Genomic DNA, 72,089 nt, shown 5'->3' with positions numbered 1-72,089 from the left:
CCGCTCTGCGTAACATACGGAAAAGCAAATAAGGCAATGAAACCTTCAAAACTGCTTTGGCACATGGAGAATAAGCACCTGGGATTAAACGATACGCTACGAGTTTTTTTGTTGTTGTTTTTTTAAAGAAACTGCGGAGTAGAGTAGACATAATCACATAATCAGCGGGATGCATGATGCAGCGGTTTGGTGAGTTGTATTTTTTTAATGCACTTAAGTTGTTTTTGCCATATTTATCTGCCACGTGTAGAAGGCTTGTCCGTGAAAGTAAAACCTACATTATTCCGTTACATTATTGTTATTATACAGTGTTATCTTCATTTTAGATGTCAAAAAGTATTTGCGGCTCCCAGTGTTTTATTTTACGTGGAAAGTGGGTCCAAATGGCTCTTTGTGTGTTAAAGGCCGACCCCTGCTCTGTTTCCTTTCTGTTTCTTTATCTTAAAAACTGCATCATATCCATTTCATGATGCGCAAAATGATCGTTCAAAATCAAAACTAGTGAATTCTTCAGAGCAGAATCTTTCCCCACGTCTGTCTCACTTTTACGTTTACAGCTAGAGAGCGCCCCCCAGGGGCCGTTATCCAGTAAAATTCCATATATAAGCCGCACTGCTGTAAAAGCCGCAGGGTTCAAAGCGTGGAAAAAAAGTAGCGGCTTATAATCCGAAATTTACGGTACTTCAGCCCTGGAATTGCCCCTCTTTACTGAACTAAAGGTAAAAGGTTAACTTGAAAACTACCTTTTCATGAAATAACAAAGTGAAACAGAGCATTTTGAGCTTTGGAGAAATAGACAGACTAATAATAAAGGATTACTCAAACATGTGTGTAGGTTGTTATGTAGGTCTATGTAGGTTTTTGAAGAGGTAACAATATGTGTCAATTTTGCGTAGTATAAAACCTTTAACAAAACAAAAGTAGTGTAATATCTGTTTCAATTAGAATTTGCATGCCAGAACCTGATAAATAATCAAATGAGGATTCTGAGCTCAAAGTTTCCAGTAGTCATTCATATTTGGCTCTATTTTACTTGATTGTAATCGCATACAGGGATAAGAAAACATGCAAAAGGTGTGAAAAGGACAAACCTAGAGGATAATTTTTTGTTAAGCAAATAACGGTCCTCTATGGGTTACATTGCATAATAAATCAAGTTAGTTATGAATGATTGTAAAACTCTGATGTTTCTTCTCATATTAATCGTAACAACAGAAAAAACAACAGAAAAGTAAAATATCAAAACTGTAAAGAAATGATCCAGCTAATTTTGCTAATATGATTTTCTGAAAGACATTTTGAAGCAACTACCCTACAGCACTGTAATAATAGTATAGTAACTGCACTAGGGTATGTGAAGTCTGCATTCACTCATTTAACTTCTGCTTGACCAAAGGTAGAACAAATTTACAATGCATTTAGTTAAGATTGTGTTTTCTTACTTTACTTTCTGTTAGTGTTGATAAAAGGTAGCTAAACTGTTGTGTCATCTGTCTCTGAATTTGAATTGTCCTGTGCTGGGAAAGTGTATCCATCTAGGAGCATGGAGCTTTATGGTTGTGTGGAAAACTTGTAACGACCACTCAGCGTCAGGCATTATATAACTCAGGCCTTTGTGGTTTTAAATGCATCTCATGGTAGCTCTACTTTGTCATGCTCTGTCAGCAATGTCCTCTTCCTGCTTTTACAGGAAGTCGCAGAATCACCTCAACCCAATGAAAGTCTAAAGGGATTTTGATTAGGAATGCCCTCACAACACCTGCTCCGGAAATAATACACACAGCTATAAACGAGTCTCGGATGACACCTTTACGTACACATGAATCACAAATGTTCTAGAGCCAGGCTATTTTTATCAAGTGTTAATTTCATCAGACTAGCAGGTCTCATACCTCCTGACATTTCGGATTAGCTCAGTTGTAGCTAGGGTTTAAGTTATTTTATTGAAACACTGTAAATTGTAAATGGGATTAATTCTCGTACTTTTCATTTTTGGAGAAACTGAAAAGATTTGTACCAAAATAATCCTAAATCCTGAATATGTACTAAAAATGCCTTGTGGTATCTACTCTAGAGATACCAGTTTTTGTCTCCTGAAGTTGTCCCTTCTGATTTCTCTTAGAATACAGGAGCCAGGCCATGGAGCACATGAGACAACTGCCCTTATTCGGGACAATCCAATCACAGCTACTTATTTGAAGCACATGTCTGTAAACTGCAGAAAACACCTACTTTTGAATATCTTTATATGATTGAGAAGAAAATATATAACCTCTTTTACAGTTTAGTCCTCTGCTTAATTCTGCAGAGACTCACACGGTTTCTCAATCCCCTGTGTTTTTTTTCTTCCGGTTTTAGCCACTATGTTTGCTTTGAATGAGCAATGCGTATCTCTGATGGGTTAATCAAGCTCATTGGAAATTGTGGAGATACAATAAGATTCTAGACTATTTGACTTGGTAAAAAATATTATAAAAAAACATGCATTCTTGAGCTTTCCAGGCAAACTAGCTTCCAAATTAGTAGGGTCAATTTTACTACTGGTAAAGCTTTTAACTTCATGCAGCTTGAACGCATTAACAAAGCCAGACTCCAAAGCTCTACAAACCACAATTGGACAAAATGGTTTCGTAATTAAATAAGGCCGAGAGACTTTGAAACTGTATCTACTGATCTTAATCGTAATAGTGTATCTTCTTCTGCATGATGAGGTCATCTGACAGTCTGTCTGCAATTTGTCTCAATATCAGAGCAGCCATCTACAAATGCACAGACAGCACAGGAAAGACATGAGACTGGCATTATAAAAGGATATCGTAAACACACACAGACACAAACAAAAGAAAAGAAAAAAAAAGTGACAAACCCCTCTGGAGCATGCTGACCTCACACATATAAAAGTAATAGTAAAAGTAATATATATATTACTTTTGTTTAAGAGCAGTTGTACTTAAGTCCTTTATTACAGTGTATTGTTGTAACAAATACCAAAATTTCACACTCAATTTCAAAACAAAGGAAATAAAGCAACCTACTCTGCTCTGAAAAAAGAAAAAATAAAGAAAAAAGTTAATGAAGAGAAAATGTACTGATGTAAAAGTCCTATACATTACACTCTTGGCTTTACTTTTGCCTTTTCCATTATGTCTGTGTAATTCCTCAATTGTCTAGATAACTTTTTTGCTGCTTTGTTTTGATTTCATTTGTTTGTTGGATTATTTCTAAATGTCTAAATATCTTTTTAGTAATTTCTCCATTGAGTGAAGGTAGATCAGATCCCTCACATAACAGTATCTGCAGATCGATGTGTAGCTACAGTGGGCACAAGTACAGTACGTCCAGGAACAACCCACACAATGCAAGCAGCTCAGAGCATCAGCATCTGACAAAACACGAACTGTCCAGTTACACAATCATTATTTAGCATTTCTGGTAGATAATGTGACAGTGAAATGTAATTATGACCAGTCAAAAGGGACAATCTGGCTATTTACTCAGCTTTTCTTACAAGTTCAAAAACAGTAAGAGTGAGGATAGCTTTTTAACTCTGATCAGAGTTATATGCTGCCAGTCATCCAAATGGCTGTGGGTTTGATTCTTGTGACAGGAATGTGGTCTCAATGGCCATCCCACTGTAGTCATTATTATTCATTCACTCCATACTTCTGGAAGCTAGCTCTGTAGAAACAGTTGCACTTGGGCAGATTGACGGAATTGAAGCTGCCAATCTCTACCATCGGCTCCTTCCACTACCACCAATCACTCACACACCAGATTTATACCAGGTAAAGTGGGTGAAGTGTCTTGCCTAAGAAAACACCAACAGAACATTTCACCCTAATAGTAAGTAGTGTTTCAATAAGTCTTTGAACCACCTATGGCCAATTAGTTGAAGGATATATTCAAGATACCCACCACAATTAACAACAAAACAATATAATCATATACTGGTCATAATTCAGGACTTTTATATTTAATGCACTTGAACATAGACACGCCATCCACTCTTTCTATTGTTCAGCCTTTGTCATGCTCTGAGCGAGTGACAGGTAGCTTTAGCCAATCACAGTGAAGCATACACTCACAGTGAAGCATACACTCTCAGAAGATTTATTTACCTCCACAAGCATTATAAAGTTACTATCCATAATTTTAAAAGTGTAATATTGCCCACCCCTATATGGCAAATGGTCACATTTTTATTTTTTATATATAGGTTTTCCACCTTCAAGGTGCTTTACATCTAGGAACCACTCACATGCACACATAGACAATGCAATGAAGGAAAGGTGGGTTAGGTGTCTTGCCAAGAACACAACAACACCATTGATCTGGGGGAGCTTGAATTGAACCACCAATCTGACCTTATGTCGAGAGCAGGATTTGAACCTCCAGCCTTTGAATCAGTGGATGATCCAACTGAGCTACTGTCACCACATATGTGAACATGGTCTTACATAATGCTACTCCAGACTACATACTCACATTACACCACAGTTTGAGAAAATAAGATTATTAGAGATATGTGTAATAGATGGCATGTCAGTGTATATTACGCTGCTTAAAACCAGGACTCCACATGGTTCATTATGTGTTGTCATTGAGCGATGGCCTCCAGTGCTGCAAACCTTCTCCTTAACCTTCCCTTGCCTTTTCAGTGGCATTATCCCCTTCACCTCCTCTACCCTGTGTCTTACTTTTCCACTTTTCTCTCCGTAATCACCTCATTTTGCTTTAAATAGAAACCAGCCAATAGATTCAATGGGGCTCTTGTGCACCTGGGTATCTCTTATTTGAACTGCTCGCAATGCTATCTAGAAGCTAATTCATTCCATTACAGTGGTGAGTGCATTTCCCAAAATAAATTCTGAACCTAAATAAAATGTACGAGTTCAGAAAGAGTGCATCTTATCGTCCTACGCCGAATACTTAGGAAACAAATCATGACTAAGTTCGAAGCACGGATGCCAAATCTTCCCACGCGCGCTTCACTTGCTCGATAAATGTAACCCTTGAAAAGTGATATTTCTGTCTGAATGAAATTGCTTCAAGAGACTGAAATGGATCATGTGAGGAATAAAGTTTCTTGACATGTAAAAAGAAAGATATAATAATAATAATGGCAATGAGCGAGGGGTAGGGGTAGACCAATGGAACTGTGGTTGCCAATAGGCCTGTCACGATGATATACAATATATTGACTTATCGTTCAATACATGACAGATTGAACAATAATTTTTCTGGGTCAGTATTTATCATGGGTATTTTTTCTTTGAACTACTGGGAAAATTTCGGTTGTTTTTCTGTTCTATGATAAAATTTGATAAGATTTATGAACACTTGACTCTTTATAGATACAAGTGTTGCATTCTGTCTTTTATTTATTGCAGCTCATATTTTTTTTTACCATACTGTACTTTTGAATTCATCTTTGAGTAATAACCATAAACTGTATATATAAATGGACATAGCTAACCTGCTCCAATTCACTTTACATAAGAAAACTGTCCCCTTCTCTCGTGACGAGCCTGCTGCCATCAGGTTTGTGATGTTGGTCTTAAAATGTTTGTCCTGACTCTTTCTATGCTAACCTGCTATTTTTATTTTCTATTGTGTCTGTAACTCAAGATATGAACATTGATAACAGAAAAATTAGGAGCATTCTTTCTCCTAGCTTTAGCAACAAGTTTGATTGACAGCGTTGCTAAGAGCCCGCCCCTGCTAAACCAGCGGTGCAGGTGGGAAGGGGCGTTACCTTCAACAGCTTTGCTCCAGATTGGCTATTTGATTGCTATTATAATCACAGTCAGAATTCCAAATGTGGAACTCTATGGGTTATGTCACACACTCCCTCCACTTGTTTATACACTCTATGGGGATAACTCTGCTTTATGATTCAGTTTCAATATCATCGTTTATCGTGTATATTCCCTTCAGCAATATATCACATTTAAAAATGTGTCATCGTGCCAATATGTGGCTACAGCCTATTACACAACCAAAATGTTTTGTTCAAGGACACAATACGCACTCAGTCAGAGCAACACTCTTTTACTGTAACCACCACTATACACGCATTGCACTGTTGATTTTAAAGAGCCCATATATATATATATATATATATATATATGTATATATATATATATATATATATATATATATATATATATATATATATATATATATATATATATATATATATATATATATATATATATATATATATATATATATATATATATATTTTTTTTTTTTTTTTTTTTTTTTGTTTCCTCATCAACCTGGAGTTTTGTTTTTTCTTTATTCATGCATGTTTAACACACACCCACCCTGCATATTTAGGCTGAGAAAGAAAACACAAAAAACACACTGTTCCACCTTGTGATTTCATGTGGCAATACAGGAATTGCTCCACTGTGTTTTTAAGATCACTATCATATGTTTTACAATTTCAGACCTGGAACTGCCCATCTCTACTGAACTAAACGTAAAAGTTAGCTTGAAAACTACCACTTCATGACATCACAAGGTGGGACAGAGCATTTTGACTAATAATAAAGGGTACTCAAACACAGCTCCAAGTAAATTTTTGGTGAGGAAACAATATTGAGCATTTTATTTAAAAAAATAAATAAATACAAAATCTCAAACAGTTCACTATCCAAAAAACCTTTTTGTGCACCTACTTTTAAATATTGAATTATTATTTATTAAGTATATGATCATCCAGGATTCCAGGAGAATCCGCATAATCCGCTGGCTGTGAAAACTGTGTAACACATATATTGAATCAGCTTCATGCAATTTATAAACCTTTCATTCCCCCTTAAGTCTTCAGAGGAAACAGTGCGTCTTCTATTTTCTCACAGCTCGCCGCCGCTTGCTCACAGGGTCAGAGGGTGGTGTAACCTTTTGTTTTCTTGCTCTATACAGTTGTGTGTGCTTGTATAAACACACACAGCTCAAGCTCAGCATGGGAAAGCAATAACCTCTACTATTGTTACTGGGTATAGACATTAGTGTGCTGTACAATCTTTCAAACACAATAAGAATTATATTTGAACCTTCATTACAAGTAGGCTAATGCACTCATGGTTCCCTATATACTACATGTACAATCAATGGTACAAACTCTTGCTACTTATACTTATACTCTTGTGCTCTTTAAGCCATGTTATAATGTTGTTACCTCCTGAAAAATATACCTGGAGTTGTGTTTTGTTACATTTACACATGTTTGAGTAACCCTTTATTATTAGTATGTCTACATCTCCAAAGCTTAAAATGCTCTGCTCCACCTTGTGATGTCATAAAGTGGTAGAAGAAGAGTTGAGTGAATATGCTAAGTGTGCACAGTGCACACTTAGTGTAGCTCAATAGACCTAGAATACATACAGAAACTGTATACAATAATTGTTTCCAGTTTCAGTGTAGTTAGCTCCTCCCTTCCGATAGATATAAGGCAGTGTCCACCAGTAATCTGATCATGAAGTGGTAGTTTTAAAGTTAATAGCTACTTTTTACCTTTAGTTCAGTAGAGATTGGCAATTTCAGGGCTGAAATGATACAAATGATTCTAGTGAAGGTGTATGGAGTTTGAAAACACAGTGGAGCACCACATGACATTACAAGGTGGAACAGAGTGTTTTCTGTTTAAGAGAATAATTCAGAATAAATATGCAGGGTTTGTGTGTTAAACATGTGTGAATGAAACAAAACACAGCTCCAGATGTGTTTGTGATGAGGAAACAACATTATAACATACATTAGAGAATTTTGTAATATGGGTCCTTTAAATGCTTAAAAATCAAAAACAACTATCACATCATCACGATCATGATTTAGTCCTGTTTCAGTCTTTGGCTTAGACATGCATGCTTTGTCCTGGTTCAGAAGTCTGAGTTTTAGTGATGGTATAGTCACACTTCAAAATATAATTGTATCTTGGTTTAAGATTATTATGATTTTTTTAGTCAAATTTAGTAGGTAAACCTGGGAGAAGCATAGATTTCCTGAAAAAGTATGAAGAACTTTTGAGAACAATTCAATAGATAGAATCAATGCCTACATTCACTGCAGCACCGGCCTGGAACAAAGGGATTGTAATCAGTTGAGAAAATATTGCATGTTACATTGTGTATAAGCTCTGGTGACTTCTGCTAGATCAATATGAACAGATTCACTACATGGGACCAGGCTAACGCTCTGATCATTTTCTAGTACTTTCTCCTCCCTGTCTGTCTCTCATTTGGCAGCTTTGCCTTTTCCTCTGTACTGCAGCATTCCCTTTCAGCCTGTGAATGAAATCTTCTCTCTACTCTCAAAAAACACTTATATTTATAACTCAGTCCAACAGAAAACACTGCAAAATTTACACCTGGATGTGATATTTACACTGGGATTTCCTTCCTGTCTTTTCATATCATCAAATGCTGCAACCACTTCCAAAATGCATTGAACAACAAGTCTGCAATGGGCGGTAGAAGCTGCTATAAATACCCCAGCACCCCTCCTCTCCTATCCTCCCCTCCCTCCTTCTGAGCGAAACGCAGCTAGGACACTACACTGCAGGCTCCCTTTTGGCTGGTTTACTGTGCACTTTTTCCCCCTATCTATCTACCCACCCACCCTTCTTCTTTCCCTCCTCCCTTCTCTTCCCCGAGCTAAGGGAGGGACACCAGTTATGTCATCGCTTCTTTACGCCAAGACCATTCGCGCGTTGGCTCTGCTGCTGATGCAATGCGAGGATGCTATTCATTGACTCTGCTCTCTGTTTATACCACATGCGTGTGTAGGCCTGCTGCATGTAGAGCCACACACACTTGCAAAACTGTGCGCAAATGGGGACTGCTACAGCACTCCGGCAGCGCGCATGTCCACGGGTAGAATGGATTTTAGTCAGTAAACAGTGACTAATGCTATCAAGCCACAAGCCTAATTCCAACACTTTGTATCATTGTATTGCTGTCGATTCTAAGGGAACAGTGAACTTTCGACCCCCCCCCCCCCCCCCCCCAAAAAAAAAAAAAACTCCACAGAATCACACGTTGTCTTTAAAACAAGCTCTAAATCAACTCCTTTTCACTTATTGATGCGCTTGCACCTGTTTGACCCCAGTGCAGTTTTTTTTTTGTTGTTGTTGTTGTTGTTTTTATTGAATTAGCTGGGTACTCACCTTGCATAGCTGAAAGTTTTCCGATATCAGCGTCTCCTGCACGTCGATCTCCTTAGGGGTGGGCGCCGCGGTGGGGGTCCCTGCCGCGCTGCCACAGGACGGAGACCCCATCGTCCCACCACCACTCGCGGGGGAGGACGTGGTCAGACCGTCCAACACCTTCCGAAACTTCTTCATTGTCAAGTAGATTTACACTCGAGCCAAATACGCGAACTGCGAAATAATATTAGGCAATTTAAAAAGATATTCAATTGTAGTAGTAGTTACAACAGCTGTAGCCGGAGCAGGATAATGGAATAGTTTGACTTAGGTGCAATTCAAAAAGTCAACGATTCTCCTCATCTTCTCTTTCTTGGCAGCAGTCCACGAAAATTATGTTTTCTTTTTTTTTTTCTTTTTCTTTTTTTTTTTAACGTTAGGGTGACGGCCAGTGTTGCAGAGGCGAGTATCTCATATCAGCACGCACAGGCAAAGGGGAGTAAAACTAAACTTCATCCTGAACGCTCAAGTAACAGACGCCAGCCGGGTAACATAGCACAAGCTGGAGCAGAGATGTTATGACGGGAGAAAAGAAGAAGTTCCAGTAACGGGTCAATCCATAGCCTCTTCCCAAAAAGCACTTTCACAGCACTAACAGGAAAAGGGGAGTAGGCGGGGGGAGACGCAGAGGCAATGCAGTTAAACGAGCGAGGGAAGGAGTCCACGGTGAAGAGCGCGAAAGTCAACCGACGGATAAGGAAAACAATGGAATAATTAGATAAAACAAACTAGAATCGTGTCTTTTATATCTTCCAGGGTTGTAAGGTGCGCCGCTTTCCCCCGTAGTCCAGCCACGGCCACGGAGACGTTGAGACGGGAGCTGCCCGTGGTGCTGAAAAAATCAGCAGCAGCAGCCAATAAACCACGCCCCCGCCGCTGCGATTGGCTCACCGCTCTAAATCAAAGATATAAGGAAGAATGAAGAAAAATATCAGGGAAAAAAACAATAATAAAAGGCGGCACTAAAGGGCCAGTTCACAAAAGTATCTCTGTCATTCATCCTTGTTTACTGCGCTAACTGTGCGCCAGGCAACAAAGACAATGGTATGAGAAGGTTTGCCATTATTGAGTAGTGTTTTTTGGCTAGAATTTGTCCCTTTGGTCGTGGTGTATTTTAAGGTATGTGTCTCGTTTCTTGTCAGATAATATAGTAATATAGATAATACAGTAATAATATAGTCATAAAAAACATGTCTGTGCATTTGCAATTAGAAACTTATGAGGAGCAAAGGATTAACAAGCAAAACTATGTAGGTCTATTTATGTATAGACAAAAAAAAAAAAAAAAAAAGGAAAAACATATTCCACATAATTTAGAATAGCCTAACTGATTTTGTATCAAACTGTTGCTTCTGCATGAATAACCTACATATGAACTCATATCTGTACATTTCTGTCGGTTACAGTTTCTTAAGTTTCCACCTTCTCCTGAGTGAGACTTTGAGACCCTTTGAAATGTGAATATATTTTATTCTTATTTACCAATGTAATGAATGTGATATCTAAACGGAGGAAAAGATAATATTTACATAATTGTTATTACCCAGCGTTGTCTAGGGTCAGGAAGTTAACAAAAAAAAAACAAGATGGAAAAATGGTAAAATAAAGAAGTCATTTAATGGACAGGAATGTAAAGGGTAAACTAAACAAAATGGATCTAAAATATTTAAACAGAAGGTAACTTGCAAGGTTTAAACAAAAGAAACAAAGATTAAGTTTAACTAAAAAACGAAAAAACGAGAGACACATAAAAAATGGCATACTGGGCACAAAGGCCAGCAACCCTGAACAAGTTGCGGGGGGCTGCAGGTGAGACACAGGATCGGCCAATTAGAATTCTATGCAAACCTAAAATTTCTGGGATTGTTGGAAAATTGTTTGAGATAATGAAAATGTTACCATATTTGTAGCATTTTATAACTATTACAAGTAAAGGTTAAGGTTATGGTTGAGTGTATCTATAATGGTAAGTTCATAAAGATAGGTTGTAAGTACAAACAGCAGTCACCTTAACTGAATCCAAACCTCTTTTCTTCCATTAACGTTCCCTTTCTTGCTGCAGTTTTTGATCTAGGGTAAGATATTTTTCCTTTTCAAATCAACCTCTTACCAAGCCATGAATGCACCTCTATTTACAACCCTTTCTTCCTCATAACAGTGCATTTCTAAAAGCAAACTGTTTAAAAGACATTTTAAGCCATCCAGTGAATAATATTTTTCATTTTATTGCAGGAAACGATTACAAAATTGGTATAACAGGATGACGTGTGTGCAGTAAGAGGAACAGTCTAATGTTATAATTGTAATGCTGAGGACCAGTGACATTGCATAAGCACTTACATCACCAGCCATGCCCCTTGGCGATACTTGATGTTGTGGAAGAGAGCGTGAAGCACAAGGGCTAATCCAAGATAAGATGATAACAGAGCCAGCTTGTGTTGGGACTATCTACAGTGCTGACAGTAGATACTGCACTATTTTTAACCAAGATATGTATTGAAACTTAAATAATGATCACTAAATAGGATTTTACTGACTGATATACAGTAATAAAATATGATTATAATAATAGTATCCTGTAACTATGGTGGTCCAGTAGACATCATACTATACTTACGGTTCTGAAGTTTGATGTAAGTTTATATAGTGACTTACATTTCTTATTAGCCATGGCTTTAGGTGTTTTTATAAATTGGAGTTAGTGGAAGTATATAGTAGGTATTCAAAATCTCATTTACAGGTCCTATATTACACAAAATCGACTCCGGAAAGCTTTAAGCTGTTATAATGTCGTTACCTCCTCAAAAACATACCTGGAGTTATGTTTTGTTTCATTTACACACGTTTGATAAACCCTTTATTATTAGTCTGTCTACATCTCCAAAGTTCAATTTATTTATTATTTATTTATTTATTTATTTGATAGGGACAATGCACATTAATGAACATCAGTATAAAACAGATGTAAATATGCCAAATTTTAGCTACAAAGCTAGTTTTTAAAGTGCTCTGTTCTGCCTTGTGATGTTATGAAGCAGTAGTTTTCAAGTTAACAGTTATCCTTTATCTTTAGTTCAGTAGAGATTGGGAATTCCAAGACTGAAAAAATCCAAATGATTCTAGTGAAGGTGAATGGAATTCAAAAACATGCTCCCTATATTACCACATGACATCACAAGGTGGAACAGGGTGTTTCAGTTTTCAGAAGAACTCGAAATATGCAGGGTTTGTATGTTAAAAATGTGTGAATGAAACACAACACAACTCTGGGTATGTTTTTGATGAAGATACAACATTATAACATAGATCAGGAAATAACATAGTATTGGCCCTTTAAAGGTGAGCTATGTAAGAGTATAGAGGAAAATCTCCTGCTTGTCTCCATGGATATGTTGTTGCGTAGTCTGGAATAGTCCACAATATGACATTAAACATATATTTTTAAATCAAGAAAATTAGGTAAATGCCAAGTAACAGTCTGTGGAGATGTGACCCTGCTCAAAGTATGAATACCAGCACAATGCCACATAGTGAAACATTCAAGGCTACACAACAACAATTCTATAATAACTATTAACTGCATCACTAAGTGCCATCTCTTTCTCATTGTGTTAATACCCCATTTTACCATTATAATGATTTGTTTGAATTGATTCTGCCATGTGCATTACAAATATATGTAACAGTGGCAGGTCAAGCATATGGAAGATTCCCTCTGGAGCAGTGACTGGAAACATATGCACACAAATACACACAGACATGCATGTATAAAAAGACCAACGCATGGCAAAAGCATGATGGGAAATGATGGTAATCTGTTTAGCTTTAAATAGCATATTAGAACAGAATTATATTTTTAATGATGCCAGACATAACTTCCTTACAAATGATTTTATCTTGAGATTGGAAAATTCTGAATGTACAGTTTTGTTTAGTTTTTTCAAATAAAACATAATGACAGCAATTTTCCTTGTTCTATACATTTCAATGCTAATTTATTCACTCTGACACTAAATTTGGAGAAGCACCATGTTTGAAAAAGTCAGGAACAACATGAGGTAAACATATACCACTAGAGTTACTACACAGTGTAAATAGAGTAAGTGAAATGCTAGTTTATATTAAAAAAATGAAACAATTGTGGCATTGTGAGACTGTTCAAATGTTATGCTACTTTCTTGGCTAAGTTAAATAAGAGAAGAAGGCCTAGCTCTTTTATTATATACATATTGATCACTAATAGTAGTTGGCCTTGCTGGCTGTCAACAGTGTTCCCAGTAGCAGCCATAAAAGTCTAGACAGTTTCCATAAAGGGAATATGCCAAATGGATGGATTATATTTCAAAGTGCCTCATAGGTCAAACTTTACAGAAAAGGCCATTAATGTTGAATTTTTTTGTACTGAATGGTAAGTAACTTCTCTTGTAGCTAGGTCATGATAACAAATTTTTAAGTGTGATGTATCATTCAAGTAAATATAGACAATAAACGATAATACTGAAACCAAAACATAAAGCAGAATTCTCCCCCAATAAGTATTCTAAATGTACACTGTGCAAAGTAAAAGCACCCACAATAAATACTGACAACCAAAAATTACTGTTCCAGCTATCATGTATTGAACGATATACTACAATCAACATACTATTTCAGTGTACTAAGTCTAATGATTTAAACAAGTAACCTTATACAAGCTGAATTAATTTGTTCCAGTCTCTTATTTGCAGGAAACATTTTGAAAACTTTTGACCTTTCAAAAGTATTTTTGTTTTCAATTGTTAATTGCTATGGCAATGTTACTGGTTTTTCTTCATTTTTAAAGTCATGGATACGTCAAAAATTCACCTTGGTCTCTGTCTTTGAAATTACAGTAAAAAGGATGGACAAGCAAACTCCAAGTTACATCTTTACTAAGAGCTACGAGAGCTGACCACCCTCCCACACACACACACACATGACTATTCCAACTATACAATATATGAAGCAGCAGCACAGCAAGCAAAAATGGATAATAGAAAAGGAAGTGACTCACTGTATTACGTCAGTTGTTCATAAAGTGCCAGGAGATTCGTTGATATTTTAATCTATTTGACCTGTACTCTGACCCAAGGACATTATTATAAATTGCATCAAACGCCTCCGATGTGATGACGCCCACCTGAGCCCAGTCTGAAAGTGTCAAGTGGACATGTAATCGATAGCTCATCCCAATCTGACCCATGTTTTTAGAGTCTTTTTACAGAGCAATATCCCAAGAAACCTATTTCTGTAGAAAAAAATAAATACATCTTTTTGAAATATGACTGTCCTCTACCAAACTGTGTGCCAATCTGGAGAGTTGAGCCATTGCTTTTGAAGGTTCACTTTCAAAAGCTGTAACTGTAACTTTTCTGGAGCTACTTGCTAGATTCTATTTCTTTGGCTGGAATGTTACGCAGTATGGCGTTAGACAGTCTATCCCGCATTTATTCAATTATTGGTTATTTTTACTGTTCATGAGTACCTTAAAAAACTCTGTACTGTGAGTGACCTCACCTTTCAACAGATCTGAGCTGATAGAGAAGATAGAGAAGTTTCATGCCATACTTTGAAACATTCTAGGCAAAGCAAAAACATCTCCATGGAGACCAGCAGGTGATGGGCTCTGCCAGAAAATTTACAAAATGCACCTGTAAATTAAAAATAAATCGAAACTTTGTAACCTTCCAGACCACATACTCCATCTACCACGCTTCAGTGAGGCTTTCGATGTATGTACCATATGTTTACAGGTTTTTTATCCATCTACACCAAACTTATTTTTACTAAACATCAGCCTGTCCAGGGATGACAGGTGGAAATTAGTACTGTAGCTATAACCTGGCACCATACATCTTTCCTGTTTTTTAAGGTCAATGTAATGTCATGCACTGTCCCTGTTCAAATAAAAGCATACCATACCACCTATAATAAATTAATAGCGAAGAGAAAATGCATAGAAGAGCAATTAGTAGTACTGGCATAGCATTGATGTGTCCTTTTACATGCAACACATTCAAAATACATGTGTGTTTTTGTTTTGTTTTTTTCCATGGCAACCGTTGTCACTTCTGATCATTCTGCAATCCATGGATAGAACATTTCAGGCAAAATTAGAACATCTCCATGGGACAAAGTAGGTGGCGGACTCTCCATCAGAAAAGTTAGTACATTTAATTTCCCATCATGTTTAAGTTAGACATCTGCGAGATAATTTGTAGCTCCACTGTGAGAACGACCCCTGATGCCTGTCCTCCCTACTGTGCTGATGAATCCACCGGCTGCCCGTTTGTTAACCCACCTCAGCCCAATTAATACCTGCTGTAGCCACCCGGTGATAAAAGGGCACAAGAGCAGAGCCAAGAAGCACAGTGAAGCTACAAAAAGTTGTTTTTTAATCAATGTCCAATTAAGAATTCATGGCTGACTGTACGGAGTGTCAGTAATTGAGTTAAAGTGGCGGAGATAGAGATGGGGGAGGGTTGGGTGAGAGAGAGAAGAGAGAGTGGGCGTTGCTTTGGGCTTTATACTTTGGGGACTCCTCATTACCATATAAATGAGTCTGATTTTTATTATTGACTCTAAAATTACGGACAATTGATGATCACTTTCAGGTTTTTAATCTGGTTTAGTGCCCAATGTCTGTATCAAATATTCTAACTGTGTCCTCACCAAGTACCTCTAATCTATGAGTTTCAGAGTGATAGAAATCTAGCACTGTTGCCATAGCAATTAAAAATGAAAAACAAAATATTATATCTCTGAATGGGGTATGTGTTTATACTTGGTTTTCAAAGAACTTTAAAAACAAACACAAACTTGGGACTAGATAAAGCAAAAAAAAGAATAACCAAAATGACATCAATTAAAGACAAAACTAGAACTAAATCATATCTTTCCCCGGACTAAACAGACTGTATATGGAAGTTGAACTGTGATGCCAGGGTTAAACCAGATCCCAATCATGTTTGTGCTATATAAGATAGGACTAAATCATATCTAAAATCTAAAAGTCTTATTCTGGACTACACCAAAAACTAAAAGCCGCTTTACTTCACAACGAGGATTGATTCTTCCTCTTGTCCACAATACATAACAATTCAAGTAACATGAATCCAGATAATTATAACATAGCAATTGACATGTGAATATATTCACAATATACATAACTGTAAATACACTTCTTCTTCTTCTTCTTCTTCTTCTTCTTCTTCTTCTTCCTCTTCTTCTTCTTCTTCTTCTTCTTCTTCTTCTTCTTCTTCTTCTTCTTCTTCGTCTAGGTAAATGAAATCACTATTCTCAACATTAGCATTTAGTAATGAACTCAAGATGTGCACTTTTAATGTAACATAAAACACAATAAATGCAATATTGTATGAAAAACATTTAATAAATGTCCCTTAATAATATTTAAATAATAATTAAATGGTTCCATGCGCCATAGACCGTTTTGGATTTGCTGTACCCACCTTGTACTTTCCTACACTTGACCAATGACTTAGCGGGTTAAGTCATTGGTCAATGTACTCAAAAACTCTTTATAAACTTTGTTCCTCTTTTTCCTGCCGTACACAGCGTAACTTTGGATATCTTATCATCAACTTGTGATTTTAGTGTTACCAAACTGTTAATAAAAGAATAGACAGAGCAAACAGAGAAATAACAGAACCACATGAATTGTAAAAAAAATAAATACATCCATCCATCCATCCATTTTCTTCCGCTTATCCGGGGCCGGGTCGCGGGGGCAGCAGTCTAAGCAGGGACTCCCAGACTTCCCTCACCCCGGACACGTCCTCCAGCTCCTCCGGTGGGACCCCAAGGCGTTCCCAGGCCAGCCGAGAGACATAGTCCCTCCAGCGTGTCCTGGGTCTTCCCCGGGGCCTCCTCCCGGTGGGACATGCCCAGAACACCTCCCTAGGGAGGCGTCCAGGAGGCATCCTGAGCAGATGCCCGAGCCACCTCAGCTGGTTCCTCTCAACGTGTAGGAGCAGCGGCTCTACTCCGAGCTCCTCCCGTGTGACCGAGCTCCTCACCCTATCCCTAAGGGTGCGCCCGGCCACTCTGCGGAGGAAGCCCATTTCAGCCGCTTGTATCCGCGATCTTGTCCTTTCGGTCATTACCCAAAGCTCATGACCATAGGTGAGGGTAGGAACGTAGATTGACCGGTAAATCGAGAGCTTCGCCTTCCGGCTCAGCTCCTTCTTTACCACAACGGACCGATACAGCGACCGCATCACTGCAGACGCTGCACCGATCCGCCTGTCAATCTCCCGCTCCATCCTTCCCTCACTCGTGAACAAGACCCCGAGATACTTGAACTCCTCCACTTGGGGCAGAGACTCACCACCCACCCGGAGAGAGCAAACCACCTTTTTCCGGTCGAGAACCATGGCCTCGGATTTGGAGGAGCTGATTCTCATCCCAGCCGCTTCACACTCGGCTGCAAACCGCCCCAGTGCCTGCTGCAGGTCCTGGCTCGAAGAAGCCATCAGGACAACATCATCTGCAAACAGCAGAGATGAAATCCTGTGGTTCCCAAACCAGGCCCCCTCCGGCCCCTGGCTGCGCCTAGAAATTCTGTCCATAAATATAATGAACAGATAAATAAATACATAAATAAATTAAATAAGAAAAAAAAAAAAAATAAATAAATAAATTGAGTGCTGTCTGTTTTTTACTTGGCATTTTTCCAGCCTCTACACTTATGCATAACAAAATCAGGACTAAATCTGTGCTGTGTACAAAAAACAAAACAAGGATTGGTTCTACCACTCTAAGTACTTGCACCACAGTTTGAGAACCACTAACAATCCATCAAGCCTCTGTTTCTTTAGTTCTTTTTTTTTTTTTTTTTTTTTTTAGGCATTTAAAGCAGCTTAAATCTGCCCTGAGCCTATACAGACCTTTGAGGGCAGAGATAGCAAGAGTGGCTCTGAGTCCAGGGACATGGTGACATTTACTTGTGATAATTACCAACAAAATTGAGTCTTAGCTCATTAAAAACATACTTCTAATTTATCTTCTCCTAGGATTTTTTTCAAGGATGTCATGGCCGTCAAATTTCTGCAAAATATATGGGAAAGGCACAGTGATGTGTGTTGATATTTACTGGTATTGATCGCTTCACTCTTTACTGAATGGATCAATAGGAGATGCATGTTTCAGAGACAACAGACCTCCAGTGGAAGATAACAACCTTACAGCAGAGGAGGTAAGGACAACGGAGGCATTTGGTTCATTTAGAAACAAATGATTTTATTGATTTGTGATTATTCTATTGGGTGATGAGATGACGTAATGGACCCAAAAGGTTACATGTTAAGAACTCAGCAGTGCTCAATTTTCTTCTTTAGTCTTAATCTAAATATACATTCTTAGATGTTTCTGTTATATATATATATATTTAAATTCATAATTAACATGAAAACAACAGTATATTTGAGCAGTAAGTGAAAACATACACAACAGACACAAGGAGGTAGAGTGTGGTAGGGGTGGGGGATGCAGCATTTAAATTATATTGAAATACTCATTTTGAATATATAATTATGTAAATGAGATTGATAAAACATGATCAGTATTATAAACCTATGTATGAGCATCTACATCCATATCGTGGGCTGTTTTTTGTTTTGTTTTTTTTTCATTATCATTTTTATTTTTATTTTTTTTACATTTTACGATACTACAGCATCATTTTCATAATTTCATTTCATATTTCATTCTTTTACACATTTAAATTTGATAATTTGTGTTTTAATTGGCACTTTGCAAACAAGGTGTAAACTGAGAATGGATCTATTTATTTGTTGTTGTTTTGTTTTTTGTTTTTTTTCTTATAGGAATGATAGAAAAAAGAAAAGAAAATTCTACTCCCACTTGTAATTGTACACATGATTGAGACATACATTGTATAATCTACTTGCAAGCAAACACGCAGACACTAGTCCAGGCCTGGTTTACAATTATCACATAATGTAGATGTACTTATTAATATGACGTGATGAAAACCCATATAGAAATAATCTGAGCAGAAAGGGTAACAATAACAGCGACTGGAACAAGCCAGATTGCTTTTATGGACAAGGCCAAAATGTTTGAGTTGCCAAACATGTTTAGACATCTACCAATGCATTAAAGGTGCACTATCAGACAAAATGTAATGCCATATTGTTGAACTTTCCAGGCAAAGCAATGATGCTATGAGACAAGCAGGTGGCAGACTCTTCAACATTTGTACAGTGCACCTATTCACCATTAGAAAATAAACAATGGTATGAATATTTTAGTTTAGTTAAACATCTTTCAATTTAAGGACTCAAGTGACTCAAGTGAGTTCAAGTATCTTGGGGTCTTGTTCATGAGTGAGGGAAGGATGGAGCGTGAAATTGTCATTCGGACCGGTGTACCATCTGCAGTGATGCAGTCACAGTATTGGACTGGTGAAGAAGGAGAAACGCTCTCGACATACACTAATCTTTGTACCTACTCTCACCTTCTATCCATCCATCCATCCATTTTCTTCCGCTTATCCGGGGCCGGGTCGCGGGGGCAGCAGTCTAAGCAGGGACTCCCAGACTTCCCTCACCCCGGACACGTCCTCCAGCTCCTCCGGTGGGACCTCAAGGCGTTCCCAGGCCAGCCGAGAGACATAGTCCCTCCAGCGTGTCCTGGGTCTTCCCCGGGGCCTCCTCCCGGTGGGACATGCCCAGAACACCTCCCTAGGGAGGCGTCCAGGAGGCATCCTGAGCAGATGCCCGAGCCACCTCAGCTGGTTCCTCTCAACATGTAGGAGCAGCGGCTCTATTCCGAGCTCCTCCCGTGTGACCGAGCTCCTCACCCTATCCCTAAGGGTGCGCCTGGCCACTCTGCGGAGGAAGCCCATTTCAGCCGCTTGTATCCGCGATCTTGTCCTTTCGGTCATTACCCAAAGCTCATGACCATAGGTGAGGGTAGGAACGTAGATTGACCGGTAAATCGAGAGCTTCGCCTTCCGGCTCAGCTCCTTCTTTACCACAACGGACCGATACAGCGACCGCATCACTGCAGACACTGCACCAATCCGCCTGTCAATCTCCCGCTCCATCCTTCCCTCACTCGTGAACAAGACAACGAGATACTTGAACTCCTCCACTTGGGGCAGAGACTCACCACCCACCCGGAGAGAGCAAACCACCTTTTTCCGGTCGAGAACCATGGCCTCGGATTTGGAGGAGCTGATTCTCATCCCAGCCGCTTCACACTCGTCTGCAAACCGCCCCAGTGCCTGCTGCAGGTCCTGGCTCGAAGAAGCCATCAGGACAACATCATCTGCAAACAGCAGAGATGAAATCCTGTGGTTCCCAAACCAGGCCCCCTCCGGCCCCTGGCTGCGCCTAGAAATTCTGTCCATAAATATGATGAACAGAACCGGTGACAAAGGGCAGCCCTGGCAGAGTCCAACATGCACTGGGAACAGGTCTGACTTACTGCCGGCAATGCGAACACAGCTCCTGCTCCAGTCATACAGGGACCGGACAGCCCTTAGCAAAGAGCCCCGGACCCCATACTCCCAGAGCACCCCCCAAAGGACACCACGAGGGACACGGTCGAATGCCTTCTCCAGATCCACAAAACACATGTGGATTGGTTGGGCATACTCCCATGAGCCCTCGAGGACCCGATGGAGAGTATAGAGCTGGTCCAGTGTTCCACGACCAGGACGAAAACCACACTGCTCCTCCTGAATCCGAGGTTCGACTATCGGTCGGATTCTCCTCTCCAGTACCCTGGAATAGACCTTACCGGGAAGGCTGAGGAGTGTGATTCCCCTGTAATTGGAACACACCCTCCGGTCCCCCTTCTTATACAGAGGGACCACCACAGGTACTGTCCCCGACCGCCACGCGATGTTGCAGAGACGTGTCAGCCAAGACAGTCCCACAACATCCAGAGACTTGAGGTACTCAGGACGGATCTCGTCCACCCCCAGAGCCTTGCCACCGAGGAGCTTGCCAACCACCTCAGTGACTTCAGCCAGGGTGATGGACGAGTCCGCCTCTGGGTCCCCAGTTTCTGCTTCCTCCTCGGAAGACGTGACAGTGGGATTGAGGAGATCCTCAAAGTATTCCTTCCACCGCCCGACAACATCCCCAGTCGAAGTCAGCAGCTCTCCACCCGCACTGTAAACAGTGTTGGTGAAGCACTGCTTTCCCCTCCTGAGGCGTCGGACGGTTTGCCAGAATCTCTTTGAGGCCGTCCGATAGTCCTCCTCCATGGCCTCCCCTAACTCCTCCCAACCCCGAGTTTTTGCCTCTGTGACTGCCCGAGCCGCGGCACGCTTGGCCCGCCGGTACTCATCAGCCGCCTCAGGAGTCCCACGAGCCAACAAGGCTCGATAGGACTCCTTCTTCAGCTTGACGGCATCCCTTACTTCCGGTGTCCACCACCGGGTTCGGGGATTGCCGCCGCGACAAGCACCACAGACCTTACGACCACAGCTACGAGCGGCCGCATCGACAATAGAGGTGGAGAACATGGCCCACTCGGAGTCCATGTCTCCAACCTCCCCCGGGATCAGGGAGAAGCTCTCCCGGAGGTGGGAGTTGAAGGCCCCCCTGACAGAGGGCTCCGCCAGACGTTCCCAGCAGACCCTCACAATGCGCTTGGGCCTGCCAGGTCTGTCCGGCTTCCTCCTTCGCCAGCGGATCCAACTCACCACCAGGTGGTGATCAGTTGACAGCTCAGCCCCTCTCTTCACCCGAGTGTCCAAGACACGCGGTCGGAGATCAGATGACACGACAACAAAGTCGATCATCGACCTCCGACCTAGAGTGTCCTGGTGCCATGTGCACCGATGGACACCCTTGTGCTCGAACATGGTGTTTGTTATGGACAAGCTGTGACTAGCACAGAAGTCCAATAACAAAACACCGCTCGGGTTCAGATCGGGGAGGCCGTTCCTCCCAATCACGCCCCTCCAAGTGTCACTGTCGTTACCCACATGGGCGTTGAAGTCCCCCAGGAGAACAACGGAGTCCCCGGTTGGTGCACTGTCTAGTACCCCTCCCAGGGACTCCAAGAAGGCCGGGTACTCTGCACTGCTGTTTGGCCCGTAGGCCGACACAACAGTGAGAGACCTGTCCCCGACCCGAAGGCGCAGGGACGCGACCCTCTCGTTCACCTGAGTGAACCCCAACACGCAGCGGCTGAGTTGTGGGGCAATGAGCAAGCCCACACCAGCTCGCCGCCGCTCCCCGCGGGCAACGCCAGAGAAATGGAGAGTCCAACCCCTCTCAAGAAGTTGGGTTCCAGAGCCCAAGCTGTGCATGGAGGTGAGGCCGACTATATCTAGCCGGTAACGCTCAAGCTCCCGCACAAGCTCAGGCTCCTTCCCCCCCAGCGAGGTGACATTCCACGTCCCCAGAGCTAGTCTCCATGTCCGGAGATCCGGTCGTCGAGGTCCCCGCCTCTGACTGCCGCCCGGATCTCTCCGCACCCGCCCCTCATGGCTCCTCCCGCAGGTGGTGGGTCCACGGGAGGACGGCCCCATGTCGTTTCTTCGGGCTGGGCCCGACCGGGCCCCGTGGGGAAATAACAAGGCCTGGCTCCAGGGTGGGGCCCCGGTAACGCCAGTCCGGGCGACGTAACTGGCCTCGTTGTTTCTCTATTCATGGGGGCTTCTGAACCGCTCTTAGTCAGACCCGTCTCCGAGGACCTGTTTGCCATGGGTGACCCTACCAGGGGCATGAAGCCCCCGACAACATAGCTCCCAGGATCCCTACTCTCACCTATGGTCATGAAATTGGGATGATGACCAAAAGGACAAGATAGCAAATGCAACTGAAATTCCTCCACAGTGTTGTTGGGCACTCCCTTAGAGATAGCGTAAGGGGCTCAGTCATACGGGGGGAGCTTGGAGTAGAGCCACTGCTCCTCCATATCGAGAGGAGCCAGCTGGTCTATCACAGGAGAATAGTCGGTGGGTAGGCAGTCATCTGAGGCCAACTCTATTATAATATTCTATTGAAGAAGTATAGCCCCAGGTCTCCCCTCACGTACCCTCTGCCAGCACATGTTCCTGTTTCAGTCTGAAATGCTCCATAATAAAGCCAAGTACCGCACAATATGGAGCAGACGGAGGTTTAGTACAATGGGGGAATGGTATCCCCTTTTACCCCCGCGCACAGCCTAAGAGAAACAGCCACAGAAATCACTTTTAAAGACGTCTCATCACATCACATTGTCATTATGGGTAATTGTTGCCTTTAGCTGGTGGCAGGCTGAAAATACTTTATGCTCCTAATTTGTTCAGCGTAATTTAAAAGCAATAATTGCCAGATATGACTTGGAGATTTGGGATGTAGCAATGATTGCTGCCTTCAGTGGTAGCAAAAGAAAATTTAATTCTGTGAACTGGACAAACGTTTTAGAGTGTTAAGTTGTTTTCAAAGATTTATTTGAACATTACAACACAGGGCTCAAGTGTAGTGAAGTCTGCAGTGAGCATTATATTGGAAAAACAAAACAGTCACTCCATAAGAGAATGTACCAACATCATCGCAAGAGCAGCTCAGGACCCCATTCTGCGATACATCTCTATCTCAAAGCCACAAACCACTTGTTTGAAGAGAGTGAGGCACACTCCATAGCCAAAGAAAATAAATGGTTTGAGAGTTGAACTGAAGAGGCATTTTTTATTAAGAAAGACAATCGACACACATAGTAATCACATAGTAATATTTTAAGAACTAATTTAAGAAAATGTATAATTTACAACAATGGAGGAATTTGAATTTTTGGTTGGATTATCAGAGTAATAATATTCTAAAACAACAGATTTATTGTCCTTATGGGTGCTTCTGTCATTTTCAGTAAAAAAAAAAAAATAATAATAATTTATGAATGCCAAAAATGTTCATAAGAAATTCTAATATACAAAGTACAAATGCGTTTGTAAGAACTCTTCATGAATGAGGCCCGTTCATTCTTTCTGTGAATATGAGGTGGCATATCTGCCTGAAAAGTTATACAGTGCACCTTTAATTTTATGTTGCAGTCACTGTATGAATGGTGGTTTATAAATACAGTTTACTTTAGTATACTCGAAAGATTTTGGTACTGTTTAACATATTTTTGTTTCGAAGAGGTCAAACTCCTTCCCATGCAGCACTGAAGCATCATTTTTTTTCATTACACTTTGTGCTTTATGCTTAACAAAATAGAGCATTCACTTCTGAGCCAGAAAATCAGTCCAAGTTTGAGCCCGTCTTTACCATTCCAACCTTACAGTGACTTTATAGAGACTTATTTTGTCTGGACTATAACTTTTCATCTTGCAAGTTGATAACCTTTCTTAAAATGCATCTACAACTTCTGACTAGGCCTTTGAAAACCAGAACAATGGAGCACTGTGTCACTCCTCCAGGCCGCACAGATGTCATGTGGCAGCCTCAGCGATGGCTCATCTGTGGAGGCAGGAGAACTGGCAGGTGTCTGGATCCCAACAAACCATCACAAATATCTCCTTTCATTTCTTTATCACAGTAAATGTGTAAAATAAGCTATTTTCACAGATATAATTTAGATCGGGTACTAAAGAGGATATTCATTATGTTTAAAACTGGTGAAAAACCTGGTTGGCACACAGCAAAACAACTCAAGTTATCTTTCACAATATTTGCTTCAGAATTTTAGACGGTGTCAATGCATCTACTGACTCAGCCATAACCTTACAGTGGCTGTGTGTCGTAACGGTGCGGGTTGGGACCAAGGGATGCAGACTCAGGGTTTCAAAGTTTACAGTGTTTATTGTACAGAATAAACACTTTATCAGTTCAAACACACACGAGGAACCAGGGAGCGGGAGGCAGACCAGGCGGGTGGAGTGCAGGTCGGGGACGGGAAAGCCAGGACCGGAGTAAAGACAGGAGCGGGACAAGACCGGGGCAGGCAGGGCCGGCGCAGGCAGGGCCAGCGCAGTCCAGAGAGCGGGGACCAAAGGCGGGAGGCAAGCAGCAAGCCGGAGACCAACACAGGACAGGTAGCAAGACGGAGGGATGACTGTACCGGAGCCGGAGCACAGAGGCAGGAGCAGGAACGAGCGAGGACAGGAATCTGGAAGGTGACAAAATCCAGTAAGAGCATGCAGACGAGCAAAAAGATACAAAAACTGAGCTGGAGCATTCACGTTTACACGCGGACGGTCTGGCTCCGAGTGTAGTCTGCTGAGCCCTCATATGCTCAGCAGCAGGTGACGGTGATTGCGCTGATGCGCTCCAGGTGCGTGCGGGGGGAGTCACGAACTCCACCCAGCTCCAGGCAGACAGGTAGGGGAGGGGGAGAGAGCACAGGAGGACAGGAACAAACGGGCATCATGACACTGTGTTAATATGCACACTAGCAATCTGGTCATGATCTGGATTGTAGTGTCAGCAGATGATTGAAATTTTATGTGAAAAAGATTTAAAATACCGTAAATTTCGGATTATAAGCCGCTACTTTTTTTCCACGCTTTGAACCCTGCGGCTTTTACAGCAGTGCGGCTTATATATGGAATTTTACTGGATAACGGCCCCTGGGGGGCGCTCTCTAGCTGTAAACGTAAAAGTGAGACAGACGTGGGGAAAGATTCTGCTCTGAAGAGTTCACTAGTTTTGATTTTGAACGATCATTTTGCGCATCATGAAATGGATATGATGCAGTTTTTAAGATAAAGAAACAGACAGGAAACAGAGCAGGGGTCGGCCTTTAACACGCAAAGAGCCATTTGGACCCACTTTCCACATAAAATAAAACACTGGGAGCCGCAAATACTTTTTGACATCTAAAATGAAGATAACACTGTATAATAACAATAATGTAACGGAATAATGTAGGTTTTACTTTCACGGACAAGCCTTCTACACGTGGCAGATAAATATGGCAAAAACAACTTAAGTGCATTAAAAAAATACAACTCACCAAACCGCTGCATCAGTGGGAGCCCTGCGCTGATTATGTGATTATGTCTACTCTGCTCCGCAGTTTCTTTAAAAAAACAACAACAAAAAAACTCGTAGCGTATCGTTTAATCCCAGGTGCTTATTCTCCATGTGCCAAAGCAGTTTTGAAGGTTTCATTGCCTCATTTGCTTTTCCCGTATGTTACGTAGAGCGGACTGTGCGTGAGAGTCACCTGTAGCGACAAACCCAGATTTTAAGTAGGCATTGTCTGTTAAATTTATCTTTCTTTTTCTTGGAGGTCGTAGTCTCCTCTTCTGGCTCCTCAGTTGTCCTTTTCCCCTTTGTTAAAAGCTCTCCAAAGACTTTTGTTTTGGCTCATTTTCACTCGCTTGTGGCTCTACTTTTGTGCGTCGTGTCTGATGTGTTATACGTGATACGTCACCGCGGATACAAGAGCAGATAATATACTTGCTACTACATCAAATAGATTTCTGTGGCGATTTCCAGCAGGATTTTCATGATACATCTACGGACGAGCTTATTAGTGTGTCATTAGGGACGGGCGAAAGTTGCTCCTGACCCCTGTGCGCACAACGTCTGAAAATCAGGGCTCTTTACGCAGGACTGAGCTGTGTCTGTGTTAGTTCCCAAGCCACGCAGAGCCGCAGTATGAGGCGGAAAGAGGCGCATACGGTTCCGGAGCCGCGAGTTGCCGATCCCCCAAAAATAGAGCCACTGCACGTAAGCTCGGCATCAATGAATCCAACTTGGTCAATGTAAAAAGACGACAAAAGTTTTCAGAGGAAATAAAAGCAGATTTTCCGTGTTGGTGCAGCTTTATTTTCTAAACCTGCAGATGTGTTCATCCCGTGTTGTTGTCGTGTTGGTGCCAATTTTCAGGCACAGTTTAAAAAAAGCGTATCAGTGCACCGTCTTTCTGTGTAAATATCTCATGTTACAATATGAAAACCTGCGGCTTTTATTCAGGTGCGGCTTATATATGTACAAAATTGATTTTCTCTTCAAATTTAGCTGGTGCGGCTTATATCAAGGTGCGCTCTGTAGTCCGAAATTTACGGTAGATAATAATTATTTTAAAAGTCATTGTACTTTGCTGGAACTGAACCACAATGCTCTAAACATTGAAGCACTTGCCAACAATGTTTTACTCATTCACAGTAACTAATTCCAGTATCAGTATAATGCACTGTACAAAACTTACATACTTACTTTTGAGACCTTGACATCATCAAGAGGAAAACTGCAGGAATAGGAGAGCAAAATGTCCCCTGTAAAATCTTGACCATGGTCCGATGGTACTAGAGCAGAGTATTACCTTGTCAGGGCTAAAGTAAACCTAATAAATCAACAAGACATAACTAAAGCAGCAAGTCATGCACATGGCACATCTGAGGACAGAGGACCACAGGGCTACAGATGATCAGGGGAAGGATTTCAACGTTACAATTCAGTTAGTTCATTAATAGAGTGACCTTATGAAAGTGAGATCTATTTGTCACGTCCTGATATTTCCTGTTTGACTGCTCTTTTACAAATTCGCACTGTTAAGAAGTTGCATGGTTGAGTGTCTTGGCTAACATGCACTTTAGCATTGGCAGAAGGGGTAGCCTCCATTTTGTGGGCAGGAAATTCAGGCTAAGAAATTGCATAAAACCTATTCTTGAAATTAAGAAAGCACTATACATCTTTTCTGTTGGGGAGCATATTTATTACCATGGAGATGTCACTGTCTTGCCTGGAATGCTAAACAGTATGGCATTGAACCTCTATTTTATAATCTATATTTATATTTATATATGTATTTTTCCAATTACCAATGTTAGCACTACTGATATAATATCACTGTTCTCTGCAAAACAACAACAAGAATAACATACTCACCACAAAAGTTGCATAGTGTAACTTTAAGTAAACATTTTAGATTTGTTTTAAGGGTGTGACTATTTCTGGCTTAAAATCCATGCAAGTGATCAAGACTTTCTATAGCAATAATATAACAATGAATATTATTTCAGTTCCACCATGGTTTATGAATGAGCTGTAGACAGCCATATTTTGAGTTGGACTTGTTTCTCACCAGCCGTGCAGTCTCCATCTCTCTCCTGTGGGTTTGGAGCAGTCTGTCATGGCCTGGTGCCCAGTGTCTGTCCTGATCACATGACCTCCTCATCCAGCCAGGGACCACCCCTCCAGACACTATCCCACTAACTCTGAGTCACTCCTGACCCTTATATAACTGATGTAATGACTTCCTAAAGACTACTATTTCTACTGTAAAACAAACACGGATGACACATTGAGCTAAGTGCAGCCTATTTCTGTATAGTCCAGAGGGCTAAGTGTGTACTGATTGTTTGATGTCTAAGAAAGTGATGCAAATGATATACAATAGCACAAGTAGTTACCACACTTCACCCCAGTATAATGACCTTTGGAAATGGCAGAGGGACTTGAGCTGTCAGCATATCACTAAAATAGTGATCTTTCATTCTACAGTAACACAGTATAATAACTGTACTTTTATTACCCTTAATAAAGCATGAACAAAGAGTTAATAAATAATGGCACATACTTTATAGTAATAACTTAATTAACACCCTAACCCTAACTGTTCATTATGAATTGAGGTACAGATGAAGTATTTGTTGATGCTTTATTAAGGCAATAAGGTAGTTATCATACAGTGGTATCATACGTATACCATAAAATGATGATCTGATATTTTGTGTTTAGTTCAGAGTTGACACCTTCTGTTGTTCTTGTAACTGTTTATGTGTTGTTGTTGTTGTTGTTCTTGTAACTGTTTATGTGTTGTTGTTGTTGTTGTTGTTCTTGTAACTGTTTATGTGTTGTTGTTGTTGTTGTTGTTGTTGTTGTTGTTAATGTAACGTGACACTTGGTTGGTATACCAACAAATTGATGTGAAGATTCTGTTTATCAATTACTGGTTCATGGGTCTGTTTTGGAGACAGGCTCTAGTGAGTTGAGACTGCAGCTGTTTTGCTCTTGTTTTGGTGTGGGCTATAGCCTACAGTAGTCCTTGTGCTCAGAAAATAAACAACCAGAAGAAATTTGATGTGTTTCCTTACACCAGAATGCTACAATATCAAACACATATTTTGTATCTCTTATTTTTTCCAATGTGTCTGCTGCTTATTCACAATATTATTCTCAGTTTTACATTATGGAATGTTATTATGTTACTAAATGCTTTTCAGGTTTGTGTTCATGGGTTTAAGCTTCTTGTTAATAGGCATCATCTTGAGTACTTTTCACTATTCAAAAGATATAATATAATATTTGGTATGAATTGCTTTAACAATGGTGCTAATTTGTCATCACTCTGAAACCCATGGATATAGTCCATGGTAAACAACAACCTCAGCTACGTTTCATTTAACCTGATGCGTCATTAGATTATTTCATACTCTCTTACTCCTTGCAGGATTGGTGTGAGCTCACAAATGAGTCACACATTATTAAACAGCAGCTTTTCCAATGGGGCGAAACTTTCACTTCACATGAGACAGAGACCGAAGTGTTGGGATGACTCTGGATCAAGAGTCACTCTGAGGCAGTGACGCACAGGACAAGCTCTTTTGAGACAAGCTCTTTTGGGATAAGCCCTTGTGGGACACCCCCACAAAGGAACTGAATGAGGAGAGAAGAACTAGTGCTATCATAGACTGTATATATAAATGGACCCGCTCTACAGGACCATGGTGTTTTTATTTCACTATTTTATTAACATCAATAACAGATAAATCAGGCACCTTCTTTCCCCGAGGTTGCTCCTACTAGCGTTAGCAACAGGCTTGAAAGACAGTGCAGCTGCTAAAAAAAAGTTGCCACCAAATAATACGGTCACACACTCTAATATTTCGTTGGACCGCCTTTAGCTTTGATTACACTGGTCAACACTAAATTTATTGTCTAAGATTTTTTAGCTGATTTAGGATAATTTTGATGTGCTGAATCAAAAAATCACATTGGTTTTGCTCAATCAGGTCAACGTTCAGAACTAAGCTACATATTTGTTTTTGGACGATTTTGTTTACGAGTATTTTCACGTCATATGATGCAAAATTCTGTTATATTTCTTGCTATAAACAAATTCTGAAGATTTTGCATGTGCCAACTTATGACTAATTGTTTTTTTATATTACAAGTGAATGAAATGGCTTCGACTAGAAGATCTTGCAAAAATAAGCCTGACATATTCTGCTACATCTGCGGTGAATACACCAATGTTCCTAACAGGAATCAAGTCACAAGTTTCATAAAGCATGCTTACCATGCTTATTTTGGTATTAAACTTGGTGACCAAGATGAAGCTTGGGCGCCACACATGGCATGCAAGTCATGCACCGAGTATCTGCGTCAGTGGACTAAAGGCAAGAAGAGTTGTCTGAAGTTTGGAATTCCCATGGTTTGGAGGGAGCCGACATCAATAGCTACTTCTGGGCTATTGATGTGACTGGGATCAACAGAAAGAACCGAAGCAGCCTCAAGTATCCTGACCGTGAATCAGCACGTCGTCCTGTAGCTCACTATGATGAAATTCCAGTACCTGTCTTTGTAGAAGTTCCTGACATCAGTGACAAAGATTCCTCCAGTGTGGTTTTAATGATGATGCTCCACATCCTTTTTCCCAAAAGGAGCTAAATGTTCAGGTTTCCTGAGAATCTGGGATCACTGAGTGAGAGAGATGGAGACCAGGTATCAGGGATGCTGGGATGCAGTCATGATGGCTGATTACTGTTGGACTCTGAAGAGAGACATCCCTGCTGCTGAGCATTCAATGGGGTCATAAAAACAGAAGTTCATGTCCTGAATTTTGCACAATGATAACGTAACGCTCCAATTTACATGTACTTACCTTTATCGTAACATTTAATTAATACATTCTTTTAGAAAATATTTTTTATCTCCTAAAACATTTTTTGGATGAGAAATATTAAAGAAAATCAACTGATAATGTCACAAAATTGTAATCAATTTAGTCAGAAGATCGGATTTTTCAAAATCAAATTAGCATAAAAACCTGACCTGACTGAGAAAAATGGATGTCATTTTTGGATTCAGCAGTGCAAAATTGTCCTAATTCAGTTGAAAAAACACAGACAACTTTCAAAAATGTTTTTTTTTTGTAACCCAGTGTTATGGCACACATTTGCTGTGGCATTGTTTCGATAAGCTTCTGCAATGTCACAAGATTTATTTCCACCCAGTGTTGCATTCATCTTTCACCAAGATCTTACATTGATGATGGTAGAGTCTGATCACTGCGCAAAGCCTTCTCCAGCACATCCCAAAGATTCTCAATGGGTTTAATATTGTTCCAAATGAAAAAAAAAAAAAAAAAAAAAAGAAGTGTAGCTACTACATAAGTTTAACAAAATATACATTGTTAAAATGTTATAACAGAGACAGAGGTAAGCAATATAGTTTTTACATTCATAGTCTATAAACCAGAGAACATTTATTAGTTGTACATAAAGTGGGATATTGCATAGTTTAATGATTCAGTATCAGGTTAATTTGATCTGTGGCTTTAATACCAGTAGAGGACGCTGTTGACCTTCTATGCTGTGTGCCAGTTAATTTCATCTTATCATTCTTATTATCGCAATAATAACTGCACATTGCTTTAATCAGTGTAACTTTTTTTTCCCCAAAACCAGCCCAAAAAATGTACTGCAATATAAACCTGAGTGTGCCAGTGCTGGAAAGGTTTTTTTAACTATCAAACACACAGCCTGTACATATTTTTAGTCCAATTTTAATAGTTTCATGTAGCAAAAGTTTCATGTAGCACTGTTGCAGGTGACGTAAACCAGTACTTGCATTTGAACGTGTATTGCATAGCGGATTCAATTATCTTTTTTGCATAGGCGCGGTGCATGATGGGATTATAGCAGTGGGCGAAGTGTGCACGGATGCATGCTTACGGCCATGTTCATCTGGTGCATGAAATGGGACAGGCCCTGTCACGTCGGAAGTTACGTAAGTGCCCTTCATACACCCTTCGAACAGTGCACTTGGCAAAATTGAGACAAGACCATTGAATTCTTCATCCTCTGTGTCGCTTCTGAACAACTCCTCCTGCTCCAGAAGTAGAAGAAGTGTGGCTGCCATACTGGAAAACAAGCCTGGAGTGCCCTCACGCAGTTGTCAGTGTGACAATAACGTAGATGTGAAATTATATATTTTAATAATTTCACATATAAGTCACACCTGAGTATAAGTCGCACCCCCAGACAAACTATGAAAAAAGTGCAACTTATAGTCAGGTAAATACGGTAATCTGTGTCCAAAAACATTACAATACAAAATATAGTTACAGTGAATGAGCAGTGAATCTTCATTCCTACAAGTTTTTGTCCAGTGACAGAATAGATTTTTTCTTTTACTAGATTAACTTATACCATAATAGCAGTATGTTGTCCAGTTGACTGGGAGCATTAGACCCTTTTATTGTGTTTATAGTTCTCACTGTTAACAGAAAAGAAGACGTGGGAAGATGGAAAGTTGTTTGGTAGAAAATGACAGGATGTTCACCTGTGAAGTGTTGGGGTATATACTGTTTTCTGACTGAATTACATTAAGCACATTAAATTAAGCAGGAGATAAGGTTAGGTTAAGTTTGCTTGAAACATATTTGACACCACACAATTTAATCAGGAGTAGATCAAGATGTTGGCACAGCTGGATGTTTGTAAATGAAAGTCTGGTTTAATTTATTGAAGTGGTCTTGGTCTGCATGTAACAACAAGCTCATGAGATCATCATATTCAAGTGAGGTCACCATAACCCCATGGATATCTGGTCCTATTTTATAAGTACCATTTTGTTTGCTATTCTTTTTGGATATTTTACCAACTTTCCATAAGGATTTGCAGGACCTCAGTAAACATGAAATTGAGTTTGATGTTCTGTTGGGGGAGTGAGTGGAAGAAGGACAGTATACTTCAGTAGAGGTTTAAAAACCTTCATTGTAGCAAGTGGACAAGCTACTGCTTATGTTACAATGACTATTCACTGAAACACAATAGTCAAGCGTATTGTTTTGGTTCTGTGGGGGATCTTTTTAATTGGGAGCCCCAAACGATACATCATCTGCTCTGTATCCACCTCTGAGGACCAGCCTGGGGAACTGAGGCCACTGGAGATGGAACTGAGCACCACAAACAAAACTACAAGCAGTGAATAGCAGTGGTTCTTTCATGAGGACAAATTTGGGAGGAATGTTGTCTTAGTACTCTACTGGCCCAGGTCTGTGTGGTCCTAGGGAGAAGCTTGAACTTGAAGAATTTTAATTGTATCTTGACAATTTTAGCAGTTTATTTATTTTTTTAATCTATACAAACATATTATTGTTGGCTCTTGCTTTACCTGGACTTCTTATAATACTTAAAATATATGTCACTATACAGATTCACAATATCCTCTTATGGGTGCACCTTTAAAGGTAGTTCAATACATGGGCCTCCAGAACAGGGTCATAGAAGTGAAATTCACTCTGAAGCTAATCATCTGTGAGAGTGACTGAGCAGTTGTCACGGTTCCCAGCAGAGACACCAATGATCAGAGGTCATAGGTCAAGCCATTGGTCCGTTTGTCAATACTCCACTCAAATCAAGTCCCCAGAGCCGCCCACATCCAGCTTTGTCAAGTGTCAATCTTGAGGAAATGAATGCAGCTGTTGCCATTAGCGACCGGGTCTCTTTAGTTTTGTCAAGGACCCATCGGGAGGTTAGAAAGTGGTGTTGCAAAAGAATGTTATTTATTGAAGGGCACCAGTAAAATAAGATACCTGTAGCTTTTTGATATGATTAACAATGAGGACATCATAAAAGACAAATCATGTTAAGAGGTTACGGAGATGAAACAGTGATGGATGGATTGATTTTAAAAGATGCATTCTTCCTGCGATCAGGGTAGGCTCTCCACAGATGACCTGACCTGTAACTTGGCCAAGTGGTGCCAGCTGCTTATTTCCAAGGAGACAAGAAAGGAGACTGCATTTTCTTCCTGTGGAGTGACTAGACTCCTCCTTGAAAAAAAGCCTGCAGAGCTTGGTGATCCCTGGGCAGGACACAGGCTGTGCTCTGAGCCACAAAGGTGGAAGAGTCTCTTTACCCATACACCACTCTGTTTAGCGTTTAGCTAAAAGCCAAGAGAACAGATTAATGGTGAAAATTTCACCAAGACTCAGTTATACACATTCTTTTGCACTTTGGTTGTAATGGCAAATTGCTCTTCCACGTTTTGACAGAGGTCAACCCCAACTCTGACTACAGCTTTATTCTCATAAAATTCTGACTTTTGTAATGCCAGCACCCCCATATATATATATATATATATATATATATATATATATATATATATATATATATATATATATATGACTCTTACACTCCGCCATACTGTGGCAAACTATCATTAACAGAAATAGAAATCAAAAACTTAAGTAAAACATTACTGGGTTCAGTAAATCTAGTTTGATCTGCACTTCCCCTGTATACAATGAGAGATCAGCGCTCAACAAGGCTGAGCCAGGTCAGCCCCGTAGGCTTGTGATGGGCCACTGTCCTTGACTGCAGAACGAGTGGTGACTCATGAATAAATAAAGTGAACGATGGCTCTTCTGGTCCGAGTGGATGTGGAGCCTCTCACAAAAGGTTAACAGCTTCTAAAAAAGGACAGATGTTTGTCTGTAGCAAAACATTCACATCCTACAAGGCCAGTTCATAGAGTCCAGAATAATGTCCATCATTTGCCTTTTGAGTGAGTGCATTTGAACTGCTTTTTTTCTCTTTTTATTTCCTTTTTAAGGGTTAGTCTCAATCAGTCATCTGCTGCCTTGTATTTTGCATATTGTGATGGTTTCAGATGCACTATGTAACTTTTCTGGTGCTATAGGTCAGCTACCTGCTTGTCTCCATGGAGATGCCAGAATGTTCAACACACTGGCATTATGGAGACAAGCACATGACATCACTGGGCCAAGTTACAGGTCTTCTGCAATAAAAACACATATAGTTGAATAAATGCAAGACATGCATTCCAGGAAAACCAATACTATCTCCATAGAGACATGCGGGTGGCAGGCACCTCACCAGAAAAGTTGCATAGTAACATAGTGCAACTTTTCAACCCATTTACACAGCCACTTTTTAATCTGCAATCGTATGTGTTGTTTTATCCATTTGCTGTCATGTATACATCTGTTTTTGTTGTTGTTGTTTTTTTATTGGTTTCCAACATAGATGTAAGAAGACGGCACAACCAGAAAATGCATAAAACAATATTATCCTATTGATAAATTATATAATATTTGCTGAAAACAACACAGTAACATGTTTTATAAGTTTCACTTTTGTTTTTGAGTCCTCCCTTTGCTCCCTGTGCAAGTACTATCTCCATCAACATGCAATTAAAATACTATACATTACTTCAGCTTTGTCAAGTTGCTGTACAGTTTTGTATCATGTTTTTGAATATTTATAGAGAGTTGTTCTGTGGGAGCAAGGGTGATGTAGGCTTGTGGGCTGAGCATTGCCCAGAATGTCACAGCTAAGCTAACTGTAAGGAAGGTTTGAATAGGGCCCAGGAGATTGCTGAAATACTCAAACATGCATGACATCTAAAACCTTTTACATGTTTTCAATGAGGGAAAAGCGTTATAACATCGTAGAAAGCTAAAAATAAATGAATAAATAAATACATTTAGCATAATACCCCCTGTTTAAGTAACAAGTCTGATTCAATAACACTTTTAATCACGATTTATTTAATTTACATTCACTTTAGCTCTGGCTGCTGCAGTATCTTACTGCATTTAACAGCATTTCCATAGCCTTAATAAAGTTGTATTGACTAGTTTGGTCTTATCCTTAAAAGATTATTAGATTCCCCTCCAATAAAGACTGAGTATGTATATGTGGTGTTATGTGTGCTGTAAAGTGCATGCTGAGGTGTGAGTGGCAGGCAGACGAGGGTCGATGATTAAGTTGTTAATCTTCTGCTTTATTGGATGCAGAATGACAGAGAGGCGCCTCAGATCAATCGGTGCTTATGTAATCTCCATACAGTAAACCCGTGCAGCCATTTCAGGGACCTGCCCTGACCCTGTACCACAGGCTCATTTACATCTAATGCTGAAATCTCCTAAAAGCCTGGTCTCAAGTGATAATGTTAATTTTCCATATACCCTGTTCAATAATTCTTCTTCTACATAAGGATACAGTGTACTGTGGTGAAAGGAGGAACACAACAGCCAAGTTGTGTATTTTGCCTTTTTATAGTCCTATCATGAATTTGAGCAGAGGAGTGGAGAAAAGGGATAGAGCCAAGACAGATTTTGGCAAGTCATTTGGAGCTAGTTTTGTGAGAAGTAATTATCTTCACACTTTCTTCCCCTGATGTATGCTACAGCAAGTTATCTGCATCTGATTAGCAAATTATGTTGGCTGCATGTCAATAGCCCATCCTTATCCAGGCTTGGGATCTTCATGCAGGGAACAGAAACTGCCTCCTTATGGCTGAATTGGTTTGTTTTATTTAAATGGCATGTGAAAGAATTGAAGACTCCAATTTCTTGTTTTCCATTCCAAATAAAGGCCAAAAAAAAGCTCAGGCAATTTTAAAGATGATGTAGCACAGAGCTGATAGAGTATAATATTTTGTGTGCATAAAATAAATAAATAAAAATCATTCCTGAATCTCCTGTTATCTCTTTTTACAAGAGACATGCACCAGCCATATTCGTGACTCCATCCATCACCAACACTCATGTGCATGAGTGTTGGTGATGGACGGAGAAGCCGATGGCGTAGATTGGCAGCCTTGCCTCTGGCATCTGCCCCAGGGCAGCTGTAGGTACATTAGTAACTCACCGATGATGGAGAGAATGAATAATGCACGAAATTGTAAAACAGCTTTGAGGGTCTGGAAAAGAGCTATGTAAGACTAATGCATTATTATAATGCATTATTAAAATGTCCTGCTTGCTATAGTAAAATTCCACTATGAATTCAATGATGTTTCCATTATTAAGTTGTTTTAGATCATTATAGCAGTTTACAATGACCACAATATATACTACTTATACCAAGCAAAAAAGCATTCCTTTTTAACAAGCTTCTGTTCATAATTTTCAGGTGTTTCATAGCTCTCCCGCTGGGTGCTGCTCACCCTGCCCCTGCCTATCTCTCGTCTCACCCGGGTTTGCCTTGGCAGATCAATGGCACAGCAGGAGCACAGTGTTTAATTGAGGTGTCCTGGGGGTGGAGGGCGTTTTAATGAGGCCTGGTCCTGCCTCCCTCCTGACCTTTGGAGACGGCTCCCAACAGGTGTCCATCCTCTCACTTTAAAGGGAGGCATGGGCCCGCAGGTCTACCTCCGAGCTGTCCCACCACTCCTCACCCTCACCAAGGGAATGACATTTCACTTGGCAACTCAGACCTGGAGGATATGTATTCATGATGATTATATAGCGGGGGAATGCTTGACATCTGAGGGCATATTACTTAACCTTGACACAAATGTGGGCACCTGGGGCCTTATTTATAAAGCCTCGGTGCCTCCGTGACTCTTTCTCTCTCTCTCTCTCTCATATAAGAAGAGTCCATGATCATGCTTCCAGCACTTATTTTTCAATGTTTAGATGACCGGATAAGTAAGTGTGTTGGCTCAGAGAAGCAGAGTTCACTTACCACCAAGAGCCTGTGTCCTCTTCTGCAGCATGTCACCCTAAGCCACCCCTTCTTTCCCCCAGCGTGCCAATCAAGCCCAAATTTCACATAGGCCGTACTAACTCTTTCAAATAGATTTTGACACACTTAACCTAAATGGGGGCCTTGCTCACCTGCTTTTCTCAAATGTTATTGCTTTGCTTGAAACGTCCCACACCATGACATTAAACATCAATCTCTCATTTATTCCATTACAAGTGTTTTTATTGCTTAAAAAATACACTGAAAAACACACACCCTTGCAGAGTTGGTGAAGCCACCCACTTGTCTCAATGAAGATACAAATTTTAACGCCAGATTGTGAAAAATTACAGGTAAAATAATAGCATCAGTTAAACAGGTGGCGGATGCTCCACCAGTAAAGTGACATACTGAACTTTTAATTGACTTAAAAAATGCCTTTATGTAGTAAAAGTAATGAGCCTCACATATTTAAAGAATGTTTTTCTTAAAACATGTTCCTAACTTCCACTTTAAGACAAGGTGTGTTCTTCAGCAGCCAAATGTCTTCTTAAATGAGAGCTGTGCCTAATTCACCAATATCTAGATTCAAACACAATGATAATCATTTATATTTCATTGAGGAAAATGAATATGTATTTATTAAGAAACACCCTCTTCAATATATGGCCAACATGGGCTTTGAATTTTGACGAGGAAGTCAGGCAGAGCGCATCTACTGAGTTGTGCTGTTTTACAGCTTCAGTGGTGATTAAAAATGTCCAGAGACACATAAGCACATTTAGTGAGGGAATATTTAATATTTAAGTCACCAGCTTATTGGAGTAAGTAAGGGCTTCGATCATTTTTATCATGTATTCTGTGAGTCACAGTAAATAGGGAGGGAGGAGGGAGGGGTGCAAACAAGTATGCTCTGGTTACAGGGATGTGTGGGCGATGAGTCCAGCGTGGTGTGGTCCATATGGCGCACACTGGGGCTGGGACAGACTTAGGCTGTCACTGCTGCTGTCACAGCAGAACAGCAGCCTGTATAAAGTCTGTTAGACCAAATAGAGCACATTGTCTATAAAACTCCCAATAAATATTATTGGGTATTTTATAAGAAATAATTTAAGAAAACATGCAACTTATCAGAATAATAATATTCTAAAAACAGCACAATTTTTGTTCTTATGAGTGCTCCTGACTGTTCATAGGATTTGTTCTTCTGGAGGAATATTTTCAGTTAGGAAAAGTTTTGTGAATGTCACAAATGTTCATAAGAAGGCCTTAAGAATTTGTTTGCAAGAAGCCTTCATTAACAAGGCCCATTATTATTCATGTAATTGCATAAAAAGTATACTGCCAATAGAACGCTAAAACCAAAATATCAATGGCAAAGCTTTTCATCCCTAAAAAGTCCGATTTTTTTTTCCCCCACAGTAAAATGTACCAGCTCCACATTTTAAACAAAGACTGTTTTAGATGACAATGGTCAAAGTCTGCGGCGCCTGCAACGATAGCAATGTCGCAAGTATATTCTTTATATTCACCCATTTTCATCTTTAATGAGGTTTAAGGAAAATTATGGTATACATAATTACTTGAATGTTTAGATATTACAAATTATTTATCCAGCACCTGATTAGATATTAAATTATTATGATATTAAATATTGTCTTTTTTTTTCGCCCATCTTTTGAAATAATGAAAAGCTTTGGAGATGTCTCAAAATTTGTGGCATATGTATGGGTATAGACCAGTGACTGAAGTGACACAAAAAAGATAACCATCATTTATTCACAACAGAAAGAAGTTGATGTTTTTTTTAATTTTTTTTTTAATTTTTTGTACAGAAACTATACTAAAGTAAACATTTTGAAAACAAAGGAATTCCTCTTTTAGGTAAAAAACGCGTGCTGCTTTACTCTTAAAACAAAACCAAGGGCTTCAGGGCTTCTCTGTAAGACTGAACAAGTTCAAACATAACTAAAGAAGCTAACTTAGAGGAAACTATTGGCACAAGTTTTAGCTCCCTTTGGTTGGTCATTGAAAATACTCGGGGCAGAATACTAAACAGGCACACTTCAACACTGTCAGAGCAGACATGGAGAAGACTTAAGAGGTTTAAATACATTATCTGCAGTTACTCGTTTTAAATATTTTAAGTCTTTTCCTATACTGATTTTATTAGCACATGACAATATTGGATCAAATGGGCAGCACTTTACTTTATAGCACAGTTATTTTATGGTAATTGACTGGAAATAGCACTGAAACTAAACATGTAATTATTATTAATTATTCTAATAATTCATATCACAATATTATATTGTGTGTGTATATATATATATATATATATATATATATATATATATATATATATTGTTATAATAATTCAGTGATAGGCTTGGTTGGCTTTTTCATGCATGTGGTTTGGAGTTCAATTATTTCATTACAAATTTTAATATTGGCGTTTAACGGAAATTATTCAAATTTGGTATTGTGAAAGCCATTTTACAGATTTTTTATTACTACAAACTAATTATTCAAAGTTATTACAAACTAAAACTGAATCGAAAATCGTGACAGATCAATAGTATTTTAGTCATATCACCCAGCTTATACTTAATTACTACTACTACAGTCTAAACGTTGTACAGATTGTGGTAATATGACTGAGCCTTATCTAGTATGAAGACTGTAAATCACCTAAGAACATGGTCACCATTTTCTTGGTAAAATTATGCAAATAGGACAGCAAAATGCCTTTAAACCTCATTAATCTGGTTACCATGCCGTTTCCACCCTATACCATTACTGTGCAGTGAAGACATCCGCAACCATACAACCAATCGTACATATGCTTAGTAGTACATGTCCTGGAATAGGTTTTGCCCCATTTCAATATAGGCCTCCTTCTCCTGTGAGGACATCTGCTCCACCAGCTCTGGCCTCTCGCTCACCTCTCTGTACGAATATGGCCTTCCTCCTACCATCACCATGTGCTCCTCCCCAACCTCCTCAAAGTCATCATCATCATCATCATCTTCGGCCATGTGGCGTTGAGGGGCGGTGGGCGGGGCTGTGGGGGCTTCATCATCTGATTCGCTCGTGTCACTTTCGGAGTCACTAGCGTTAGCCGTAGCCACAGTTAGCCCCCTGGCAGCAGCAGCGGCGGTGGCAGTGGATCCAGAGCCCGACACACTTCTTTTTTCATGAATAAGCAGAGCACGCATCACTTCTTCGTTCTCATTCATCTGTCCTCCCGCTGTACCATCTTGTGATCCTGGTACAGCCTCTCCATCTGTGATAAACGACAAATAAATTATGCCTTTAATAAACTAGATACAAATCAAAGTCACCTGACAAATAGAACTATGTAACACAAGATAGCAGTGGTTCTTAAACTGTGAAACATGTGCCACTGGTGGAGTCCCGTACATGTCTAGTATTGATTGAGTCATAAATATATATATCATTCCACCTTTGGGTTATTCCATGTTTGGAACTACTATAGTCGTGTTAAAGTGCTGCTTTAAAATGTGTTTAATCTAGATTAAACACATTTTAGACCTGGAATTAGGGCTGGGTATCACAAAGTACCTTAAGGCACAAGATACAGAGTCCGATACATATCCCAATACATACATATCCTTAAACAGGGTCTTGAAAGCTTATTTGTTTGATGCATTAAGTTGTCCACAATATCATGGCCTTAATGTCAGAACACAACTGCTTTATGAGCAACTCACTTTTTCAGGTTTAACTGGGAGAGACAGGCTGACTTGGAACCCAAAATATAGTTTTAAAATGTCATAGATCTAAAATCTAAATCTGTAAAAAAGTAGAGGCATGATTGAGAAGGCAACTTTCCAGAGGTCATACAGTAATTTCCAACAGCACACTCAAGTCATCAAGAACTTTGTAAGACAAGCAATTTACACACAAAAGGGTTTATTATCAAACCTTACTCAACCATCCACTAATCAAGCCTCTGATTATTCTAAATTATGGTTCAGACAAAGTTGAAGCTGATTGCTGATGCCCTTGGGTGTAGAAATAAAAACCTGAGAAAGGCTTAGCTAGTCTGCTGACTTTTTTGACCCAAGTGACTGAAAGACAAATGGTCAAAAGGTCATTAATGGTCAAGGATAAAAGTATTGAATTTGGGGGTTACAGTATGAATGGATTAAATGAAATAATTCAGAAAAATTAGCTGGGTTGAGTATCAGTTTCATGATATCAGTTCAGCTGATATCCTGGTTTGACCTATAACTAAATGTACTATTTACTGGTGGAAGCTGTCCAAGAATGTCTCATAATGTTGGAACTTTATTCATACAAAGCTGTTCTGTAGTTAATTGAGAAATAAAAAAACGTTTACATAACACATTTGGATCCACTTATTATATTAACTATATTTTAAGAAAATAATGTAATTTTCAGTCCCTGAAAATCGGTTAATATTGAGTATTGGGTAGAACTGAAAAAGTTGGATTGGTGCCTCTACAATTATTTGTATTTCTCTTTTATTATGATATGTCTGAAAAGACCCTAGAGAAAGAAAAAACTAGATAGGAACTACTCACGGCTCTTGATGATATCCGGCTCTGTGTCTGCCCCCTGCACTGTGCTCTGAGTTAACCAGATGGGCCTCTCTTTGGGAGGTTTGCCCTCGTTGGCCTGCCTCTGCTGCTCGTCCATGCGGATATCCATGTTCTGAGTGTACAGGTCGGAGTAGGAGCCTTTGTTAGCCCAGGCCTCGCGATGTGGGCCACCTGGGTTTCCAGCAGCTGCGGCTCTTTCACGACTAGAAAAAACAAAATGGAAAATTGATCAATAATAGTCATTGGTCAACCAGATCCGATATAGTCATAACTAAATGAGTCATCAATGTCTTCAGCTTCAATGCTTTTTCTTTCTTGGTTTTCTAACCAAAAGAATCATCGTTATCTCAGGTTTACACAATATTAATGTCCATCCATCCATTTTCTTCTGCTTATCTGGGGTCAGGTCGTGGGGGCAGCAGTCTCAGCAGGGACTCCCAGACTTCCTTCACCCCAGATCTGGGGCCGGGCCCCAGGTCTTCCTCCGTAGGGTGCGCCCGGCCACCCTACGGAGGAAACCATTTTGGCCGCTTGTATCCGCGATCTTGTCCTTTCAGTCATTACCCAGAGCTCATGACCATAGGTGAGGATAGGAACGTCGATTGACCGGTAAATTTGAGAGCTTTGCCTTTCGACTCAGCTCCTTCTTTACCACAACGGACCAATACAGCGACCGCATCACTGCAGACGCTGCACCGATCCGCCTGTCAATCTCACTCTCCATCCTTCCCTCACTCGTGAACCAGACCCTGAGATACTTGAACTCCTCCACTTGTGGCAGACACTCACCACCCACCCAGAGAGGGAAAGCCACCTTGTTCCGGTCGAGAACCATGGCCTCGGATTTAGAGGAGCTGATTCTCATCCCAGCCGCTTCACACTTGGCTGCAAACTGCCCCAGTACCTGCTGCAGGTCCTGGCTTGATGAAGCCACCAGGACAACATCATCTGCAAACAGCAGAGATGAGATCCTGTGGTTCCCAAACCGAACCCCCTCCGACCCCTGGCTGCGCCTAGAAATTCTGTTCATAAATATAATGAACCGAACCGGTGACAAAGGGCAGCCCTGGCAGAGTCCAACATGCACTGGGAACAGGTCTGACTTACTGCCGGCAATGTGAACACAGCTCCTGCTCCAGTCATACAGGGACCGGACAGACCTTAGCAAGGGGCCCATACTCCCGGAGCACCCCCCTTCTCCAGATCCACAAAATACATGTGGACTGGTTGAGCAAACTCCCATGAACCCTCAAGGACCCGATGGAGAGTATAGAGCTCGTCCAGTGTTCCACGACGGGATGAAAACTGCATTGCTCCTCCTGAATCCGAGGTTCGACTATCAGTCAGATTCTCCTCTCCAGTACCCTGGAGTAGACCTTACCGGGAAGGCTGAGGATTATGATTCCCCTATAATTGGAACACACCCTCCAATCCCCCTTCTTGTAGAGAGGGACCACCACCCCGGTTTGCCAGTCCAGCGGTACTGTCCCCGACCACCACGCGATGTTGTAGAGACGTGTTAGCCAAGACAGCCCCATAACATCCAGATACTTAAGGTACTCCACCCCCGGAACCTTGACACCGAGGAGCTTGCTAACCACCTCAGTGTCTTCAGCCAGAGTGATGGGCAAGTCCACCTCCGGGTTCCCAGTCTCTGCTTCCTCCTCGGAAGACGTGACAGTGGGATTGAGGAGATCCTAAACGTTTTCCTTCCACCGCCCGGCAACATCCCCAGTTGAGGTCAGCAGCTCTCCACCCGCACTGTAAACAGTGTTGGTGAAGCACTGCTTCCACCTCCTGAGGCGTCGGATGGTTTGCCAGAATCTCTTTGAGGCCATCCGATAGTCCTCCTCCATGGCCTCCCCGAACTCCTCCCAACCCTGAGTTTTTGCCTCCGCGACCGCACGAGCCGCGGCACACTTGGCCCGGTGGTAGTCATCAGCTGCCTCAGGAGTCCCACAAGCCAACAAGGCTCAATAGGACTCCTTAGTACTACTTACTTACTTACTGTCCACCGCCGGGTTCGGGGGTTGCGACAAGCACTGCAGACCTTACGACCACAGCTATGAACAGCCGCATCGACGATAGAGGTGGAGAAAATGGGGAGTCCAGCCCCTCTCAAGGAGTTGGGTTCCAGAGCCCAAGCTGTGTGTGGAAGTGAGGCCAACTGTATCTAGCCGGTAATGCTCAACCTCCCTCCCCCCCAGCGAGGTAACATTCCATGTCCCCAGAGCTAGTCTCCATGTCCGAAGATCTGGTCGTCGAGGTCCCCGCCTTCAACTACCGCCCACATCTCTATGCACCAGCCCCTTACGGATCCTCTCGCAGGTGGTGGGTCCGCGTGAGGACAGCCCCACGTCGCTCCTTGGGGCTGAGCTGTGGGGAAAGACCCGGCCACCAGGCGCTCGCTCTCGAGCACCCACCCCGGGTGTGGCTCCAGGGTGGGTCCCCTGTGACGCCGGTCTGGGCGACATAACGAACCTTGATTGTGCACTCATCATAAGGGGCTTATTAATGTCCCTGTAGGGAAATTGGTTGTCTGCATTTGACCCATCCTTCAAATCAGAGGAGCTGGAGGTTTAGATTGTTATGGGTGTTTTCTTTTTGTTTTTTAGGTGGAATCTGTTCTTTGATAAAATTAGATGTCTAATTGCACAGATAGATCTGTGTGTTAATGTTCAATTCTAAAAAGCAAAAACTTTAGAATAAAAATAATAATAAAATTAATGAAAAAATAAATAAATTATAATTTTCTTGGAGTAACTAGCATGTAATGAGTGACCTTTTACATTAAATTGCTCTGATCATAATAATAACTTACATAGATGAATTAATAAAGGGCACACTAGCGTCAGATTTGCATGTAAATTACCTCTGTTTGAGAGCTGGGATCTCCGTAGGCTCTGGCTCCAGTAGATCATGCGACAGGTTGATGTCTTCAGTTTCTCGCAGTAGTGCATAGATGGGCTCAATCTGCTCATTGAAGCGAGCCACTAGTGTCCTGGCATCCGGGCACACGGACTCATCCTCCTCCACCTCAGTTTGGCAGAAGGTACAGCGAAAAGTACCTGTCATAAGAACAAAGGAGGGGGGATTTTAAGGTGACTGGTAATTTGTGAATATAACACCAGAATTTATTTCTAAAAGTAACTATAGCATTAACAAACCAACAAAACTTATGTAACTTTTTTTGGTGAAAGGTCTACTATCTGCTTGTGTTCATGGAAAGTTTTTACTTACTGCCTAGAATGTCCCACTATATTATTGGACAAGTAAGTGGCACCACCAGGTCAAGTTGCAGGTCAGATCTGTGGAGAAGTGGCCCTCTTCACAGTAAAAATAGGGTTTTTTAAGCATTTTTACACAATAAAAACACATACTTGAATAAATCCAACAGACATGAGTTTAACGCCATACTATGGAACATTCCAGGGAAAGCAATCTTATCTAAATGGGGACAAGCAGTCAGTGGACTCTCCAACAAAAAAAAAAACGATGTACCTGTACATAAGTAGAAAAGTGTTGTGTGAGGTACAAGAAGAAAAACCTAAATCAGAAATAAGGCATTTACCATAAACAAGGCCCAACACATTTGTTTCATTCTTCTCACAAATGTCACTACAAAGAATGTTAAATGGGAGGATAAGGGTTTATAATTAACCATTAAGCATGTGTCCTTCATTTGTTCCACGCAGTCAATTGTAGAAAGGGGTTTAAATTTTGATTGCTAATGTGACATGTGGTCATGTGATATTTTGACCTTTAAAAGGACTTATTAAACATTCAGCCCAAGAAATTCAAACAGTAAAATATAAGCATTAAATAAGTTTTGTGCAGTTTAATAAAGAAAGAGCAATGCACACCCCGAGGGAATACAATTGCTTAAGGATTTCTATTAATATTTTTTTTTAAATGACCTAGCAAGCTTTTTTTGGCCGAGGCTAAGAAATTATAGTTTGCTGTAGCAGCAATGACCTTTTACTAGGGATGATTTTATAAATATAATTACATTTTCCACCGCTTTGAGTTAGTAAGTGCATAACAAAGTGCACACCCTCCACTTTTAACTAGAGAGGGCGTGTGAGGACAACTGCTTCTGCTGATTTTTAGTTTGAATAATGGGAGCCTGTCCAGCACTAGCACACCATGTGTTTCCTGGATTTGACAAAGAGGAAGACAGGAGTAAGGTTACACTGAGAGAATCTAACTGGGATAAAGAATTGTCTGCATCTTAAAATATTGATATTAGAAAAAAAGTCAGTAGCATATTTGACACGGCCATAGTATTAATACAGTACATTTCTATATTCATACAAATGGAGGCTTAAGACTCATGCATTGGTCAGAACAAAAAAAAAATTACAAATTAACCTAATAGCAATCTTATTCTTTGTATTTATTTAATGCAGTAAACAAGTTACACAGACATACAAAGCAGACGTGACTTAATATTGCCATACCTTTTTGCACACTGCCATCTAGTGTCAATAGAGAGAACTAAGGAAAAACTGATATTCTTCATGTATTAATGCTGATCCCCATGTAATCTAAATAAAATAATTAGTTGACTAATAAAAATCACCTTAAGGCCTACAGTTCTATCACATCTGTGTAGTTTTCTTACTGGCTATTGTCATTTCTTTGGCATGTTTGATCTGACAATGAGCTTGCTCTCTTCTCCCCGAGTTCTGAATTACTGCGGTTACAGCAGGATGTGATATGAGCTGAGATATGTGGAAACAGGAGATGAGTGCAGGGCTATTGGCAAGTTGATGGTAAATGCATCACCAACAAGAAGACGCTGACTTTTCCAAAACTGTGCCAGGAAGGTTCAAAACTACTTGCTCTACTCCTAACATGAATTTTCCTCCATCCATCTATACAGTGAAGTATCATCAGCAAAGATAAAGGCAAGTCACAGCCATCTACTTATTACATGTCTTCAATCAACTCTGTACTGTCACCTATAATTAGCAGAATCGGATATTATTATGAGTTAGATGGGTATTTGGCAAAAGGTAAGTGTCATAAAACAGAGACAAAAGCCTTACTGGCAAGAGACCCTTGTGTATCCTAGCAACAGAGCTACTATAGATCAATAGATATTTGTGAATCTGAAATTGAATGCTGTCAAAGAAAAGATAAAACAGAGTTGAAAATAAGTGCCAATATACCAATATTAACATATCCAACATTAACTGGAAAAAAATGGTACAGACTATAAATTTATAAAATATACACAACTTTAGGATTCAAAGCAATGAAGTGGACATATGCATACATTTGCACATTTTTGGCTCCTACACATGCTATTGTACACCTAGGCATTTTTATTTGATGTTTTATAATGCTTAGTTTTAGAAAACACATGCTAAAATGAATGTCATTTGCACACAGAAAGGGCCTCTGGTGGTCAGTAGGGATGAAATGGAACAATTGGTCCAATCTGAAAAGGAGCAAAATACCTCCTCCAATGTTTTTCCTCCTCCTTCCTTCTCCTTTGCCTTGACCTCTGAGAGCTATGTCATGAGGTCAACAACAGGATCAAGGAGGAGTAAGGGGCAGTGAGGAGAAGGAGCTCTTGCTGCTTTTGGTGGATCCGAATCCTCCTAACCAGTGGCGGAAACAACAGGTGTTCAGTACAAACTACAGCACCCAGAAAACGGACTACAACTAGTGCACCAACCTCCTCTACTGTACTGAGCCTCATGAGAATTATTTAAAATTTAAAAATTGCTTAGTTATTGTTTTCATCACACTGGTAGCCTATATATATATAATATATGTGGCTCTATAGCAGTTATGTTTGAGTTGAGTTTATTTAAGCACAAGATTTAAATTCATAAGCTGGTGCAATGATATATAACTTGTACATGAGTATTTGGAAAATTTCAGTTTGAAGTGCACAGTGAATTGTTAGATGCCTCATAGCTCCTTACCGCTGTTAGAAACCTCGGGAGGTTCCTACGCTAAATGAGCTATAAAAAGGAAGCATAATTGCTCCTTCCCTTATTCCTTCAATGATCAGTTCGGATGGTCCTTGCCATGGCACGTTAGGGTCAATGATAAGGAAAGAAGCTTCCTCCGTGCATTTACCCAATGACCCGAAAGGGGCCTTTCTTCCCATTTTCAAGTGCATAAGTTTGTGTTAGAGCAGCCTCTGTTGATAGCAATAGGCATAAACTATTACAAAAAAAATAGCAGCCATTCAGTGGACATGGGTGTCAGGATAACATTTCAATGTGTTTGTACTGAGTGGAATTTAACTAAAGAAATGCTCAAAATGAGTGACCCCAAAACATTTACAGATTTTCAATCTATTACGTGACAATCTGGATAAAATAGAATTAAGTGATTTCTCAGAGGAAGATTACCTTATAAACAGGTTTTGTGAAGTAACCGTGGATGAACCAAAAGACAACTACTGTTCTCGATGAGGGAACAATGTTATAAAATAATGTGTGTTTATTTTTCTATGCTCACATAATGTAATATTTAATGTGGAGTGGAATGGAATCACAGACATTAAATCCAGTTTACAACCCCAATTTCAATCCAGTTGGGACACTATGAAAACTAACTAACCTAAAAAAAAAAAATACAGAATACAACGATTTCCAAATCCTTTTCAACCTGTATTGAACTGAATAAACTACAAAGACATGATATTTAATGTTCAAACTGATAATCATTATTGTTTTTATGCAAATATTCACTCATTTTTAATTTGATGCCTGCAGCATGTTATGTCCTTGTAGTTTATTCAGTTCAATATAGGTTGAAAAGGATTTGCAAATCTGTATTTTTTTAAGTTTTACACTGCGTCTCAACTTCATTGGAATTGGGGTTGTAGTTTATTTAAAGCACTGACGTGATTATTGGGAAAAACTATGCTTTATTGACTTAACTGATGTTACCTGTCATAGGGTCAAAGAGCTGGTTGGCCTCAAGGTCGGTGAAGGTGGAGAAGCAGCAGGGACAGCGGAAGGACGCTCTGTTTGTTGAGTCACGTTCATCTGTTTCAATTCTCCGCCGCATGTGATCCAGTTTGTACTTGACCACATTCACTAGAACTCTGCTCCACCACAAAACAAAGTTCAAATGTTTTAGATACCACAATTTAGTCTTTTTTTTTAAGAATGCAAGGACCTTTTAATCAATAAAATCCATTAATCTGGTCATGTCACAGTATGGTAATCTTTGAGACAGTGAATTTAATTATGCCATATCATATTCTTTTTCAACAAATTAAGCTGTTGTAAATTTCACTGCTCGTTCTCAATAAATGTACAATAAATGTAACTGTACATTTGAACTGAAAATATGTTTAATAACAATACAAATGTATGCAGAAGTCATAAAACACTGCATTATTCATTCACTCTCCACAACCAATGGTGAGACATGGCTGACTATATTAATCTGTGTCGGTTATTTAACCACCACCTATTATCACTAGCATACCACATTCATACTTTGGTAAGGTGAGTAACCTTATGCACCTGTAGTTTATAAAATAGTAGTTGTGTCGCGTTGTCTTCCCATCAGGGGCTGTTTCTACTCTCATGCGGCACTTGACAAACTTGTCTGCCTTCAGCGTGTTGAGTACAGAGCGGAGTTGTTTGCGGTCAAACTTCAGCAGCTCCAGCATGTCCTCCTCTCGCACACATGGATTCCGGATTAACACATCTAGAGCTAAAGCGTGCTCTATTCCATAGAAACCACGCACCACCTGTTTGGCCAGACGCTTCAGCTCTGCAGGGACCTCCGTCAGTACCTCTGGTTCCATCATTTTCTGTGGAAGGAAATGACAGTATGAGATGTTTGTCTATTTTTATTATGTGTTTGTAAAGACATTTTACCAAAGACACACTGAACATTACCGATGTGAAAAAAGAGACAACATATTCTCTAGTCAAGCAAACTAATCCACGCTAGATGGGCATTTGAGTGAATTAAAAAAAGAAGGCTGTAACAAAATCTGATGCATAAACAAAACATGGGTATAATGCAGAATACAATTCCAACGTACTAGTGCTTTACGTAAAGTTAGAGACAATCATTAACGAGATTATAACGTGAATGCTTTCCAACACGCCAAATGTGAATAACCAAATTCTGATATCTGCGTTTATTTCAACTGTGTGTAGGCTTCCATTCATACTTTAATTCTTAGCTTGCGTACAAGACTAATGCTAGCTCGAACTTACCGGTTTGTACAGTTTCTTCTTCTTTATGTCATTTCAGGACAGTTTTAAAGCTGGTTCCGCAAAAAACACTTCTTTTAAACGTTTATTTTAGAGGGAAGACACATATTTAAACCACTGATAACTTTACATCGTGGATGTCATCAACATGTAGCAGACAAAGCTAAGCGTGTAAGGGTTGCTACTCAAAAAAAAATACCCCGGAAGAAATGTGGATGCGTCATATAAACGTATTTCCTTCAAAACCAATCAAATGTATCCTTTTTTGATTGACAGAAATATAAACCATTTAGATTGCAGTATTTCGCAGCTAAGCAACCAGGTTAAGCCAATCATAGAAGATTTAGAGGCGGGGTTTGGATTGTTTTCTTCCGGTATCTCGCTGTCACCGAAAATGGCTTCACTTGACAGGGTAAAAGTTCTCGTTTTAGGGGATTCGGGTGAGTAAAATAGTTTTTTCGACTATCAGACTAATATTATTCCCAAAATATATGCTTCTGTATATATGCTTGTTCTTTAGGTGTGGGAAAATCCTCCTTGGTTCATTTACTTTGTCAGAATCAAGTTTTAGGAAATCCATCTTGGACAGTGGGCTGCTCAGTGGACGTACGGGTAAGTGGATTGCCTTTGTAATGGCTTATTTTTATTGTTTCTATAGAGAGTCAGAATTACATCATTCATTCATACAGATGATATGATCTTTGTAAAAATGTGAAAAATACTTTGCAATGTAGATACATGATTATAAAGAAGGAACTCCAGAAGAAAAAACATATTACATTGAACTCTGGGATGTTGGAGGGTCTGTGGGCAGCGCAAGCAGCGTCAAGAGCACTCGGGCTGTCTTTTATAATTCTGTTAATGGTATTTATTTCCTGAATTGTATTTAAGATTTTTTAAGAATCCATTCACAGTGTGTAACATTTAAGAGCATTATGCATCGTGTCTTTCAGGTATTATATTAGTGCATGACTTGACAAATAAGAAATCTTCCCAAAATCTTTACCGGTGGTCAATAGAAGCACTGAACAGAGATTCATCACCTACTGGAGTTATTGTCTCAAATGGGTTAGCACTTTTGTTTCAGCTTCAGAACATGTTAAATTAATGTCTCGATAAGGTGAAGTTATTTTTTTGTGGATATATTTTTTTTCTATCTTGCAGGGACTATGACAGAGAACAGTTTGCTGAAAACCCAGTGCCTTTGCTCTTGATAGGCACTAAATTTGACCAGATTTCAGAGAACAAACGCAATGAGGTCTTGACTCGAACAGCCTTCCTTTCTGAAGACTTCAACGCAGAAGAAATAAATCTAGTGTGTATTCTCCAGTGATTTCAGAATAAGATATATAGACATGTACTGTATATGAATTATAATAAAAAGGAAAAATGTATCAAGGTAGCAAGGTATGACTGATTACACGGAGGTGGCATTTAGCTGATTTATCACACTTACTTGGTGTTCAGGTTACAGTCATAGTGAAACTACATTACAAAGGGTATAAGACAAAGATGTAACACCTTTTAGGAGACACAAGTCAAATGAGGATGATGTGTTGTTTTGTTTTCACAGGACTGCACTAACCCACGCTACCTTGCTGCTGGAACATCAAATGCAGTCAAACTGAGTCGATTCTTTGACAAGGCGAGAAACTGCTATATTACAATTACAAGTGTTTTATATGTTTTTCAAAAGAGAAAGTCAAACCAACCTACAAAACAACTATATTGTAGTATAGTTGTCCATGCTTACATGTTTTTTGTGTTGGTTGTCCAATTAAAAAGCTGAATGAGCTCCTACATTTTGCTTGCCAGATCCTACTATTAAAACTAGTATAGTGTGATTTTTAAAATTCAAAGATCTCAAATATTGTCAAATGTATATAAAGGAATTCAAGTGGCATACAACTGTTTTGACCAAATGTCAATTGACTTTTTCAATTTGAAATCTGTCAGGGGATAAATTAGATTTTTCTTCATTTTATTTGACATTTTTTGTTTATAGGTAATAGAGAAGAGATACTTCACAAGAGACCCAAGTCAGGTGAGTTTTACATTCTTATATTCTGTTCTTTTCTGGATAAATATGCAGACAAACTTGGCCTCATAATTCACAGGAATATTGAAAAATGGAATGATCACAAAAAAACGGTTTAATTGAATGCATGTCTTTACTTTCTCTCCAGATGACAGCGTTTACCGACAGGAAGAGGTTTAACTTTAAAAGTCTGCACTATGACTAAATCCAGGAACCACTGGGCAGCCTGTGGTTTGGCCAAAATATTTGTAGGTTTTCTCCACCAGTGTCCATTACTAACTATACTGTCTATGTTTTTTCAATTAACTGACTTTTTACGAATATTACTCAGCCTTTTTCTGTAACCCTCAAAGATGTGGAAAAAAGACAAATATAGTGTACTAAAAATATGTTTTGGACCAATTTTTTTTTTCTTCTTTATTGTTTTGTTGTATAAAGATCTTTTCAATACATTGTTAGTTTTTAATTGAAATGATGATTGTAATATTTACTATCCGAAGGCTTGCTTTCATTACCCAGTCCCCCTGTGATGTGTTCAATCCAGGGAAGGAAACTGGAAATCTTAGTGTAGGAATGAGGATATTTAGGATCAGTGCAGTCATTGTCACTGGTAAATGCACTAATACCCAGAGGCTTGTTTTTGCAGATCAGAGGTCCTCCAGAATCACCCTGTGAGAACAAACAGAAACTCAGTATTACAATAGTAGTGTATATACAATACTATATATATAGTAGGGGGGGGGGGGGGGGGGCTATATATGATTACCTGGCACATGCTTCCTCCATTCTTGTTGAATTTAGTGCAGATCATGTGTTTTGTGTTGAAGTGCTCTTCCCAAATTTTCTTGCATTCAAAATTGAACTGAATCTTCTCCTGTGCCTCTCGAAGCACATCAGAAACAGCGCTGTTTTGGGTGGGTTGCATTCTGCCCCAGCCAGTCACAGTACATTCTGTGTGGGCTTTGACAGTTTTGTCTTTTTTTGGTAGACCAATAGTTTGAACAAACTCATTTAGTTGAGCTTTTTGTTTTAGCTGCAAGAAAGGAAATTATTTGCAACTAGAGTCAGACTCTCGCACCTTTCACTCACAGAGATGTGTCAATGCTGCAAATATTGGACATGCAGTAAACCAAATACTCACCTCCAGAAGCATTATATCAAAGTCAAATTTTTCATCATATTTTGGATGAGGGAAATATTTTTTCACTTGAATCTTCTGCTGACTTTTTTCCGGTTTAGTTATATTATGTGCTCCCAGAACAATCACTGTCTTATCACTAAAAACAAAACAAAATAAAACAAAGAAAAAAAAGACATAAAATTGTCTCCATTCAGACATGAAGTACAAAGCCTCTTCTTGAATAAAGTTTAAAGGTTTAAATACTGCATATTTATTTTCCATTCACTCAATTTAAACCTTCCGAAAATATACAACTTGCCGTTTACAGTGTGCTGCAGTTACCACAAAGTTGTCTCGGATCAGAAATCCTCCACAGAAATGACTCCCGTCAGTCTGGAGTGAGGCCATGTATTTTCTTGAGTGAGGTTTTGCAATTTTTCCCCCAACTATCCCGCTGTCACTTCCCCCTAATAACAAATAACAGTATGTCTTAATAATATAGCATAAATGTATTATAATTAGTTAATATTTGGTTAATCTTACCAGAGAGTGGAATCAGGCACAGGGCAATGGTAATGCAGTAAGTATTCATTGTTCCAGTTGTCAAGAAAACTAAATGCTCTTACTGCCACGAGGCTACCAACTACGGAGGAAGTGCTGCACTGGTTGTTTGATCAGGTTTTTACTGTGTTAAAGTGCATATGATGGGTTAGACTACTAATTTCCTGGAAACATAGTTGACCTAAATAAATGTGTTGTTTTTTTTGCTCCCTGGTTGAACATGGGAAACAGATATGACATGTGTAGATGTAATTTCACAACTGTTACCTAGCAACCTTAATGTTAACAAAGGTTATGATTAGACTAATAAAAGTAAATGACAAACCTTTAATTTGTTAAACCAAGGTGAATGCAGTTTATTTCTGTTTGGACTGTACTGAGCTCTGGGTTTTGTCTAGTCCTAAATCATTTTGTTGAACCTAGAATGCAGAGTTGTGCTGAGTTGAAAATGTTCATTTCAAGGAAAAAAGTGATACTAAATCTAATCTGTTCATGGCTTGCTGTTTGCACTTCACTCATTTACCACTAGACATGAACTATCCGCATGTAAAGAAGTGTGTCTCTTTTTTGCACTGTGTTTTGTGGACACCAGTGCAATTACATCCAACCAAGGGTTTTGTAATAAAAATCTGAATGACTGGTTAAAGATCCACTCTCACTAGCCCGAACTGGCAATAGACTAACCTTCCTTTAAGAGCATTAAAATCTTTAAAATCTTCCTATATCACCGATGAAAAACTTTGCAAAGTGGTAACATTTGTATTTGTTTAAATTAAACCCACTGTGCAGCCTGTGGTTTGTTCAAAACACTTGTAGGTTTCCCTTACTAAATATACTTACTACTTTTTTCAATTGACTGCTTTTTACAATTACTACATTTTTTTCTGTAACTAAGATGTGGAGAAAAGGCACAAATACAGTGTATAAAAATATGCTTTGGGCCAAACTTTTTTTTTTTTTTCTTTATTGTTTTCTCTCTTTTTTTTTGTAAAGTTGAACTTATAGATACAAATCTTTTCAATACATTGTTAGTTTTTAATTGAAACGAGGACTGTAATATGTACTATCCAACGGCTTGCTCTCATTACCAAGTCCCCCTGTGATCTTTTCAATCCATGGGAGGAAGCTGGAAATCTTAGTGTAGGCATGAGGATATTTAGGATCAGCGCAGTCAGCATTTGTAAATGCACTGATACCCAGAGGCTTGTTTTTGCAGATCAGAGGTCCTCCAGAATCACCCTGTAGGAACAAACAGATACTCAGTATTACAATAGTAGTGTACAGTTCAAACCAGATGTTTATATACGCTATATAAAAAGACACATACACTGTTTGTTTTTTGTTTTTGTTTTTTTCTCCCTGTCTGACATGAAATCAGACTAAACTTTTCCTGTTTTAGGTCAATTATGATTATCCAAATTATTTATATATGCTAAATGCCAGAAAAATGAGAGAAGATTTTATTTTTTACATTTTTTAATTACGCACTTCAAAGTCAGAAGTTTATATATATTTCATTAGTATATGGTACCTTTGCCTTTAAACTGTATCACTTGGGTCAAACATTTTGGATATCCTTCCACAAGCATCTCACAGTAGTTGGCAGGAATTCTGGCCCATTCATCCTGACAGAACTAATGTAACTGAGCCAAGTTTGTAGGCTGTCTTGCTCACACATGCCTTTTCTGTCCATAAATTTTCAATAGGATTGAAAATACTCCAAAACATTGACTTTGTTATCCTTAAGCCACTTTGTAACCAGTTTGACAGTATGTTTTGGGTCATTGTCCATTTGAAAAACCCATTTGAGCCAGTTCAGTTTTACTTTGTCAGACCACAGGACATGTTTCCAAAAATTAAGGCCTTTGTCCCTGTGTGCATTTGCAAACTGTAATCTGTCTTTTTATGTTTCTTTTGAAGTAAAAGCTTCTTCCTGGCAGAGTGGCCTTTCAGCACATGTCGATAGAGTACTCATTTCACTGTGCATAATGACACACTCTTACCAGCTTCAGCCAGCATCTTCACAAGGATTTTGCTCTTCTTCTTGGGTTGGTGTGTACGGTTCAGACCAAAGTATGTTCATCTCCGTGATACAGGACCTGTCTCCTTCCTGAGCAGTATGATGGCTAGACATTTGCATGGTGTTTGTACTTGCATATAATTGTTTGAACTGATGAATGTGGCACCTTCAGTCATCTGGAAATTGTACCCAAGGATCAACTAGACTCGGGCAAATACACAATTCTCTTCTTGATATCTTGGCTGATTTCTTTTGACTTTCCCATGATGTTACATAAAGAAGCAGCGTGTTTCAGATGTGCCTTCAAACACATCCACAGGTGTGTCTTAATTCAATTTTTGCCAATAAACCAGAAGCTTCCAAAGACATGACATTATCATCTGGATCAATTGTTTAAATTCATAGTAATCTTACTGTATGTAAACTTCTGAGTTTGAAGAAAGGAATGTGAAATTGTCCTTCTCTCATTATTCTGGCATTTAGGAATTAGAAATAATTTTGGTAACTCTAATTGACCTAAAACAGGGAAAGTTTGAGCTTATTTTATGTCACGCAGTGAGAAAACAAGGCATATGTGTATTTTTTTATATAGTAAATGTCTGTCTTCAAGTGTTTATGCAACAATATTATACAAAGTATTGGGTAAAAAAAAAAAAAAAAAAAACTATATACAATTACTTGGCACATGCTTCCTCCTTTCTTGTTGAATTTAGTGCAGATCATGTGTTCTGTGTTGAAGTACTTTGTCCAAATGTTTTTACATTCAAAGTTGAACTGAATCTTCTCCTGTGCCTCTCGAAGTACATCAGAAGGATTGCTCTCTTTGGTGGGTTGCATTCTGCCCCAGCCACTCACAGTACATTCTGTGTGGGCTTTGATAGTTTTGTCTTTTTTTGGTAGACCAATAGTTTGAACAAACTTATTTAGTTGGGCTTTTTGTTTTAGCTGCAAGAGAAGAAAGACTTTGCAAGGTGAGACTCCCACCGGTCACCCACAGAAATGTGCCAATGCTGCAAATATTGCACATACGGTAAATAAGGTCCTCACCTTCAAAAGCATTACATCAAAGTCATATTTCCCGTTATATTTTGGATGAGGGAAATATTTTTTCACTTGAATCTTCTGCTGACTTTTTTCCGGCTTAGTTATATTATGTGCTCCCAGAACAATCACTGTATTATCACTAAAAACAAAACAAAATACAAAAATACAAAAAAAGAAACATACAATTGTCTACATTTAGACATAAACTACAAAGCCTCTTCTTGAATAAAGTTTAAAAGTTTAAATACTACATATTTATTTGCCATTCACTCAATTTAAACCTTACAAAAATGTACAGCAACTTGCCGTTTACAGTGTGCTGCAGTTAACACAAAGTCATCTCGGATCAGAAATCCTCCACAAAAATGATTTCCGTCAGTCTGGAGTGAGGCCATGTATTTTCTTGAGTGAGGTTTTGCAATTTTTCCTCCAACTATCCCACTTTCACTTGCCCCTAAAGTGACACATAACATTATGTCTTAATAATATAGCATAAATGACTGTATTATAATGAGTTAATATTTGTTTAATCTTACCAGAGAGTGGAATTAGGCACAGGACAATGGTAATGCAGTAAGTATTCATTGTTTCAATTGTCAAGAAAACCAACTGCTCTCACTGCCACAAGCTTTTAACAAGAGACCACCACCTACAAGAGGAAGTGCTGCGTTGAAAAAAATCTGATCAGTTTAACTACAGTGGTTGTTTAATCATGTTTTGACTGTGTTAAAGTGCATATGATAGGTTAGACTACTAATTCTCTCATTTACCACTAAACAGTGAACTATCCACATGTAAAGAAGTGTGTCTCTTTTTTGCACTGTGTTTTCTGGACACCAATGCAACTACATCCAACCAAGTGTTTTGTAATAAACATCCATATAATAATTGGATGTTGAATGACTGGTTAAAGATCCACTCTCACTAGTTTCTCACTAGTCTTAACCGGCAGTGGACTAATCTTACTTTAAGAGCACTTAACACAACATTTAGTCTATTCTAATGGCTCTTTCTTTTTTTTCTTTTTTTTTCTTTTTTTTTTACAGTTTTAGCAATTTGGTGTTGACAGTTCAAGTTTTGTAAGGGATATTTTGTGCATTATTTCTTCTAGATCAATATATAGTATTTAGAGGTTTTAAAATCTCCCTGTGTCGTCTATGAAAAACTTTTTTGCAAAGTGGTAACATTTACATTTGTTTAAATTAAACCCAATGTGCAGCCTGTGGTTTGTCCAAAATGCTTGTAGGTTTCCCTTACTAAATATACTTCCTAATTTTTTTCAGTTGACTGATTTTTTACAAATACTACTCAACATTTTTGAGTAGAATTAGAAATAATTTTGGTAACTCTAATTGACCTAAAACAAGTTTGTCTTATTTTTTGTCAGACAGTGAGAAAACACAGCGTATGTGTATTTTTATATAGCACATTTAAACTTCTGTCTTCAACTGCATATACAACAACATTATATATAGTACTGAAAAAACTGAATCTTCTCCCGTGTCTCTCGAAGCACATCAGAAACAGCGCTGTTTTGGGTGGGTTGCATTCTACCCCAGCCAGTCACAGTACATTCTGTGTGAGCTTTGACAGTTTTGTCTTTTTTTGGTAGACCAATAGTTTGAACAAACTCATTTAGTTTGGCTTTTTGTTTTAGCTGCAAGAAAGGAAAGAGTTTGCAAGGTGTGAGACTCTCACACCTTTCACCCACAGAAATGTGTCAGTGCTGCAAATGTTGCACATACGGTAAATAAGGTCCTCACCTTCAGAAGCATTATATCAAAGTCATATTTCCCATTTTATTTTGGATGAGGGAAGTATTTATTCACCTGAATCTTTTGTTGACTTTTTTCTGGCTTAGTTATATTATGTGCTCCCAGAACAATCACTGTCTTATCAAAAAAAAAAGTTTAAAGGTTTAAATACTACACATTTACTCCCCATTCACTCAATTTAAACCTTCCAAAAATGTACAGCAACTTGCCATTTACAGTGTGCTGCAGTTAACACAAAGTCACCTCGGATCAGAAATTCTCCACAAAAATGACTCCCTGGAGTGATACTATGTATTTTCTTGAGTGAGGTTTTGCAATTTTCCCTCCAACTATCCCACTGTCACTTTCCCCTAAAATAACAAATAGCATCATGTCTTAATAATATAGCATATATGAGTGTATTATAATGACTTATTATTTGTTTAATCTTACCAGAGAGTGGGATCAGACATATTACAATGGTAATGCAGTAAGTATTCATTTTTACAGTTGTCAAGAAAACCAACTGCTTTCACTGCTATGAGCTTTTAACAAGAGACCACCACCTACAAGAGGAAGTGCTGTGGGCAGGTGTCAATGTTTAGTTTTGGTGGTTTTTTTTGTTTTTGTTTTTTTGTTGTTTTTTTGTTGTTCCTGTGCAACAGACCATGTGTATTTTATGTAATTAATCAAACTTATCTTAGCTTAGACCATGCATTTACATCAAAATAACTACAGACTACTAATTTCACAATAACACAAAATTGACAAAAAATCTTGCCTAGTTAGTTTGTATTTATTTATTTATTTTTAATAATTGTACACTCTAATTGTCCATAGAGGCCTCCATTATGGGCAGCTCCAAGACTAGTTCCCCAGGGTGTCAACTCCACCCTGCTGCTGCTCGACTCTGCTCCTAGACTGTACTCACATACCTGTACCTCTAATAGTCTAATTGTACAATTACACATGCACAGGCACACACACACACACACACACACACACGCACACACACACACACACACACACACACACACCCCCACACACACACACACACACCCACACACCAAGTTATGTGTTCTCTCCCTGGAACACTACACATACAAAGCCCATATAACTGCAAAGCCATGGGTCCAGTGAGGGGGGGCAGGCTCTTCTTCATCTCTGTGGAACCTACTAACAACCACAAATGGTCTGATTTCCCAGTGATCACCAAGATTACCCATTTACCTTCTGTGATCCCACACCAGCACGCGCTGTCCAGGCAGGAGTGGGGTTTCTTTTGCAGTGCAATTGTAAAGTCTTTTATTTTTCTCTCCTGCTTTCTGGAGGCTGTCAACTGTCCACTTGTAGGCATAGGTCAGTTGCTCTTGGTGCTCCATTCACCATCGTATGATATAGATGACAAAAAAAAGTCAAACAACACCCTAAATTTGGCAGAGTTCTTGATCTAGGCTCAAAGTTGGTTAGAGTGCCACACTTCAGGACAACTAAATGGCTAGATTAAATAAATTCACAACTCCTACAACTCCATTGTTTAGCTAGTTTAAAGGAGCTATAATTGGAGTTACACTCTATTAGATATAAACTTCTGCTAGTATTGCACTAATATAGTCAACCACATCTTGAGCAAGTACAGCCCCAAGTCTAGAGGTGCTGGCATATGAATAACGGACAAATAGCGGAACATATTTAGGGATTGGCAATCTTTGAGAAGTCCGTATTGAACCACCTATAATACCTCAAATACCACAAACCCCAAGAATGACTGGAATTGCCTTACAGTGGTAGGGGGTTGCCAGTCTGAAACAGTTGCAGTTGGGTGCAACTCCCTGGCTATTGACCACAAACCCCCAAGGACATCACTTGCCTCTTGAGTGTTCTGGTTTAAGTCCATAATGGCTCAGGGACTGGAAGACTGTCTCTAGATGTTGGAGATGTTTTGAAAAACTTCCACTCCAGGACCCACTTAGACCATGGACAGCTTCTTACCATCATGCACACTGTCAAAGTCGATGGCAGCTGCCAATGTTTGGAACCTGCTAGGTGCACACTAAACAAAATTACTTGAGTTCCAGTATCTACCAAACACTGCACATTTATCCCATCTGCTCCCATATGTACCAGGGGACAGTTAGTTAGTTTAACTCCAACAAACTGGGTCACTTGGAAGGGGTCTGGGCACTAAAGAATCCAGACAAGATGGTTTGGAGGGGCACCTATGACTGATATGACTAATTTGATCACATCAATTGCATATGTGACAGCTTTGATGTTCCCACTTAAATTTGCCATTTTTACAGTGTGTTCTAGGTCTGGAGCTTGCATTGGAGTGTTGAGGGGATAGATAAGCTGGCGAAGTAGCTTGATTTAGTCCATTTGCTTCTCTTAACTCTTCTAAAATAGTTTTTGTCGTGGCAGACATTTCTTCCTTCACATAATTCATAATTTCACTCAACTTTTGTTTCCAGTTGGTCAATTTTGAGATTGAAGGTGTGACTACCCACCAATGTGCAGTCACAAGCCGGCCTTAAAGAAGAGACATGTGTATTGTCTCCATACAAATCAGACAGTGCATCAAAAATCTTCTTTGGGATGTTTCTATCACACCAATCTAATGCCAAAATTTCACTATTTCTCTATAATAATCCTGCTTTTTGAGATTCTCTGTTGTCAAAAAGTGAGCACTGTCTTTATTTGGGACGGCGATTCTCCAAACTTAATATCTGATGTAACCCAACACAATTTTTATACCCAACATCATAGGCTGTCATTGTCCACCAGCCTGCATTTCATCTGTTGGAATGTCAGTTTAAAAGAGGTTCAACCCAATAGGACAATTGTGCCACAGTGCTGTACCCTTCAATATAGCCCAATCCAATAGAAAGCATGTTATTAATAAATATGCATAGCTTAAAAGAAATAAAATGTATTATTGATGTAATATGAAATTAAAAAGAAGGCCTAGCCTCAAAAAAGAAGGAAAAAAGTCTTTAGTGGGAATATGGCCTATGTGTATGTTTATTACATTTGTTTTGAGCATTGACTGATGGACTCCTTCCCCTCTCCCACAGCTCATCCTGTTGCCAGACCGCTCCTCTGTCTCTTGCCCCCGCTGCTCAAGCCTTGGCTCTGCTCTAGAGGCCACTCACACTTGCACACCTGTATTATTAATTTAACGCACAGATGCGCACACTCATACCTCTGGAAAACCACACCCCAACATCTGAAGCATACACACTCTTTAACATAGTTATGATTAGACATTAAAAAAAAAAAATAATAATAATAAATGACAAACCTTTAATATGTTAAATAAAGGTAAATGTAGTTTAATTTGGGTAAGTGTTTACTGTGTTGAGTTCTGGGTTTTGTCTAATTCTAAATCATTTTGTTGAACCTGGAATCAGGAGTTGTGCTGAGTTATAAATGTTAATTTGAAGGGTAAAAAGTGATGGCAAATCTGCACATTTTACTGCTTCCTGTTTGCACTTTAGGTCTGTTACCACTAGATGGCGAACTATCAACATCTACAGAGGTTTGTCTCTTTTTGACACTGTATTTTGTGGACACTAAGGCAACTACATCCAACCATGTGTTTTGTAATAATTATGCCTATAATAATCCACAGGGTCTTGTCAAATGACTGGTTAAAGACTCACTCTCACTAGTCCTAACCGACAGTAGACTATCCTTTCTTTAACAGCACTTAACGCAACATTTAGTCTATTCCAATGGATCGTTTGACAGTTTTAGCAATTTGCTGTTGACAATTCAAGTGTATGCAAAACAAACAGGGATATTTTGTGAATTATTTCTTGTAGAACAATATATAGATACATTCATCTTAGACAAAATAAAGTGATGTGATATAAAGGGTAAACAAACTAACCATTGACAGACAGGCCATCATTCATGCTTGCATTCTTTCCTTCGTTCTTTCTTTTTTCAGAACAAACTAACCAAGTCACCAATATATATGCAAGTCTACATTACATTGTTTAAATTTTATTTATTTATTTATTTTTATTTGTTTGTTTGATTGAACCAATTATCTAAGCTTATGTACCTTGTTGACCATACAATTTTAGCATTAATAAATCTACAAATTATGTACAAAATTACAAAATGTTCGTTTTATTGATCAATATAAACCAACATTTTAAAAAAATAAAATAAAATCCCCAGTGCTTTTGAGATTGAGAAACACTTAGAAAATACAATCATATTTGCACAAAATTAATAAAACTTTAAAAGACTAGGCTTGCTTCTTTTTTGCTGTCCTTCTGCAACATTTCCTGGTGCAGAATAAGCAGCATTTAACTGTCAGCCACACAACAGTAATTACAATGAGGGCTAAAAAGGCTAGGACGTCCAGGCAGAAGTACTGGATCCAGTTGAGGTCATGTGCTGCCACCCGGAGGTGATCGGCTCCATTATGCCTCATCACAAACTCAGTCCAAAACACGGCCAGGTCCAACGGCGAAACAGGGCGGTCGTTATGCAGGTCTGATAACCTTTTTATGTTGTCATGGTAACTGCAGACCAAACCAATAGTTAGCATATATTCTTTATTTTTGGTCCTTGAAATTTGCTTAAATTACATGACATGACTACAAACTGCATCTGGGGGTAATCAAAGGGACCATACACTGTTTATTTGTCAACCTGCCAGGGATCAGAAAAACTCCATTCTTGTCTCAAGCAGCTTCAAGTTAAAACAAACAAGCTAAAAAAATCTGAATTATTTACTTATTGTCCTTGGAAGATTCTAATCCATACACTTTGGTCCAGCTCAGGGGTCCAGGACCCCCAAAATAACCTGTTAACTTGTTGTTAGTGAGGTCTAATGTTCCCTGTAGTAGCAAAATTACCTGATTGTTGTCTATTTCTATAATTGCTTTTACCTCTTTAAATAACCAAATAACCAAATGTGGTTGTAATGTTGGCAGGGCAGGTCCACAGTGGGTGTTTGCAGAGAAAACACAGATGCTATACCAAACATTTCTCTGAACAAATTAAACCAATTCACCAAAAATACATGCCCTTCAATGTATCTGAGATGACTAGATTTTGTTATTTTGAACAACAGGAAAGAAACTATGTCTGTGACTATGATGTCAAGATTATTTTGCACTGTAATCATGATTATACAGGTCACAATATAACCATAACAATCAAAAACTAGTACCGGTAGTAACATTTTAGAAGCAAATGTAAATCATTTCTAATCATCATGCAACCTAAATGTGGAACTTATGTCATATTAGCTTTATTGTTCATAAAATCTGATTTAATAAAGCACATAGGTGACTGGTGATCTATGAAGGATTTCAATGTTGTTTGGTCATGGTAAGAACTAATTGTAATATTGTGCTGTTTTTTGTCACAATAACCCTAACATTAAATTTGATATTTGTGACATTGTTTTATGTGACTTACCTCTTATCATGGATCAGTTTTGTCAGTCCAGTGACTATGGCGTCAGTGGTCAGGTCATATATGAGGAGTTGTTCTGCCACCCCTTTGGACACCATGCGATGCACGTTGTCTCGCTGGTCTCCGAACAGGGGGAACATGAGCATAGGCACTCCGTTACAGATACCCTCGTACATGCCGTGCGTGCCACCGTGGGTCATGAACACTCGGGCTTTGGGGTGAGCTGAAGGGACAGGGGAATAACAGTGTATGGATAGAAATAGGACAGAGAGTGGTGTGTGGGTCCATGTGGTTAGAATTAAAAAAAAAAACAAAACAGTGAAATATGATATTCAGAGCAGAAAGTACAACTGTTTACAAGTTTCCAAAGTTTGGGTTGTATAATAAATGTAAATAAATAGAATGTGTGTTGATTAATATACAATAAATAGGTTTTCCTCAACTCTTTAAAGTTAGTTTGTGAAACAAAACACAACTCCAGGTATGTTTTTGATGCAGATAACAACATTATAACATAGATCAGAAAACAGCATATTATGGGCCCTTTCACTGACATTCCTTCTTTCTTTTTTTTTAGGCACTCCTTGCAATGCCTCAAGGTAAACCAGTATTCCCAACATTGGATGAAAATCAAAGTGATATTGCATCAAATTTTAAGAATCATTTGTGGCACTTATGTGAGTAACACAAAGAGGAAAATTACTTCAGGCATGTTTGGTAGGTTATTTTGAGAGGAAGACACAATCAAAATTCAGTCAGACCCAATCTTGTATTCTGGGACTACACCAACTATAGCACACTCCCCAAACTGAACCAATATGTAAAATGTTATGCAGGAAGATCATTTTAAAATGTTTCCTTCCCCAGCATTAATTTGATTTAATGTGATAGTAACTTACCCAACAAGTCATTTTGCGGCAACCATTTCAAAACCTTTACATTCTTCGGGGCATCTGCAGGTATTTCCCCTTCATATCTCCATAAAACCTAAAACATAAAAGATGATATTATGCACTACTAATAAATAGTACAATTTACAGTTTGAGCAATACACTCTAAAAAAGTAATTCATTTGTTTTAAATGAAATTAAATGTATATACTATAATATATATTGTTATATTTTCACTTGCAAAGTTGTTAGCCAGTGGGATGGGGTTTTATTTCTGACTTTTTTTATACTCTGGGACAGGAATTCAAGTAATTATAAGTTGTCTTTTTTCAGAGTAGTTGCATGTTAACAACAGGCTTACAGCCACTTGGGCAAAGTCCATTTGCTCCAGTTAATCAAAGCTTTATTTTGACTTCAAACTATTTAGTTCTTGAGAGACTGACAATTGAAAAGATTTGCTTGACATTTCACCATCTAGGCTGGGTAATATAGCAATAATAATAATAATAATAATAATAATAATAATAATAATAATAATACTCATCATCATCATCATCATCATCATCATCACATTTTAATTTTGTGAACCTAATTGAAGACTGATCAGTAATGTTCACGATGAAATAGATCCAAGCTATTCATTGACAATTTGAAACTAGTAGACCTTGATTCCATTAATAATTGACTAATTGCACAACTCCACTACTTACCCTCTGAGGTATTTGTCTGAAGGCATCAAAGAAAAGTTTTGCAATTTCCTTGGGCATGTTGGACACCATTGATCCCAAAGTAAACACAATGAAGCCATCCTCTCCAGATCCCTCTACAAACTCCTCCAAATCCTACAGGAAAAGCCCACAGTTAGCTAGCGTTGACCTTATTTAACCTCAATGCAGAAGCTATGTGCTGTGTGAGGAATGCACTGCAAGTAACAACAGACGAGACACACCTGGAATTCCTTATGTAAACAAGTAAATAACGAAACAGATAGCGAGGTGAAAGTATTAGTGCTACCACATATAGGTTGCGATTGCCTACTATTTATGGATAAGCAGCAGTATAACTTTCACTTCAAAATTCTATGAACACAATAGCAGGAAGTGGTTTTGTAATGTAATTGTACAGGCCTCATTTCATCCCTGCTGTTTTAACGTTTACTTCCTAAAATCACATTATAAAACTGTTTATTTTTCTTGGAACAAATTAAGGGAAGTGCATTCTTCAGTAATGTCTATCATGTAAGATCTGACAAAACCAATATCAGCTACTGCTCTTTCTGCACGTATGCAAGCTTTACCACAATGACACGACAATGAGCAAGAATAACTAATTAGCATGCATGTAGCGACTTGAATTTTGGCAACAGTTGGAAAAAAAAAAGAAAAACATTTCTTTAACCAGAAATTCAAGGTTAAGGCAGTTGTCTAGCTCCAGGTCACACACTGAAACAAACCTAATGCGATATAAGCAGCTTTTTACATGATTTGTCTGCATTCATTGGTAAAGCGATGGTGAACTGCATAATTGGGTGCTATTGCTGACATTAGTACTCAATAGGGTCATGTTCCTGGGATTAGCTCAATGCAAGTTAACATAAACAAAAGAGATTAAAAGCTTGAGTATAGCCTATGTGATTGAGGGGGCTAGGGTAAGGGTTGTGTGGGTCACCAAAAATACTTCCTGGTTTGGCTTTGGTTTGTCCCAGTTTGCATCCTAATGTTAATCTGTTCTTGTTCTAAACTTGGTTCAGCCCTGGTCAGTTCCAGCCTTGATATGGTAATTATGCAAGTGTGAAAGTACCCAAACATTCCCAAATTCATGCATGATGCTAAAAGAAGTACAAATGTTCCCCTTGCTAAATAAGGTCTATAACACCAAACATAAACCTTTAAGATAACTAACATGTTATAACTACACCTTAATTAGCCTTAATAACGTGTGATTTTTGCTTATATGTTCAAGTATTTAGACTGGGAAAGAAACTTGAAGCTCTTGAGATAAGCTGTGCCTGTGAATGTAAAGAAAACAATAGGTTGTCCATGGAAACCGAGCCACAAATCAAGTTGCGACAAACAAGAATGTTCTTTATGACTAGCCCAAGTGTGGCATGAACCAGCATCACATTATGACAATTGAATATGCAAATATTACAAAAGACTACAAAAGCAAACGCCAAATCGAAAATGTGTTACTTGAACTTAAATTGTCAGTTTGAAAATAAAAAGCTCAGTATTTTGGACATGGTCAAAGGATAGTTCTTCCCCTTACTGCACCCCTAAAGCTTGTTGGTTTTGTCTTGAGCTAATCCAGATGGGTAAGTTTACAAAAAAACAAGTGAAATAGCAGTAGTTGATGCAGTAGTTGTAGCAGTAGGAGCAGCAGCAGTAGTAGTAGTAGTAGAAGTAGTAGTAGTAGTAAGTAGTAGGATAATAGCAGACTAGTAGACAAGCCATCAGGCAGCACCCCCACAGTCACATTACCCTCCTTAATTAGCTCCAGATGTGTTTAGTATACATTACCACACATTCCTCAGACACTTACCGCAGGCAGGGGAGCTTTCTTTGCACAGTTGATCCCTCCAATAAACACCATATTGGGCATGATAGGCCTTGGCCATTCAAAGGTGAAGTCATATCTGAGCAGCCATATTGCCCCTTCACCTAGTAGTCTTTCATAAGTCATGTCCTTGTCAATATATCTACTGACCAGATCATCAAAACTAGCATACATAACAGTGCATAAGTATGTCTCCAAGGCGTAAAGCAGCGTATTTTTCACTCTTTGGGGGAAATTCATTCTATCTGTGTTGTCTGAGTAGTAAATTGGGATAAAGGATGGAGGGGAGGGGCATTGGTTAGCCCTAGTGTCCAACTGACAGGGGAGTCCACGCAAAAAGTACACAGCTGGGATAGAAAACAAATGTGAAAGCAATGATCCGCAAGGCAAGAAAGGGTCAGTCAGTAGCACTTCAAATCGTTCCTCTCTTAGCTGATTCATGAGTTCTCGGTTTTGTAATAAACTCTCACATCCTTTGGCTTGTAGCGTTGTAAAATTCACCAAGCGATTTACGTTTTCCATCAAATCCAATAACTGTGGAGGCTTAAAGAGCCCTTTCCTCAGTTCGTTCATTTTGGCATCCAGTTCTTCTTTGGTGTAAGGCACTTTGTACATGACAGTGCTGAAACTCTGTGAGCCCTTGATCAATAAACTGGTTTCTGGGACTAGAACTATTACTTCGTGTCCTCTAGCGACCAGTTCTTTTACCAAAATCTTCATGCTCAACCAGTGGCTCCCATCCACGGGGGCGACCAGGATTTTGCCCCCCTCCGAGAGCCCCATGCAGAGGCAGAGTAGCAGTCCCAAGGCAGAAAACAACCCCATTGACTTGTGTGTGTCTCTCTCTCCCTCTGTGTACTCTGGTCTGTGCTGTGCGGCTGTTTATACTGCAGGAAACTGGGCTGTGGTTGGAGGCGGGTTGTTACGTAACTATGGGAAGAGCATGGAGTGGCATGTAGAAGTAGTAGTATTTGTAGTAGGAGTTGTAGGAGCAGAATAAAGTTGTTGTAGTGGCATCTGGTGAATATGAATGTACAATCATGTAAAATAGAAACTGCAGGAAAAAAGAAATAGTAGTAGTAATAGTAGCTGTAGTAGTAGTAGTAGTAGTTCAACTACTACTACTACTACAACTACTATTACTACTACTAAACAATATTGAGTGTGACTATTGATATGTTAGTTATATGTGTAACTGCAGTAAAAAAGCAATAGTAGGAGTAGTAGTTTTCTTTCTAGTACATAAAATGAAGTAGCAGTAGTAGGAACAGTAGGAGTAGGAGAATACTAATAGAGAAATTATATACTAACAACTTTGTTTACTATGAGTTAACTTTGACACAACAGTAGTGCTTTTATTTGAGCACTTACTTTCCCTTTGATCCACATCAATCTATTGCTTTTTATGGCTTTACAACTTTAATAATGTTCATGTAATTTTGTCCTAACATGTGGTCGGACAGAAAATACTGTTCTAGTTCTAAGTGCAACATCTCAAATTACAGCTATTAAGCACTTGTGCAGAGGACACTGGGTCAAAGTAAGCTGCGATAAGCCTAAGTCAACACTGGTGAGTTTGAACAAATCATTGTCTAGTCCATGTGACCTTTGCGTTGAATAGTTCACCTTCTTACATATTGATTTTAATGCATAAATGTTTGCGTCCAGATTGAAATTTTTGGGGGAAAAAATAGCAAATGTATCAGTACAACTTCTAACATGTTGTATTCTGATTGTACTCGAGTTGTTTGTGCCAAATCCTTTAAAAGAAAACAGTGCAGAATGAAAACCTTTCAGTGATATGCACAACTAAACAGAGCCGTTTGGTCTGGATTTAAAGGTCCTATATTACACAAAATTGATTCATGTGAACCTTAAATCATTTTTAAGTGTTGTTTCCTTAAATAAAAAAAGAAAGAAAGAAAGCATGTTTGTGTAATCCTTTTATAATTCTACACCTCCACAGCACAAAATGCTCTGTTCTATCTTGTTATGTCATGTAGTGGTAGTTTTCATGTTAATCTTTACCTTACACCTATATTTCAGTAGAGACAGATAATTCCATGGCTGAAATTATACAACTGATTTTAATGAAGATGTATTTAAACTCCATACACACATAACAACATAAAGTGGAACACTGTGTTTTCTGTTTGAGAGAAGAACTCGGCCTAAGGTTTTGTGTGTTAATGTAACAAAACACAACTCAGGTATGTTTTTGAGGAGGTAACACAATTATAATATAGATCAGAAAATAGTGTAACATAGGCCCTGTAAACACTGTCAAAGTAGAGGCCTGTCTCACATCTATGTGAGACATTTGTTTTGTTATTTTAAAAGTGAATGTTATTACTGTATTTAGATATTCCAACAACATAATGCATAAAATGGTACTCTGCATCTGCCTCACAGGCTTGCACTACATTATGAAGTTAGTGTATGTGATAAGTCTAATTACATAATTATTGAAATATGTCCATAAAGTTATTCACATTACCATTTTTTCCATCAAATATAGGTTTTGATACCACTTATCAATTAGCTTTTAATAAAGAATGAACAAAGACTTCATTCATAATGAACAAATAGTTTATTACAAATTGTTCAGTTCAGGTTTAGTAACTATACGGATTAAGGTTAGCAGATAGGGATTCAGTATTAATTACACTATTCTCTGATCTATGTTTTAATGTTATTCCCGCAACATAAACATAACCGGCGTTATGGTTGTGTTTTGTTTCATTCACACATGTTTAACCACAAACCCTGCATATTTAGGCTAGGTTCCTCTCTCAGACAGAATACACTGTATTCCACCTTGTGGTGTCATGTCATAAAACAGGAAGTGCTCCACTGTGTTTTTAAACTCCACACATCTTTATTGGAATAATTTGGATAATTTCAGCCCTGAAATGACTAATCTCTACTGAACTAAATGTAAAAGGTATCTGTTAACTTGAAAACTACTACTTCATGACATCACAAGGAGGAATAGAGCATTTTGGAGATGTAGACAGACTAATAATAAAAGATTACTCAAACATGTGAATGAAACAAAACACAATTCCGGGTATGTTTTTGAGAAGGTAACAACATTTTGTGTAAGATAGGACCTTTAAGTATTAACTAAGTCTGAATCATTCTTGATCATTTGCTCATTATGAATTCTATATTGCTAATAAAAGTGCAGTCATTATAAAGGTTTTTTTTTAGGTTAATATGGTACTAGTAATAAACGGCATCTTCAAAGACTCACACTGTCCATCCAAAACTTCACCCCTCATGTTGCAATCTGTTAGCAGTGGTTTATAAGCGCATGTCCAAAGTCTGCCTGTTTGCCTGCGCTGTGCCTCCTCTTCCACCTTTGTCACACAAGCTTTTCTTGAGAGCTGCTTGCACCCATTCATTGAGGACAGGGTGGCGTGACTGCGTTCTCGCCTTTTCTCCCTCTTACGAGCTTGCTCCTCTCTCACGCACATGTAAAACTCACTATGTAACCACACTATAGCGTGCAAAAGGAAGGTGTAATTGGAAACCAAAAGCCCTGCTGACTGGTTGGGATGATAACATCAAACAAACAATGAAATGTAGGAATTTTTACTCTACGAGACATCAAGTTTCACATTACAGACAAAATGCACACTAAGAGTAACCCACATATAGAATCAGTTTGATTGGATTGCCTTATTGAATTCATGATGGACAGAAGATAGGTGATTTAGTTTATCTTGTGAATCTTCCAGTATTTCTACATTTGTACTTCTGAAGTACTCAATTTTGTTTCTAAAGTAAAAGTACAGATAATGGAGCAATAAATAAATAAATAAATAAATAAAATACTCAAGTAAAAATAAAAGTATAAAAGTACATGAAAAAATCTACTGAAGTAAAAGTATTAAAGTACCCGATAAAAAAATGCACTTAAAGGGTAAAAAGTAAGCATGAGGTCTTATAAGGCTTCAAATGTATTGAT

The 72,089-nt window shown here is 39.1% G+C and overlaps 5 protein-coding genes across 8 annotated transcripts in view; 1 reads left to right on the top strand and 4 right to left on the bottom strand.

Moving 5' to 3' along the window:
- Positions 1-9,352, bottom strand: part of stxbp5l (syntaxin binding protein 5L) — a 230,268-nt gene extending 220,916 nt beyond the window's left edge. The window contains 1 exon segment of the mRNA XM_055230353.1: positions 9,176-9,352. Coding sequence (XP_055086328.1) covers positions 9,176-9,352 — 177 coding nt within the window.
- A 31,263-nt stretch (positions 9,353-40,615) lies between these two features.
- On the bottom strand, positions 40,616-50,839 carry gtf2e1 (general transcription factor IIE, polypeptide 1, alpha). The gene is made up of 6 exons (XM_033987292.2): positions 50,698-50,839; positions 49,990-50,282; positions 49,405-49,562; positions 45,360-45,555; positions 42,470-42,690; positions 40,616-41,184 (listed from the first exon to the last, which is right to left on the bottom strand). Exons 2-6 carry the CDS (start codon positions 50,277-50,279, stop codon positions 40,745-40,747), a joined length of 1,305 nt encoding a protein of 434 aa, XP_033843183.1. The 5' UTR covers positions 50,280-50,282; positions 50,698-50,839; the 3' UTR covers positions 40,616-40,744.
- A 186-nt stretch (positions 50,840-51,025) lies between these two features.
- rabl3 (RAB, member of RAS oncogene family-like 3) lies at positions 51,026-53,220 on the top strand. The gene is made up of 8 exons (XM_033987293.2): positions 51,026-51,134; positions 51,215-51,306; positions 51,429-51,558; positions 51,648-51,762; positions 51,859-52,009; positions 52,268-52,339; positions 52,700-52,738; positions 52,881-53,220. The coding sequence occupies exons 1-8, from the start codon at positions 51,089-51,091 to the stop codon at positions 52,935-52,937; spliced, it is 702 nt and encodes a 233-aa protein (XP_033843184.1). The 5' UTR covers positions 51,026-51,088; the 3' UTR covers positions 52,938-53,220.
- Positions 53,163-59,747, bottom strand: LOC117388954 (granzyme B-like). 3 transcript variants are annotated; one of them, XM_055230662.1, is made up of 5 exons: positions 59,685-59,747; positions 57,784-57,931; positions 53,874-54,009; positions 53,499-53,765; positions 53,163-53,401 (listed from the first exon to the last, which is right to left on the bottom strand). In XM_055230662.1, exons 1-5 carry the CDS (start codon positions 59,731-59,733, stop codon positions 53,195-53,197), a joined length of 807 nt encoding a protein of 268 aa, XP_055086637.1. In that variant the 5' UTR covers positions 59,734-59,747; the 3' UTR covers positions 53,163-53,194. The 3 variants fall into 3 exon arrangements, with proteins under 3 accessions (XP_055086637.1, XP_055086636.1, XP_055086635.1); XM_055230661.1 differs by lacking the exon at positions 59,685-59,747 and adding an exon at positions 58,014-58,062; XM_055230660.1 differs by lacking the exons at positions 57,784-57,931; positions 59,685-59,747 and adding exons at positions 54,172-54,319; positions 54,396-54,502.
- Positions 59,748-63,348: 3,601 nt separating this feature from the next.
- The window catches only part of LOC117389406 (UDP-glucuronosyltransferase-like), a 136,056-nt gene continuing 127,315 nt past the window's right edge, over positions 63,349-72,089 (bottom strand). The window contains exons 2-6 of one of the 2 annotated variants that reach the window (XM_055230879.1): positions 68,102-68,944; positions 66,271-66,402; positions 65,570-65,657; positions 64,674-64,893; positions 63,349-63,769 (exon numbers count right to left, since the gene is read on the bottom strand). In XM_055230879.1, coding sequence (XP_055086854.1) covers positions 63,490-63,769; positions 64,674-64,893; positions 65,570-65,657; positions 66,271-66,402; positions 68,102-68,941 — 1,560 coding nt within the window. In that variant the 5' untranslated portion in view covers positions 68,942-68,944 and the 3' untranslated portion in view covers positions 63,349-63,489. Of the gene's footprint in view, positions 63,770-64,673; positions 64,894-65,569; positions 65,658-66,270; positions 66,403-68,101; positions 68,970-72,089 lie in introns of those variants that run through there. The other variant, XM_033987078.2, reaches the window with a different exon arrangement.

The sequence above is a fragment of the Periophthalmus magnuspinnatus genome, chromosome 21 (assembly GCF_009829125.3).
Source record: "Periophthalmus magnuspinnatus isolate fPerMag1 chromosome 21, fPerMag1.2.pri, whole genome shotgun sequence".
In the NCBI taxonomy this organism is placed as follows: Eukaryota; Metazoa; Chordata; class Actinopteri; order Gobiiformes; family Gobiidae; genus Periophthalmus; species Periophthalmus magnuspinnatus.
This window is presented reverse-complemented; position numbering and strand designations above follow the sequence as displayed.

Coding starts and splice junctions, on each gene's coding strand:
- gtf2e1 (XM_033987292.2), bottom strand. CDS start 50,279: ATGATGGAACCAGAGGTACTGACGGAGGTCCCTGCAGAGCTGAAGCGT. Junction 42,691..45,359: donor ATCCCAGCTCTCAAACAGAG/GTAATTTACATG, acceptor TGTTTTTTCTAG/TCGTGAAAGAGCCGCAGCTG. Junction 41,185..42,469: donor GCCGGATATCATCAAGAGCC/GTGAGTAGTTCC, acceptor CGTTTATCACAG/ATGGAGAGGCTGTACCAGGA.
- rabl3 (XM_033987293.2), top strand. CDS start 51,089: ATGGCTTCACTTGACAGGGTAAAAGTTCTCGTTTTAGGGGATTCGG. Junction 51,307..51,428: donor GCTGCTCAGTGGACGTACGG/GTAAGTGGATTG, acceptor TTTGCAATGTAG/ATACATGATTATAAAGAAGG. Junction 52,010..52,267: donor ACGCAGAAGAAATAAATCTA/GTGTGTATTCTC, acceptor TTGTTTTCACAG/GACTGCACTAACCCACGCTA.
- LOC117388954 (XM_055230662.1), bottom strand. CDS start 59,733: ATGAATACTTACTGCATTACCATTGTAATATGTCTGATCCCACTCTCT. Junction 53,766..53,873: donor TTGATATAATGCTTCTGGAG/GTGAGTATTTGG, acceptor CCTTTCTTGCAG/CTAAAACAAAAAGCTCAACT. Junction 53,402..53,498: donor ATGGAGGAAGCATGTGCCAG/GTAATCATATAT, acceptor TTGTTCTCACAG/GGTGATTCTGGAGGACCTCT.